This window comes from Silurus meridionalis, chromosome 28 (genome assembly GCF_014805685.1).
Source record: "Silurus meridionalis isolate SWU-2019-XX chromosome 28, ASM1480568v1, whole genome shotgun sequence".
Lineage (NCBI taxonomy): Eukaryota > Metazoa > Chordata > Actinopteri > Siluriformes > Siluridae > Silurus > Silurus meridionalis.
In genome coordinates this window covers 6,003,899-6,058,711 of record NC_060911.1, presented here as the reverse complement: position 1 = coordinate 6,058,711, position 54,813 = coordinate 6,003,899, and the positions used below count along the sequence as shown (strand labels likewise).

At 36.7% G+C, this 54,813-nt stretch overlaps 2 protein-coding genes and 1 non-coding gene across 3 annotated transcripts; 2 read left to right on the top strand and 1 right to left on the bottom strand.

Annotated features, from left to right (window-relative positions):
- Positions 1-6,710: 6,710 nt before the first annotated feature.
- sb:cb1081 (sterile alpha motif domain-containing protein 9) lies at positions 6,711-12,531 on the top strand. Its single transcript, XM_046842710.1, has 4 exons — positions 6,711-6,952; positions 8,604-8,754; positions 9,149-9,229; positions 11,042-12,531. Exon 4 carries the CDS (start codon positions 11,096-11,098, stop codon positions 12,155-12,157), a length of 1,062 nt encoding a protein of 353 aa, XP_046698666.1. The 5' UTR covers positions 6,711-6,952; positions 8,604-8,754; positions 9,149-9,229; positions 11,042-11,095; the 3' UTR covers positions 12,158-12,531.
- Positions 12,532-17,329: 4,798 nt separating this feature from the next.
- Positions 17,330-51,371, bottom strand: LOC124381193 (astrocytic phosphoprotein PEA-15). The gene is made up of 4 exons (XM_046842611.1): positions 51,073-51,371; positions 26,206-26,380; positions 25,933-26,088; positions 17,330-25,163 (listed from the first exon to the last, which is right to left on the bottom strand). The coding sequence occupies exons 2-4, from the start codon at positions 26,375-26,377 to the stop codon at positions 25,099-25,101; spliced, it is 393 nt and encodes a 130-aa protein (XP_046698567.1). The 5' UTR covers positions 26,378-26,380; positions 51,073-51,371; the 3' UTR covers positions 17,330-25,098.
- trnae-cuc lies at positions 47,951-48,022 on the top strand. The gene has a single exon. It is a non-coding gene; the product is annotated as a tRNA-Glu (tRNA).
- Positions 51,372-54,813: the final 3,442 nt, after the last annotated feature.

Genomic DNA, 54,813 nt, shown 5'->3' with positions numbered 1-54,813 from the left:
AAGCTTCTCCTGAGACCAATCAGGCCACAGACAGGAAGTCAGGAGCGTTAGTGCTAAGTGTTGCCATGTTTACTCTGCTACTTTTATATCTGCCATATTTCTTGAATATTTTTATTAATGTGTCTTTTATGTTGGATTCTCTAGTGAGCATGAGATTGTTTTCAGAGCCCCTTCTGTGTGTTCTCATCTGTTGGGCTGAAACAGCACACACACAATAAATCAGAAGTGCATTTTTCAGATTAATGGCACTATAAATGAAATGTTTCTTTTTAATGTAGTTTTTTTTGTCATTATATATTCAATAAAACATCATATACAATCTTACAAATCTTTAATTTACATTAAAATCACACTTCTGTTTATCTTCTATCTGACATCTAAAGACTGGTTTGTCAAGCTTTTATTGAGCTTTACCTAAGAATGTGGAATGTGTATCTGACCTTATTCCATCTGTCTTGTGTTATATAAATAAACACACGCAAATACAAACACACATCAACGTGTTTATTAAATAAAATATAAATAATATAAAGATACAATCGGGTGTTGTAATTTAGTGGTCAAGGCATTGGACATTGGATCTGAAGTCATTAGTTCAAATCCCAGCGACACCAAACTGCAAATCCTGGTCCCCTGAGCAAGGCCCTTACCCCAATAGCTGCAGAGATCTGATCTCAATATCATTAAGTCTGTTTTGGATGACATGATAAGACAGAAGGATTTGAAGCAGCCTACGTCCACTGAAGATCTGTTATTTCTCCAAAATGTTTGGAGTGTTTTTAGACACCGGTATAAGAGCGAAGGGGGAATTTCCCACATTGCCATTTACCTCCTCCTCAGTGACCTGGTGGAGCTGATTCTGAGTCCAGTATATTTAATTTACCTGTTTTTGGAATTTGGCTCTGTGGACATTATCTTCATCAACTGGTGGCATTAGAAAGCATTCTTTCTCAGAAATATCCATTACTTATTCTCATATTCTTTCCACTCTGCTTCATTATCATCTGCACCATTGTTTGGATGGTGGGAATTGGGTGCCAGTTCACCTTAATCCCATTTAAATATGAAATGAATGGATTTTTATGTGTTTTGCCTGTAGTGTTGTGTCGATCACATGTTCAGTGACTTTTAAAGCTTCTTCTGAGACCAACCAGGCAACAGACAGTAAGTCGAGGGTGTTAGTGCTAGGATTTGCCATGTTTACTCTGATTATATTATATCTGCCATTTAAAAAAAAGAAAATTATTGATGTGCCTTTTATGTTGGATTGTCTAGTGAGCATGAGATTGTTTTCAGAGCCCCTTCTGTGTGTTTTCTAATCTGTTTGGCTGAAACAGCACACACACACACACACACACACACACACACACACACACACACTTAATACAAATTTTGTTTTTAGATTCATGTCAATATGAATGGACTGTCTTTTTTAATGTAGTTTTACATGTAACATTGTAACAAAACATTATATGAAATCTTATGAAGCTTTAATGTACATTAAAATTGCATTTCTGTTTTTCTTCTGTTTAAAATCTAAACTAATTTATTTGGTTTGTCAATATTTTATTACAATTGTCCTTTACTTAAGTATGTGGCATGTGTTTTTTTTTTAAATACGGTAATTTTAAATTTGATGGCTGCAACACAGCTCAAAATCTGTTTGGACGGGGCAACAAAAGTCTTATTGACTTAAAGAGTGTTATTGAAGCATTCTCCAACTATTTCGGTTAATGCCAACACGTCAGTAAGATGAAAGGCAGAAGTAGGCAGTCTCGCAGAAGTAAAGATGGGCGGAGCTTCACCAATCTGTGAAAGACTGTGTCTACAAATTGTGGAACAATTTCAGAATAATGCTCTTCAACATAAACTTGCAAAAACAGTGTAAGACAACACAAGACAGTGTAGGACAAATACACAAAAGACAAAATAGTGCTGCCAGTAATCCTACTGTTATTTAAAGCTTGGCTCTGTGGACATCTTCTTCAACAGCTGGTGGCATTAGATTAGCATTTTTACTCAGAAATATCCATAATCCTTGCTCATGTATTCTCCCAACCTACTCCATTATCATCTGCATTGTTGTTTGGTTGGTAGAAATGTGCTATAGATATGAAAGACATGCTCGCAAAAAGCATTTTTAGGGTTCATCTGGGGCAATGACAATCCTTGAAACTGTACTTATGAAATTCACACTTCTCAAGTTTCACATACAGATGGTTGTCGAGATGGTAAATGAGGACCGCACATACATGCTTCTTGTGTTTCAGAAGGATTTAGAGAAAGTCAGAATGTCATCTAGGTATACGAAAACAGTATTACTGAGCATATCCCAGAGCATGTCGTTGATAAGGGCCTGAAAGGTGCATTTGTGAGGCCAAATGGCATCACATGGCACTCATAATGTCTGGTGGGGGTATTGAAAGCTGTCTTCCACTGTCCCCCTGCCTGATGCACACCAGATGGTATTGTGCACATCCAGCTTAGAGTAAACAAATGCCCCCTGAAGGAGCTTAAATGCTGTGGTTAATTTAGGTAGAGTTGCAAACAGTGATTCGACTTAGGAGTCTATAATCAATGCATAGCTCCTTTTTCCCCACAAAGAAAAAGCCAGCTCCAGCCGGGAAGTGAGTGGGCATTTGAGTTTGGAGAGGGAGAAAATCTTTCCACAAAGGGGACAAGTGCCAGGGAGCAGCTCAAAATGACAACTGTAAGGGCAATGGGAAGGCCCCCACCTTGCTAAACCGCTTTAAGAGTGTGAAATTGATTGGGAAGTCAAGACAGGTCAAGGGCTTCCGAAGTCTCAGCAACATGGTCCCTACAGGTCAAATTGTAGGTTAGCTGCATTGGACAATGGAGCCTTTGGACCAGTCAATAACGGATTGTGGTGGGTCAGTCAGGGGTTTCTCAAGATGAGAGGAAACTGAGGAGATGAAATCAAGTGCAGCTGAAGGTTTTCTTGGTGTTGGAAGATGGTGAGATGGAGGAGATGGGTCTGCTGAGTTACCCTTCCAGGGCCCAATGGCCTACCATCCAGTGCAGTGATGGCCTGAGGGATCAAAAGAAATTTAGAGGAAATCTGCAGATGTTTGTCTCGGAATATGTCTATTACCTGCATCACCCGAGTCCACCAGGGCTTTGACAGTATGGTGTTGGCCTGACCACATGAGTTCTACAGAGAGAAACAGCCCCAAGGATGACATAAGAGAGGATTAAAACATCCATATCACAGCCTCCTCCTTACTGTGGTTGGTCTGGTGTTTCCCAAGAGCTCAGAGCAGGAGGAATGGAAATGGTCTAACTTGCCACAATAGAATTAACCCCTGTCCTGTCCCTGAGCTGTAGACCATGCTCCTCGGGGGAAATAAAATGGGTTGCCTAGCTGCATGGGCTCTGGAGCAGACTGAGCCTGTTGTGAGCACCTACCCTCCTCTTGATGTGCCCTGTTGGGTATGTTATTGTTATTGGGTATGGCAAGTTCGCTCTGAGTTCTGGTTGGTGATTTGGACATGCTGAGCCAGCACTGCTTTGTGTTGTTTAAGCCGCTTTTTGCAGGACAGTAGGATGCTTCTGAGCACTGTAACCCTCTGCTAGATGTTCTGTCAGATCAGGACTTGAACCGGGGTTATCACAGTAAGAGACTAACTTTCTAGCAAAGCATCACAGGAGAATTGCTGAAAGAAGAGAGAAAAATCTTTTTTAATAAAATTAGAACAGAATGTACCTTTACAAAATATCCAGAACATTGACAATAAGACATTGAGCAACCCCATATAACCAAAATAGAATGATCTTCATTTCATAACACCTTTGAGAGGATTCACTTATGAGATCGGTAGGCAAATCAGGCTTCTTTTCAGGGTAGTCTCCACGTGAAGGAAACGGGAGTAACTCAATCACAGGTTATTCAGAAAACAAACACAGACACGAGTCCGGGAGAGTTACGAACCGTAACGCGGAGATAAACCACACAGCGAGGGTGTGGCGGCGGGGGCGTGGCCGCGCTGGTTTGAGATAGAGATAGAAAGTGGGATTACTTTATCGCCATTACTACAGCAACTACTACCCAAAAGACAAAGAAAAAATAGAAAAAAAAAATTGATAGTCATTCTTAGCTGTTAATTCAGTGAGAGCTCAAATACTTATTTTGTAAGATTATGCTTTTGAAGAATGGAGCTTGACTAAACTATAGCATATAATTTCCACTGTCTCCTAGTTATCTTACAATGAATAACAACTTTTGAACATTACAAGACAAGGTTTCAGTTTGTACTTGGTTTGTATGCGTGCGATTTTGCTCAGTGTGGTAAGAGATTTTACCTAAAGTTAGACTGTGGCTAGAATGCTGCAAATGATGTTAAACACCTAAACACCCACACAAACACACACAAACAAACACAACTCATGTCTGTATACACACACACACACGCACACTCAAGTTTTTTTTGTACTTAATAAACAAGTCTGTTATTTAATGTCTGGGAGTACTGGCATATATTGTATGTAAATAGATTTAAATACATTTTGGTAAAAAAAAAAGATAAACATTAAATACATTAAATTACATTCATAAAAAAAATATGTACAGAAAATACATTTACACAGTACATACAATAAAAACATACAGAAAAATAGCTTATACATAATAAAATACATACAGAAATATGTAAAAAAAAAAAAAATACATAAAGTGCATTCAGAAAATACATACAGAAATTATGTACAGAAAGTACATACAGAAAATAAGTAGAGTGACCTCCCCAGCTGAGCAAGTGGGTGAAGCAGCAGAGCAGTGCCATGTTGAATTGTGTCCTAATGAGAGACACTTTTTAAATTAGTCTTTGCAAACTTGCACTCTTGCATTCATACACCGAGAATGTAGAGGGTAAATTCAGGGTAAATTCTCCTTCTTTTAAAATTAAACAACAGAAATAACAACAATATAGTTCCCTTTCAGGAACTTGAGCATTCCCAAAGCGTTTCGAACTCAGCATCTCGTTGCCTCAGGGAACTAGGGTTACATACGTAACCTAGAGATGATGTCACACTTGTTACATCTTTATTCCAACATACAGACATCCAGAGAAGACTGAATATTATTGGGAATATTTCAAATAAAAAAGCTACCATATTTACCAAAGCTACTATATTTCATAAGTATAAACACAATTGCCACCTTTTAAAACGTACATTTAAAGCCATTTCTGTTCTTCTGTCTGTCATCTAAGGGCTTTTGATTTTTCTGTCGCTTTATGAACTTTTGCTTAACCTATGATTGTGTCTAAAGGCTAAAGAGTGTACACATTGTCCCAATTTAGATGTTTATTCTCTTTGGGAATTTTGTACAGATAATCTAAAGTGTACACAGATGTTAATAGCATATTCTATATTTTAAATACACACATAATGTGCAAATAATTACTAGATCGAATCAATCATATGTCCTGACAAGACAAGATTTCAATAACCATGATAACTGATTCACTTATAAAAATAATAATTTCTTGTGGAAAAGTTTAATGATTGTGTGTAAAAGATTTGATATACAGGGTTACAGTTTGTTCTGTGGGTTGGTGATCTTTCTGATCTGTCTAACCTTTTCTGCATTCATGTGAATTTCCTTACTGTGGTAAAATCTCATCTACATCGTTTTCCTTATCTGTAGCTGTAACTGTGTATCTGTGGCTTACTGCCACACACAAACACACACACACACACACACACACACACACACACACACACACACACACACACACACACACACACACAATTTTCTGCAATAATCATGTGTTATTTAGTTCTTAAGGCGATCAAGTCTTTTAAAATGCTGATACAAAGCTGTGTTTAAACACTGCAGAATGAGATCAGAATTTCTGCTTAAAATACTTTCTTGATTGATTGTTGAATGTGCAGGATATGAAATGAAAGTAACAAGCATTTTGTTAAAAAAAAACTTTTATTCAGTTTGTTTTTTGGTAGATTTTATTAAATAATTTTCTAATTTTCCAGCTGGCCATAGTAAAGATTGCAGGTGGCAATTATAAATAAAGTAGAACAACATGTTATTTTACAGTTCTGGAAAAAATTAATAATAAATTATACTATTACACATGATGAGAATCAGTTCAAAATCCATTTTACACTTCTTCGTGTAAAGATGATTTCCCAGTAATTAGCTAAAAATTAAATTGTCACTAATTTATTTTATGTATTTTTAATATAGAACTGAATTTAAAATTCTAGTGTAGAATTAAAGCAGTTGTTTACAGTGAGACCATTGTGTCCAGTAGCGATGGATTCATATATTCACATCAGTGCATTGGTATAAAAGTTAATGATGTAATGCATCGATTTAAAAGTGTGCATCAAATACAAGTTGGCAGTTGTATGGCAATATAAGTGAACTAATATAATTATTAAAAAATGCGCTATACGCTTATTATTTAGAAAGTGAACTATAATTTGTGACCAATATTTTATATGTAGATTGTACGAGGTATCACAACACTATGAATACAAAGGCGTGTCCTGGTGGTATCATTTTAAAGTGACACCACCACCACAATATAACTTATCATGGCTGTCTGTGAGCTCATTTTTCAAGACAAATTTCTCTAATTGTTTTATGCTGCCTCCTGTCAGCAGCTGAAAGCAGGAGTTTAAAGCAGGTAGAGTCATGTATCTTAGAGGAAACACAATAACCTTCACTCCTCCTGGTAACTGCTTTGTTGTAGTGAAGAGCCACGAGTTAGGACACAAGGTAGTACTACTTGATTTTTATTCCTTGTGTAATTTAGAATGTTAGTTAGATTTATTAAGAAAAGCAATTTGATAAGAATTCAAGCAGCATGATTATCAGAATTCATTGATTACTACGAGTTTATGTCTGTGGGTTTCTTTGTGCTTTCAGTCGCTTGAGAAAGAAAGACGCATAGCTGGCAGAGCTTAAAAGGTACACACGCATGTGGAGGGTAAACTTTGGTCATGAACAGGGCAAAAGCTAGTTTTCTGTTTGTGTAGCCCTTTTTGTGACAAAAAAAAACATACCCAGAAATTTTTGATACTTGGTTGTCAGGTGGTAGTCAAGGAAGCAATCGAGTGCAATAATGTTAGTAAGAATCGCTTAGGGGAACTGTAGCTCAGTAGTTAAGTTTCTGGTTTACTGATTGGACGGTGGGGATTTCAAGCCCCAGTATTAAAAAGCTGCTACTCTTGGGCCCTTGAGCAAGGCCCTTACCCTGTTCTGCTCCAGGAATGTTGTTTTTATAGCCTACCAGAGTTTTCCAACATCACTGGGATATGTCAAGAAAGAATTTCGCTGTGCTGTAATGTATATGCTATAAGTAAAAAGCCACTTTTGAATTACGTGTAGGGTGGCAGTAATTGTGTCACATGGGATACATGAAATAATCTTTTAAAAATGAAACCGTTTAATGTGCCAAATGTGCACATAAGAAAGTTGGGAGGGGCAAATACCTTTTATGGTGCTGTACAATCTCTGTACTCTGAAACTGTCATGCCATGTTTTGACAAAAGATATGACATCAATATTTTTTGTAATATTCTGGTTTAATCTTCAGAAACGTGGTCACCTATGTTCAAGCAGACTTCATTTGGTTCCTAGATATTTCTTCAGAGCTATATACGATACACTACTACTCTATACTCAATGTATAATAAAAACTGACAACGTAAGCTCAGATGTTTAATAACATGGTTTGTAAATTGTATTTAAAATTATAAAAAAAATATAAAAGTATTTCTTTTACCTGTTACTATATTTCCAACTGATGCATAGCATCAGCTGACAATGCTGAACGGATTAAAAAAAAAAAAACATATTTCAACATCATCTCAAGTTAAACTAGTTTATTCAGTTTTCGGTGCTTGATTAATAACATAAGAGCTTTCTACTGGGTATCGTCTGACTACTTAGAAACTAAGAGAGTAACAAGAAATGGTGTGTCCTTGTAAAGAAATGTACACTATGTAATGTGTTTAGAACTTAAACCTGTTTTGCATTGCTCATTTTTCAATTCAAGGAAAGCATGTGGAAATTTAAGAAGTTTCCATTTTATGCTTCCATTAACTCATAAATATTGTTGTATACTAAATACAGATCTGACATTGTACTACAATATATTCATGTGAACAGAAAAAAACTAATTTTAATAAATGTCCTGTTAATTTACAGTGACTTTGTATACTTTATTTAAATGTTACTTTATTGTTTAATTTATATTTTTTCTTAATCTTGCTTATTTTTCGTCTCTTTTTTAGATGTTTTTCCATCAGCAGTCTTCAGTTTAACAATATGTCAGTGACTTTTTAAATGACCAATCCGTATATAACCAGGATGAAATTAACACCTTGTTACTGTAGAAGTATTTGACTTTGCAATGCTATATATCAAAATTAACCTACGAGGAAACACACTGAAATCCTTGTTTAGTTAAAGTTTAAATGTGTATTAAAGCCTGCAAAATCATTGACACTGATTTACTTAAAGGGTCTCTGTTTGCAAAATCTCTACAGCAGTTTTCACTTTCATTTCAGAGAAACAGTAAACATAGTCTTTGTAATTCTTTTCACTTTTGTTTCAGTGCACAGGTCAAGAATGTTGGGTGGAGTTAAACAAACCTACTGCAAATCACTGAATAAAAAAAGTGGGGCTGCATCCTGCTGTGCTATTTAAAGTGACACACAATCAAATCACAGAGGACGCACTCCGAGTACACACCTTTGAGTACACAGGTAAGCTCTTCTCTTCTCTTCTCTTCTCTTCTCTTCTCTTCTCTTCTCTTCTCTTCTCTTCTCTTCTGTATGAAAACAGCACTGGCTTTTTTTTTTATATATAAAGCAGCACTGGCTGTTTAAATAGTACATTAAATAATTGCGATTTGGCTTCCTAAATGTTTTTTTTTTCAGGGATAACCATAAAAACATTAAACCTTTTTTTTGTCAAATGTCAAAATTGAATTTAATTATGCTTATATGTTTTTTTTAATTCATTACATTTCTAGACCGTAACCAGACATGTAACATAAGGAAGTCATAAATCAGTGTAACTTTTGAAACTTTTCAAAATTACTGTGTAATGTTTGACATGCCGCAGGCATTAAACTCATTTATCCTTGTGGGTTCTCAGTTCTACTAGTGAACGCAAGATTGCCAGTGGTCAGACTTCAGCCACCAGCAGGGACTTTCTGATATTCAGAACTTGTGCATGGTAAGATTAAGTGATTATTTTTATAATAATAATGTGGACAATAATTTTTTATAATAATATAGCATAAAAAATAATTATTATGTATTTATTTTAATTAGACATTTCAATTGTCTATTTTATAGAAAATCCTTAATCATGAGCTATCCATGATTATCAAAGTAGCAGGTGTTAAAACAGAAGCAAACAGAAGTAAATAGGCATAATCCCTAATCATACACAGGAGCAAAAGCATGTTATACACATGGTCAAAACCACCAAGTCAAACTAGAAAATCTCAAACAAACAGTGAATCAAGGTTTAGAATTGCAGAATGGGGTGTCCAATTCTTCCATTAATAAGCAAGTGTTTGTCTTAAAAGGCAGTCTAAAGTTTTTAAAGTCTAAAACGTTGCCCTTCTTCTTAAAATGAATGATTTGTGTAATCTGACAGTCTAAATGATAGATTAAGACTGTAAACACTAACTTGAAGTTTTACTTAACCTAAATAACTGACTTAATTAAATAACTCGTAATTATTTCCAATGAGTCTTACAAGCTGAGGAAGTGTTGAATATGCCAATACAAACATCATGCTATAAACAACATCATCTTGTTTTAAATGAAACAGAGTTATGAAAAACAGATTGAGTGAAAGTCCTGAAATATGTAACTGGGTAAGATTTGGTAGTAAATTCTTACAAGAGAAATTACTGACAGATTCTCCTAAATATACTGTGGTCGAAAATGTATCTGGAGACTTGATTACCAAAGGTAACTGCACCTGTGGACTAGAACTAGCAGGGCTTCTTTATTAACATGTATGTCTGACTGTTTATTTAAAATTTGTGTACACAACGTTTCAATGGGACAAAAGATAAACACTAAATGCCTCACCTGCACACTGCATAAAAACAACCTTCTAAATATAAGAAATAAATGCGTGATTTTAGAAGTTACAGGCTAGAAACAAGTTAAAATGTATGCCAGTGTAATAAGATAATTGCACTTGGTACATTTTTTTAAAATATGAAAACATATCTAAGCTTTAGAAAAGCACAAAATGTGATAAAATAAGCAGTAAAACACGTATTTTAAACAGTCAATTTAATCGAATTAACTTAAAACTAGCTTTTTTTTTTAATTTGTGTGAAAAGATATTGAAATCAACAAGAAAATTCCTCTTAATTTCAGAATTGTCCATTATATATTCTGATTTAAAATGAGACAAAGCATTTAAGATTACTGTTTAAATCAAGATTGCACATACATTGTTAACAATTATTTATTCGAATGAAGACAAAGCTAAATCATTACCTGCTGCTTCTCAAAACACTTAAACTTATTGCAACATAAAACATTATTGAATGTATTTTGACATTACTAAACACTGAAAGATATTCAACATGAGAAACTGAAATGAAACTACAGAACAACTTAGTAAATAGCCATAAGTACTATGTGTAAAGAACAAAGTTCCAAACCACCGTACCCAACCCTCCCCCCCCCAAAAAAAAAACAAAAAAAGCTGCAGGAATGGTGTGATTTACCAGCTAAAATTGCAGAAACAGCTAATGTTGACTGTCATGTAATGAAGGATATTCAGGAAGTGGATGCAAAACCTGAACAACAATGTGAACCGACAGCAACTGAGAAAGGCAAAAATAAAACCCAAAAAACAAATTCTGCACTACTCACACAATGCATTGTGAATAATATATACCCAAGAATGTGCAAATTATCATGAATGAGCAATAGGTGGGCAAAGAATCATATGACAAACTATTTTTGAGTTTACAAACCAAACCCAACTGATGATTTCTCTTATTTTTTCCAGCAAGGCACTTCAGAATCAAAGTCAACCCAGGGTTAACCTCAGAACTCAGGTCTCATGGCAAATTATACTGTTCCTGCACACCATGGTGGGCAAATACCTATACATACTCAAGACAGAGACCAGCTGTCCACTCTTGATGTAGTGTGGGCTAATAAATATGAGAATGAAATCATCATTCCAACAAATGCCGAAAAGATGGAATTTGAGTTTTACAAAGGTGCCCCACCTCAATGGCTGAACTTCTATTGGGCCGAACACAAGAATTCCCCTTTTGTCAGGCGGGATTTGTATGATGAGCTTCAAGAAAAGATCCAAAAAACTAGAAAGCAAAGAAGAAGCATTGCTAAAATCAATTTGCTGCATGACCCTGGTAGTGGGGGGTCCACCCTAGCCATGCAGTTACTATGGGACCAGAGAAAAAAGCTCAGGTGTGCCAAATTACTAGATTCCACAATGGACACAAGAGTAATTGCAAAGCAAGTGCTGTTGTTATTTAGAGCAGGTGGTTTAGAAAAGCAAAACACTGTTCTCCTTCTTCTGGATGGAAACTACACAAATGAGGAAGATTTGTTTCAAGTAAAACTTGAAGAAAAGCTCTGTGATGAAATTAAAGCAAATAATATCACTGCTGCAATTCCTGTGGTCATCATTTTAAACTGTCTTCACCACACAGACTTGACAGAAGGAGCACAATATGTGAAACTATCCTCAAAGCTTTCCGAGGCAGAGAAAGAGAGATATACAACAAAACAGTCTTCCATCATTCAAAATTATGGAGACAGGCATACTGAACTTTATGCCTTTAACATTATGCAGAGAAATTACGATTCGTCTTACGTTACAGAAGTCTGCAGAAATCTTCAGCCATTCCAAAAAAAAAACAGGCCCCGCACACAACAACTTTTGGCATTTTTAGCACTGGTTAATTCATATGTCCCTGGCTCTGATCTCCCACAAGATCTTTGTCAGATGTTCTTAAGGAGGGAACGTAATAATCTGATAATTTCTCTTTTGAGGAACAGATGCAGCTCTACACAGACTTTTTGGTCTTGTTCTCAACAAAAGAAGGAAATGACAACATTGAGACCATGCATGTACGAATGGTACATCCTATGATTGCTCAGGAATGCCTAAGATTGTTAACTGATGCTGGGGTAACCAGAAGTGACATTACATTGAAACTGATGGTAGAATTGGGCAGAAATTACATGCCTCCAATTTTGGTAAAAACTATCAAAGGATTACTCACAAAGAGAGTTAGGCATGGAAGACCTACCAAATTCTCCAGACTGATCCTAGACATAAAAACTGAAGAACAAGAATCCATGTGTTTTGCAGTGTTGAAAATGGCGTCGAAGACATTTACAACGGATCCATTCTTTCCACAAGCTCTTGCCCGTTTCTGTTACATTGAGATAAATAATTATGCTAAAGCTAAACACTGGGCTGAAATGGCAGTTATGAGGGATGAAAAAAACTCCTTTATCAGAGACACCCTTGGACAAGTGCATAAAAACCATTTGAGAAATGTTGTCTGTAGAGCAGAAAGAGATGAAGCATATGCTAGAAAAATCTTGCATAATGGAAAAAAAGCAACTGAGGTTTTTCAAGTTGAGGAAAATGTTGCAAAGAAGGAGGGGTCATCTGAAATGCAAGAACATGGTATAACAACCATATCTACTATCTTCAACAACCGGGGCATCTTCGGTTACATGCAAGTGGCAAACATCCTTTTTGACCATATCACACCCCTTCACAGTGAATGGTCCATGGTACTTTCAGAGGAAAGTGCTCCAAACAATTTTCTCAACTCCTATGGAAAAGGCAAGTGTCAAAAGTATAAGGATTTCATTACAGGTTTAAGAAAAAACGTTGAGCACAAGTTTGAATTTTTTGAGTGGTATCTCCTTTACTCAAAGCCGAGCATCTACAAAGACGAACCAGAATACTTTGAGCGAGAAGTTGATGAATGCTACAGAAAATTTGTAACACAGTCCCAACAGAACAAATCAGCACTTCAAATCCTCAAAGAACGAAAGGCCAGCACATTTGCAGGATTACTCAACAAACAAGCCGAGAACATTGAACTGGAACTGATAACTGAACAATGGGAAGAAATGTATTTGCATTTACAGAGTGATCCCCAAAATGTCCTAAACTACATTGTTGCAAATGTCATGTTAAGTCAAAGGAATGACGCATCCACAGCACTCAGACCACTGGAAGAACTTCAGGCAATGCTACAAAAGCTCTGGACAGAACAAAAAGATAAAAGGAGTCCAGAGTTCTGCCTCTTAGTCCTTCTGCTCTTTTGGCCTGATTCACAACACAACAGATCTAACAGTCTGGACATATCAGAATGTATTAGATATATGCATGCTTCATTTGAAATGACATACAAACATTACCTACGCTCTCGTTACCTGCTGCCTCTCTTCTTTCTTTCTGCAAGCCAGGGACCACAAAGATTTATCCATAAGTCATGTCTAGACCCAACTTCGATTGACAATCTAATAAAAGGAATAAGAGAAGTTGAAATCTCACAACTACGCCGTGTGAGGGGAGAGGTGAGAAATAACAAAATATTTGCTGTGGAAGGATCTAAGGAGATTGAGATTTCTGCCGATCATCCAGCCAGTGTGCATGGTTCAGGAAAGGTTTCCTTCTTTCTTAGCCTTAAGATCAGTGGACCTGTGGCTTACAACATCAAATATGAGCAATAAAGCTGAAGATAAATACATTAGATAGGAGAACATTGAGGTTCACTGAATATACAGAGATTGAATGAAAGAAACTTTATGTAAGATTAACCTCTATTAACCTCCATCAATGAATCTATCTAGGATCCTTAACTTTTTATAAAGTGCATTACTGGTGGAGGGTCAGTTTAATCAGTAGAACTTAGAAATAGGCCAACTTTTGCTGGACAACCATCAACCGTTCAATATGATCCTAGGCACTGATTTTATCTGAATAAATCTCTGATATAACAGTAATGATATGATACTTAACTTTTTATCTTATTGTACTGTATTTACTACATATTTACTACAATATTACAAGTCTAGGGTGTATTAAGATAATCAACATAAGTCCAAAAGTGATGACCAAAATATTTACAGAGGAATTTTTTTTTTTTTTGCATTCATACCTTTCATTTATGTGGGTTATATGTGTCAAAATAGCAAATTGACTTTATAGGGCACCATTCAGCTTATACAAAATACTTCATTTACAAAACTTCAGCTGTCTCATTTAATGTCCTATATGTGAAAAAAATCACTTTTGTGTGGACTTTTTAAGGAATTTATACTGATGTATTTTTTTAATGATCTCAAATGACATTACATGATTTCATCATTAAATGTATTTACAGCCTAAAACACACTTTTCACTGTAATGTATTACGGTAACTTTGTACTGACTGGATCATTTAAGGTCAGATTCATTAGCACTTAAATAAGATACTTGCAATTTTTGTCACATTATACTTTGTTATGTAACTGAAGTCTGTAGTGCTTATAACTCAACTTTCAGTACTTCCCTCAGTATGTACCACACACTTTAATTCCTGGCACACTTACTTAATTTCTTAATTTTTTATTAACCTAATAATACTAAATGCAACAACAATTACCTGAAATATCATGACCTTATATACTTGTGACATTGCTGTTCTATCTTAAACAGCTTGGTAGTCCAACAATAATGCCTAATAAGTCACTTGCTTTTGTAGTTGTTCCTTTTTGCAATTTCTAAAATATATGGAACCTATTTGTATTTCAACAGATATACTATTAGCTTTTTAAAAATGTTGGTTTAAGGGGCCTTATCTGGATATTGGTTTTTTTTGTTTTTTTTTCATTGAGCATGTAGGTAAATAAAATTTTTAAAACACTATGCTATTAAATGTGATGTATGTTTTTGATGATGCATAGATATAAATAAAACAATCCCAAGCATTAAATGACCTCTTTTAATCATTTTGGCAATGAATTCCTAGCTAAAACTTGTAATCTGAGTTAATCTGACACAATTAACACTTTAAGGCTTAATTCAACACTGTGTCTTAATTAAATGTTGACTTATTGCTTTTTTTGACTGCATTGCACTTTTAGTCTTATTGTTAACCGTAACTGCATTTTAAATGTTAGAAACATTTGCACAAAAAAAGACACACACTGTATACTCTAAAGTAATTCTTTCCATAGATAAATACAAGCATAAATACAGAAAAGCATACTACTGAACAGTATAGCCTCAAGCAAAATTAAGATAAGTCTTATGCCATAGGCTACTATTTAGCAAACCTTTAGACTAAACACACAGTAGCCAATGGAGGGTTTGGAGACCAGAGTTGAATACACTTCAACAAACCAAAGACAGCATGTAAAAAAGTTATCAATATGAGAACAGAAACATTGTCTCTCTGCCCTATTTGATGCCCTTCTTTGTGATAGAGTTCTCATCACTTGGAAACCACTCTACTGCTGAGAATGTACAACTTAATGACAAATATGATTATGATGTGTTCCACTTAGAAACCATAAGAAAGCTATGGACTTTAATTAATCAAATTTTGGACTGTATATGCACATCATAGAAGATATTTATTTATAATCACACTATATGGTGTCACCCAAATGAGGACTGGGTTTTATTCAACATCGGTTCTGGCTTGTTCATTAGGAATATACCTATAGGGAAATAAATATATTTTTTGACATTTATATTCTCAGTCTTTTTGTGTAAAGATGCATTGTTCCAATGTGCAGTGTTGAAATAATATTTGCTAAAATGTGTGCTTCAAAAATACTTTATCAGCTTAGCTAGTTATCTAGACAAGGGTGTAACTTACATTTAGATTGTGAGTTCTGTATGTTCTGTTTGTCCAATAATCACGGTCATGGTATACAGTGTGGCATCGACCTACATGGCTTTTAATTTTAGAAATGTCACTCTGGTTGCAGCTGAATCCTTCTTATGACCGTTGCTTAATTACCTAAAAAACCTGAAAAATATTTTTTCAGCCTTAAGTCACCATTCAACCTCAATGCTCCATTTACACCACCAGCTGAGTAAGTAACAAGTGGCATCAAACTCTTTCAGACACAGACACAGACACAATTTCTAGAGTATTTCATAATAACAATTCAAGAATATTAAATGAATGTTGTTTGCTGTTGATATATATATATATATATATATATATATATATATATATATATATATATATATATATATATATATATATATATGTGTATTTTTTTTTTTTTTTGCATGGTAAGCAATTCTAAATATTTAATTGTGTATTGGCTTTGATAGCCCGCGGGCCTTTTCTAAAAATAGCTCACCATTGCTTTTTAAAATCACACTTTCCTTGTGTGCTCAATTTCCACATTAATTTACTACCGATTTTGGCGGCAAACATACAATTCGAAAGATAAAATATTAGCTTATATAAATATGACCACTGCATATGACTTTTGACTTCAACATTATCTTTTATCTGCGTTTGAACAATTTATAGCTTTTAGAAAATTATAGCTTCTATTTTTACCTCACAGCAAGTTATCCAGCACCTATAATGCTTTGGCTTGAATATCAATATAATTAAATTAGAACGTGACAAAATATAATATAAATGTCCTATGAGATAAGCCTCTGAGATCACAAATCTCATCCATTCTAATGTCTGACATATACGTGCACACATTAGATTAGTATACACACATTAATAACCTTAAACACTAGACCTCTACCTGCATGATTTTAAGCGTTGCGCTGTTGCCACATGATTAGCTGATGGGTTTTGTGCACATGGACACAGTCAAGCTGGAACAGGTTTGAGTCCCGTATTTCCATTGTAGGGAAATTGTAAAGCTACAGCATCTAAAGATGTTCTGTAAAGTTGTGCATATCCATACTATAGAGAAGAGCAACATATGGATATGATGATTAGGTTTCCACATATTTTTCATAATTTAATGCAGGTTTCTTATAGCTGGAACAAAGGAATTGTATGATTTCTATGGACTCATCATTTGTAGCTAGCAGATGAACAGATTTGATTTAGAAATGTATCTGAACAGGATGGAGGTCACAGCAAGGTCAGATGTTTTCTTCAATAGCTTCCTTCCTGAAAAGTTGACTGTGTTGAACTCTACTTTTTTGTTTTCCCATGCCCATAATAGGCTCTTTATCAATGTCTTGAGGAATGAAATAAATGCATTTTCCTCAAAACTCCATCCACAAAAAGAAAAAAGGTAAATAAAAATCACACAGCTGTAGGTTAGCAAATGCATTTTAATATATGTAATTAAATATTTATACAGATTTCAGCACAATGACATAATGGCATCATATCAGTTTAATTCACTTCATCATAAATGTATTATTTATTTATCATACTATGTCTATATTTTGTTTATTATATTTGCAAAAGAGCTATCCAATTTTCTCAAGAAAACCAAATGAAACAGCATACAGCCTGTAAAACGTGAAGCAGTTTGATGGCAGAAAAATTATAAACTATTAAGAGGTGCATATCAAAATAATTAGCATAAGGAAAAAAAAGTGATCGTCATCTGAAACAGGACCCTTGTTCAGGGAAATTCGTATTCAGTCGTCTATTGGGACTTTCAACAAAATGGCCGAATAAAAAAATTATCTCCAAATTTATAAAAGTCGTCTAGCCAATGTCGAGATCTGTGTGGTTGTTGAAAGAAATTAGTTATTTCGAGAAAGCAGATTGGATGGCAAGCAGTCTGGGCCTGAGGATGCTAAGTAGCAGACCTTTGAAGCCATGCACTTTTTGCTTGCTTTGGTAAGCGACCTTACATGCAATTTAAGCCTCCATTGATTATTTTCTTCTAATTTCTAAAAGACCCTACACAGAAAACACAAAAGTGCGACAAACCCAATAGAAATTAGCACGTCTTGCCAGGAACCGAATTCGGTGTTAATAATACGTGCCAGAACTCATTTGAAAGCCAATACCTGAGTCTATTACGCATCAATTATAATATCTATTATAATAACTTAATGCAGCATGATAGATAACAATCTCACACTCATTTCCATCCACATGGGGCCTAGAACTGCACTGAGCACCTCAAATCTCACAAAACACACCCACATACACACACAGTGCAGTACCTTCAGCCTACGTTTAATATAGTTTCATATGCTGCATTTACAGCATGATTCGTGATCTTGTTTTTGTAGAGTCTTTAAGCAGACTAACTTGAAATATTTTACATATGGCTTCTAAAAATAATATTATATAATATTTGTCTTGCAACTGAGGAAAAATCGAGTGAACTTGCAGAGCCTTGGGTAAGTATCCCTCCACCTCATTTATTTTTTCCATGTTTGCTCTTTACCTCAATCAACACAAAATATCCCATAATACTACAAGGACTGTAAAAAAATCAATACATTAAGTGAATCCATAAATATTCACCCCGTTGCTGTGAAACTGCAAAATAAATTCTGATGTAATCTGTTCTCTAGTAATAGTGCAATTGAAGACACCATTCCAGTATAATGTTCTAAAAAAGTATCAGGTATACTTAACAACTTAACAACTAAAAAAATCAGTTTTAGTCTGAACGAGATTTTAAAAAAAGAAACCTGCATACTGCAACACTGGAATGCCTTCAAAATCAACAATCAGAACACAGTTAACTGGCTAAGGTAAAGCCCAATACGAAGCTGGGGCAATCTGGTCACTATTCAGACTGACAGAATTTGAACAATTTTGCAAATATATCAGAATTCAAAAGTACAAAACTAACAGATGCATATAACTATAACTTATGCAATGAGAATGAATATTTATGCAACTAAAATATGTAAAAAAAATATATTTACAGAAAAATATAGTTTGCACCTTCATATATTAGACGTTTTTGTAAATGGAAAGGTTAAAAATAAATCTTGTAACAGGGTGTGAAAACTTATGCAACTTACTGAACTAGATCTCCTACAAAGGGTTGTATGAAATCCGTTAGTCACTCCTATCTCTACATTAAAGGACTCAAGCTTTCAAAATGCATATACCGGAAATAGTCCCTAACTCACAAACAGGAGTTTTACACACTCAGACCTCTTTTTGATGTGCAAAAGTTAAAGGCTCATTTTCTGATCAGTATTTTTGAGTTTTTACAATTTGATATAACACCACTGTCGTGTTAGTACAGGCTTCAACATCAGATCAGCTCTCCGTGTTTTTCATGTGTACCCTGTTATTAACCTACGTAACCACCATACAGCTTCCTAGACTATTATCAATTTTTTTTTAGCATTTATTTACACGTCAAAGGCTTGTGAAGCAACACCTTGTGCTAATCCTGTCACGTTAGCAAAGCAAAAATAGAAATGATCAACTACGTCACTGTGATTTAATGTCACTGTAAAAAAAAAAAATAAAAGGTAAAAAAAATATCAAGATAAATTACAGAAAAGACAGAAAAGAAACCTAAATACATTTATGGATTCAGAACTAAAATGGCGAGAAAAATATAGTGGCCATATGTTATCCAGGATTTATGGCTACAAGTGGCCACTTATAGTCTTATAAAGTTTTTTTTAAAGAAATTCAAACTTTATAACAATCAGTGGACAAAAATAATAAATTAGATCAGGAGTATCAAAAGAGAAAGCATTACTGCCAGATAGCAAAAGAATCCTGAGGCAAAACTCCCAAATAAAAATGTTATATACTGTAAATATATATATATATATATATATATATATATATATATATATATATATATATATATATATATATATATATATATAAATTGAAATCATAAGCAGGCTCATTACACATGTCAGATTCACTGTGATGGTTAATAAACACACTCATTCTCATATTTTCCAGTTAGTAAGCAAATTTTCAATACAGAAAACCCAAAATACATTTGCATTAAATAAATAAAATCAATCATAAAACACACTGCTATCATTTCACAATATATATTTACAACTCATCTGAAGGTAAAACTACAAGCCACATTTAAAAAAAAATTTTTGATTAATAAAAATACTTTTTTTTTTTTTTTTTAAGTGTAAATCAATTGAAAAATATTTTTTAAAGGTTATTATAGTGTTAGATTTTCTATGCTGTAATCCTTTATTTATTTATTTCATTTATTTATTTATTTCATTTAATAAAGCTAAAATGAAACACAATGTGGGTCAGGCATTAGGGTCAGGCTCATTTTTACTATTACATAGTTTTTGCAGCATTTTCATTTCGATATGTTTGTTAACGTCATGAAATCCAATCTGACAATGACACTTTAATGACAGGAGCTTTTGACACATGATTATGTTTCTCCATTGTACACTGGATGTGTCAAAATCTTTTTTTTTCAAAACTTTTGGTCAATTATATGCCTAAACACATACCAAGATCTCCAGATTGCTTGCATGTTGAAGAGGAATGACCAAGAAATGCATGTAACAAATATGCACAGTGCCGATCCTACATAATAACTGCATAGAGCTTGGCAAATATTCAGTGAAGTACTGACCGATTTTAGCTTTGCATTCATATAAAATGATTTGTATATATGTATCATCTTAAGACTAACACATGATCACCGTTACAGTCATGAAATAATTCTTGGTCTTCCAATACTGTTTTTAACACACCCTTGTTGGCATCCTGATGTGAATGAAGAGCACTTTTCTCACCCCCTTTTTACATTTTGTTCATATTACCGCATATATGGTGCTCAATCTAGCTGGTTTGCTGACTGTGTAAATTAGCTAGCTTCCTAACTAGCCAGTAGAAGATGGTCATTCTGTGTTACTACACTGTGTATCTTAAGTAGTTTGTCTACATTAACACAACATAAACGTCTTATTGCTCTAACACACTTCTTGGCACTGAGCGAATACACTACTGGAACGACTCAAAGAAAAAGTTCACTCCGAACGACTAGTGTCTTACTATTCATAGCTTTTTTTTTAAACTTCATGACATGCTGCTCTCATTTTTACTTGGCTTAACAGTTTCCCACATTACCCATAGGGCCACTGGACTACCCGCTGATAGTGGTTCCAGTGAGATTAGCTCTCACTTGGTCTTTAACTAAGGGGGGCAATGCAACATAAATTTCAGTCTGTCCAGCTCTATTATCTTCCCATTTGTACACTGTGTGCAAACAGATCAGCTGCCAAAGCGTCAAAGCTTTTCACGCTCGTTTGTTGTATACAACTTTCAAAAACTTTTTCTGAAACTGCTGAACTCAGCACGACTGCATTGTGTAGCTCCATCACAATTCTTATTAATGTGACATTAAGTGTTGGTTAATGTTATTGTTTTTTTACCTTTCGGAACTAACATTGAACGATGACTGACATCCCTTATGTTTGACATTGCTAACATTATTTGTCTTCGATTAAATAAAGACAGTTCCTTCATCAGCGGGGCAACCAACAACTGCTCTTAGGAATAGCAAACAATTTTAAAAGAAGAATTTCAATATATATTTCAGAATATGTTTTAATATAAACACTGGATGTGTTACATGGTGAACTGTTCCTTTAAGATGGCAGCAGAGATTCTGGTTTGGAGAAGGTGATGGTGTGTTAAAAATAGTATTGAAATGCTGCCCATGACTTTTCCAAAAACAAAATGAAAACAAAAAAAAGAAAGTGTTTTTATCTAGCTAATTTATCAAGTCTTGGCAAGTCAGAGCTACAGTAACAGGTACAAGCTGGGATTTGTATGTGCAATCTGAGCCTAAGAAGTGTGACCAATGATTCAAGCTGTTACTGTAAACTGCCTACAGACCGACAAGTCAGTTAATTTTGGTCTGATGCCGTGTTTAATATTATGATTCAGTGTACATTTGCAAAAGTTATAGTTGGGGCAAGTCTAATGTATGCAATATGCAATTTTTCATCAAATTGACCTCGCTTCTTAGAGTACTTTAATATGTTTTGCAAAAAACAGGGTTGATTTGCTTGTGGCAGTCAATGATGATGATCAAACTGCAACAAAAACCATGAGACAAAAGTCTAGATTTACTTTCACACTGGGTAAAAAATAAGCAGAACTTTCACATTAAACATATTGGTAGTGCACCACGTTATGCACGTTGGTTTAAATGTGCAACGATTCAGACTTCTGAAACTTTCCAACTGAAGAAACAAACAGCAAAAACTCGAAAATCACGGTCACAAACACTGAAACTTACAAACATAGCTGAAAACAGCAAAACGATCGAAAAACTCACACTGAAATTAATAGCTATTTTCTTGGTCAATTTAAATGTAGACGAGTTGTCACACTTTTTTGCTAATTGTTGATTCACTCTGATTTAAAAAATATTTTTTTAACTTGCTTAATTTTTTGCTTTGGGTGTATGTATCTCATCTGTGCCACTAGTGGTTAAGTTCAGTGGTTAAGACTGAAAGTTCATGAGTTTAAATCTCAGCACAACCAAGCTGGCACTTCTGGGCTTTTGTGAAATGCCCTTAACCCTTAACTCAAACAGTTGTGTAAGTGCGAAAACTGTAAATGGATAATGGTGTCTGCCAAATGCAATGTTTGAAACAAATCAATTAATTACTTTATGAAACGGGTCCTTCACAAATTTTAGATGAACACCCGATATCAAATAGTCAAAGATCTACCAGGCATTTGTTAGAAAAAGGATCAAGTCATGATTTAAACATTTCTCTTGCTCCTCTGTGACAAATAGTATGACCCAAAGTAATTCATAAAAACACTACTTTTGACAATGCTTAATATCGCATAACCGATTAACATCCAACTCTGAAGATATTTTGGATCAAGTTGATGAAATTCTCATTGGTAAATTCTAAAGGCAAACTTCCACATCTTATGATACCTACAATTTGTCAGACAATATCACATGAACATAGCTAGCAATCTAAATCAAAACACAACGGTTTACTACAAATAACCCGATCCGAAATACACTTGGTTTGTTGGCACGAGAAAAGGACACGATCGGTATAAACTTGAACTTGGTTGTTGCACAAAACCTAGTTTAGGTCCAGAGGGGGATTTTGGGGAACCACACATACCCTGCAAGTGCTAACATTTAATGCAAGCTGTAAAAAAGTACACCACCAACGCATACACACAAAAACACATTATTTTCTCGTCAATAATTCTAGCACTTGATGTCATATGAATGCATACTGGTATTTAGCATAGCAAAAGCAACAGTCTGTTGAGGCTGGGCAAAAGAGACACAGTGATCTAGCTAATATTGTATTTAAAATCAACAGTCTTTCTGCAACTGGGCAATATAATATGATGGCTTGGAGGATGAAGGTTTGGATCAGAGAACAGTAATGCAATAATGTCAACTCATTTTCGCTTCCTGTATTTAATCTGATGATTTATTAGGGGTCCAAGCACCAACAGAGTTGAAACTCTATTGTTTTTGTTAGGAATTTCATTTAGTTGATGTTAATGATTTATCTTATTGTTAACCAGGGCTGGACAAATCACAAGCCCAGGGCAAGCAGATTTTCTGAGCTATTTGCTTATTATTTTCCTTAGTTGCCCAGAAGACAAGCAAATAAAACCTTAAGTAATTTCTGAATTTATAAAACAGTCTTCATTTGATTTTTATGTTTAGCTAATCTTATTAAAGGATAAGGAGCTACAGTTATATTTTATATCCTCAACAATATGCTTTTACATTATGTTACCACTTTTTAACCTATTCACAGGATTTTAGCCAATTTACAGTCAACCAAAACCAACATTTCCTGGCCACATTAGCGCTTCCACTATTCTGGGGGACCAGCTAATAATTTTGTGATTTGTTCACCCCTGTTACCCCAACTGTAGTCAGTGCTTGTGATACAAATTATATAATAATGAATAATCCCATTGTTAACTGTAATGCTAATGTCATCATAATGTAATAATTTTTTTTTAGATTTCTAATTATACATCATATGACTTTTTAAATATAAATATATAGAACAAATAACTCATTCACAGTCTATGATTTGAAAGAATATACACACTCAACATTATACGATTCCCTAACAAGCCCTGTGCTTGTGCAAAAGTTGTCATTTTATGAGCACAAAAGCCAATAAAGATCACATGGAATGATGTGTTTTCGATCATTGTTTAATCCCCGGTCACAAACACTGTTTATGTCAGAGGTATTTAAACCAAAAATCCCAATACACATGTGCTAATGAAGTACTTGTTTAAGATGGGCATTCTTATTAATGTCGAGGAAACACACTCTGGGAAACATGACCGTCATGATATGTTCGATATTCAATGTATAATCTATTTATGATATGTCATAAATGGATTCATTACAATGCTTAGGATAAATAAACAGAAGAAATCCTAAAAATAATTTACACTTGAACAGATCTAATCATGTGCACATTATATTGTGTCTCTATTTAAGGCAAATGTTGCCTTTGCGACTATCAAATGATTTCTATCAAATTTCACTCCATTATGATGAGACATTTTTTGCAGGTGAGTTTTAAACATGTGAGTTTTAAAGGGACTCTACAGCCAAGTGAACTGCACTTATACTACTACTCAGTGTAGCATTGAGTAAAAGAAACAGGCTGGAAGATTGATCACCATATAAGATATCTGAAGAGGACTCAGTTACACGGGTTGCTTGGACTACACTGTTGCATTCAACAATTCCATTGCACTCACACTCACATTCGCTTCTATATCACATGAGCTTACATACTCACTGACAACAATTTCCCATAGCAGGGAAACACAATCTCGAAGACACTCATGGCAAACACTAACTACTGGTCCATTCCATCTTTCGTTCTCTTACTTCTTCTTTCACCTTCTTCCGAATTTCTATACTTCTTGAGCCTCCAGGGTTCTGAATGTTGCTTTGACATGTTCGTCAATTCCAATTGGCTGTTTAGCGGTTTGGGTGGCGGCTTGTGGTGAGTGAGTGGGACAAGGCGTGGTTTAAAGGTGGGCGCTGAAGACGTTTTGACAAAGTGGAGTGCCATGGACAAAAAAAAAGGAAAGGTCACAAACTTCAACCTCAGACTTTCTTGGGGGGAGGGGCCAGCTTGATTATCTCGTCTTCTGAAGGCTGGCGAATGATATCTGTAAAAAAACAAACAAACAAAAAAACAGAGCAGAAGCATAAGGGCATACAATTTTTACACAAAAAAGTTCAAGTGAAATTTGGTTAAAATTTCCATATTTTTGTGTATAACTTGAAATCACATTTTTGTCCACCAGTGTAGCTGATTTCTGTCCACACACTATCCTTATAGTCGGTTGTATTCAATGTTAATGCTCATCTTGCACTCAACCATGACCAATCCTAACTGATGAATGAGATTAAAGGCTTAAATTGGAGTATTTCTATTATAACATTTACACGTTCTGAACATATTAACTGTCCATAACATTTGCTATTTATTTATTTACTATATACATTTACCAATTTACTATTTCTATTCTGCATTTAGTCACTGACAACAATTGTACCTATACATCTATAAATGTACCTGACAGTTGTACCTATATATCTATGGAGGCTACCACCACCATGCTTCAGTATTGGTGATGGGGTGGGAGGGCTCTTTTGATGTGATGCTCTCATGGTGAAGGGCAGTGGTGGATTTTTGGTAAGCCTATTGCTTTGATCCAATGGCAAACATTTTTGACAGATCTCTCAAAAGTTGCCAAAACATTCTCATTTTTCTCATTTTTGAAACAACACCACACCCCTACATAGCATTCTGTGGCTGCATTAATGACTGGAAAAAACAGCTACCATTGAAAAAAATAAATTATATATATATATATATATATATATATATATATATATATATATATATATATATATATATATATATGTATGTACCTTTGTACTTCTTTGCCGATGGGATTCGTGTGAGTTTGGTGTCAATTTCATCGTCCTCTGAGATCTTGAGCACTGTCGTGCGGTACTCGATGACCCGGGTCAAAAGATCGGGCCGCCGTGAGATCTCAAAGATGTGCTCAATATAGGAGAGATTATCTTCAGACAGAACAAAGAAAAGAGCTTTTATGTGAACTGCACAAAACAAAGAAACATAAATTCCATAGAATAAATAAAAAATGACTGTTCTCTCTTTCCACAAGTCTGTTCTCTCACCCTGAGCTAGTTTATCATTTTTTTCCAGGTAACTGAACCACTCTTTAGAGGATGTAATGGAGTTGCTCTGGTCTTCAGGGATATCCTCCTTGCAGGCCGACTTCAGCTGCTCCAGATCCTCGTTAGTGATGTTCTCGCACAGGTCGCTCAGAAAAGAGCTGTATTCTGACATGATCTGAAAGAAAGGGAAATGAGATTGGTAGCCAGCATTGATTTAATCTATATTAGAGAGAGTGAAACAAATTTATTATATTAAAATTAAACAAAAACTGCATTTGTGCATCATATTGTTAATTATCGATTTGTGCCAAATTTGCGTTATTAGCAAAAGATTTCAGATATGTAATGAACTGTTGTCACAACACTGTTTGCACAATTACAGCATTTAATAAGGTACTAAAATTCAAGGCAAAAAAATCAGTTCTGCTAAACATACATAAACATTATCTGGTTTTACTAAAAGAAAAAGAAAACAGTTTAGTGTCATTAATTAGAATGATCTTGCACGGTAAAAGTAATGGAGATAAATGTTGAATGCTCTATATCATATGGGTCTAACTCATATGATATAGAGCATTATTTTATGTGGCCCACAAAAGCTGAAAAGGTCTAATTATCTTATAATAAAAAAGTCAAAAGGGTGCATTGACCATAAACTACATTTCCCATAATGCATGCCGATCATGTTACCCGTGAAGTGACCGCATCCCACCACTAGATTGCAGTGTTTCCACATCAGTGTCATTTTCCGAATTAAGAAATATAAACAATGATCCTAAAATGTCCAGGAAGAGAAAAATTAATGCAGATGGAAGGCTGTTTCACGAAAGATGGGAAGGCGAATATATGTTTGTGCTTCAAGGATAAAAAAACGGCATGTCTTTTGTGTTATGAGGCAGTGGAGGTTGTCAACGTGTACAATCTACGTCGGCATTTTGACACCAAACACAGAGTATGCCAAAGTGAGCCTAAAAAAAACAACAAATGGTGCAAAAAAAAGGCAAATTGCATTTGTTTATGCAGACAAACGTTCATTGTAATCAAACGATTTCTCATTAGTTGGATGTGTCCCCGCAAGGCTGTGTGCAGCCATTTGTTTATGTAAAATAAACAAATGTTCTGTCACACATGTTCTTAGCAGCTCACAATTGTTGCTTGGACCGTTATTCTTCCCCTCAACTAAGACAAAAAAGTTTTGAACAAAGTTAATGTCATAACTTGTTATTTATCCTTATTCATTTGGATAGTTTGATCGTTGATTGATAGAGTAATGTGGGTTTCATAAGCTGACAAATTAAAAGGGGAGAAGCGGAAAGAAGAAGAAGAAGAAGAAGAAGAAGAAGATGTTATAACAGAGCAACAAGCAAACATTTGTTTTTACATATATGCAAATATATATGTAATATTTGTAAGTTGAATAATAAAATTACATTTAGTTACACTGGGCTACATTTACAGTACAGACCAAAAGTTTGGACACACTTTCTCATTCAAAGAGTTTTCTTTATTTTCATGACTATGAAAATTGTAGAGTCACACTGAAGGCATCAAGGGCTATTCGACCAAGAAGGAGAGTGATGGGGTGCTGCGCCAGATGACCTGGCCTCCACAGTCACCGGACCTGAACCCAATCGAGATGGTTTAGGGGTGAGCTGGACCGCAGAGTGAAGGCAAAAGGGCCAACAAGTGCCAAGCATCTCTCGGGGAACTCCTTCAAGACTGTTGGAAGACCATTTCAGGTGACTACCTCTTTAAGCTCATCAAGAGAATGCCAAGAGTGTGCAAAGCAGTAATCAAAGCAAAAGGTGGCTACTTTGAAGAACCTAGAATATGACATTTTTCAGTTGTTTCACACTTTTGTGTTATGTATATAATTCCATATATAATTCCACATGTGTTAATTCATAGTTTTGATGCCTTCAGTGTGAATCTACAATTTTCATAGTCATGAAAATAAAGAAAACTCTTTGAATGAGAAGGTGTGTCCAAACTTTTGGTCTGTACTGTATATTGCTTTAAAGTTACATCTGGCCCTTTGAAGGAAACCATTATGCTGATGTGGCCCTCAGTGAAAATGAGTTTGACACCCCTGCTCTATATGCTGCATTTGGGCTTTGTTATGGTAGAGACTTGGTTCAGCTAGTTAGCCTCAAAAGATCGACAATATGACAAGTACAGAGGCATTTATGGCAGTATTTGCATTAAGGTTGAAGAATGTAAGAAAGCTGAACAGATAAAAGACCTAGTGCTACCACATCATCGTCTTTAGATAGAGTTTAAGCAAAGGATAAATGTCACTTGTGCCACTATTAGAAGGTAGTCTAATGACATTATTGGTATTGTAGGAAACTGGTAAATAATGGATAGAATAAACAATGAAATAAGAACTTTTTTCCCGTTTTTAAATACAAGCAATGTGTCATATTTTTTTCATATCCAAACCACAAAGCTGTGCTACTCGGAAACTCAATAAAAAACAATACAAAAAGATTTACTTTTTATGTTACAGTAAAGTATACATTACACAGTCCAGGCTGATTTGTCTTGTTTCGGGCAGCTTCTATTTTGCCCAGGATGAAATCCAGCTCTTTAAGCCCCTCTAGTGGAGCTCTTGTTTCAAATGGTTTCATGGAAAGCCCTAGAAGACTTTTACTTTAGAGATATTTAGGAAATTGCTTTTATGTATTTATTATAAAAATTAATTGGTGTAGTTTTCAAATGTAGATCAATATCCCCCCTTATTCTGTACAACAGGAGCAATGGATCTAAAGCGCTTAAGACAACTTGTATAGTCAAAAGTGCAGGAAAATAAACTGCCGGGCCCAGAAAAAAAAACCTCTGCATGTGCAAACGTAGAATACAATTGTGCAGCTCACAGCTCATCAGTGTCTTATTAACACTCTGGTACTCTGTATATGTGTATACGTGCATTTAACCACAAAGCAGTATGAATGAAACACAAACACAGGAACACAAAGGCACCCTGCGCAAACATACACTCAGGAAGAACATGAGCCTTTGCCTGCTGCACTTCCTCTATTGTTACATCCAAATACACATTAGGCCATAGCCTAAATCCAAGCATTGTAGTTGCAATATCTGGCCACTAGAGGGTGGTAGTGGCAGACGTTGAGCAATGAATGAGAATAGGAGGGACTTGGCAGTCTCCATGTTTCAGATGAAAATGAACAGATAAACCCGAGGCCAGGAAATGGGCTCAACCAGGGTTATACAAATAAAGACTGAACATAATTTCTCTTTTAAAAGTTAGCATTGGCATATTCGAATAAGACATAACAGAAATGTATTTCTATTTATTTATTTAATATTAACAAACACTTAAAAAGACAGTTGCGATTTTCTTTCACAGTAAATGTCACATGATAAAAAAGCTTAATAAATTTCATTTGGGATTAACATTGTGATAGTGATGCATGTATTTTTCATTTTCTAAAACTCATATAATAAATAATTTTTTTTTCCGCCATGTCCAGGGTTTTCCCTAGCTACCAAACAAACCAAGCATTTCTGTGTGAAGTTAAACTGTTCTGTTCGAAATATGAGCCTAATTACATTCGTTTTAATCATATGTATTATCAGCTTCTCTGTTATGCAGAGAAGCCACAGGCCATCAGTTTTAATATTTGGACTGACACTCATTAAAATCCCCAAAGAACAACAGTTTTGCAAATATTTCAGCTTACAACACCAATAACAAAGTCACTAAGATCATTTTCTTTCCCCATTTTGTTGTGTGATGTGAAGATTAACTGATTACCTGCATGATTTTATATGCTGCACCACCAACTTCATAACTGCATTAAAAGGTAAAGCTGAAAAGTAGAAGGTGCTTTATATTTGTCACATGTACTTTACAGCACAGTAAAATCTTTTCTTCTCATATACCAGTGAAGCTGTGATCAGAGAGTGCAGGGTCAGCCATGTTACAGAGGGTTAAGGGCCTGGCTCAAGGGCCCCAAGAGTGTGAGCTTGGTGGTACCGGTGCTTGAACCACCGACCTTCTAATCAGCAAATCAGATTAGCAGGGTTTTTATGATTTTTTTTATTAAAGTGGCCTGTGAACGTACTCTGTGAGACAACAGTGATGATGGCTGAAGAACAACTGCTGTACTTTTATATTTTATTAACATCTGCCATTTCAGTAAACTAAAAACAGCCAGATACTTCTTCAGAATTTCTTTGCAACCACTTAGCATGAAATCAAATAAAAAACAAACAGATGTATATAAACGTTATCATGCTGTGAAATTTTTAAACCTTTATATCTGTAGCTAGAACGCATTTAACCTGCTAATGTTATTCCTGAACCGCAGCAGCTCTACATGTTTAGTGCGGCTTCATTAAAGTGCTAGTGGGGAAAAAACGACGTTGAATCTCAGAGGGAGGTTAAGCAGCCGCTCTTTGATAGGTCAAGCTTAAGTGGTAGGCTAAATAAAAGGTGTCTGATTGGCTTCATGGAACAAAAGTGCTTCTGTAATGGAGGTTTATGATCTCCACACACTGATAGCAGGATTGTAAATACTCCCACGCGCTCATTACCATAAACGTCCCAATTCATCTGTTCAACTGTACCGTCGCTGAACGATCGGCACGGCTGCCCCGCATTACGCACAGGTGAAAATATGCGAGGATTCTTTTGGAATTTACATTATTTTGCACTTTTTTTTCCACTGATTACTACGATATAATAACCTGGAAGCTTCATTGTGAGACAAACAGTGACAGATTTTTATCTGAACCTGCACATTTTTTGCACTTCTCGTCCGTCTTCTCAGGGAAGAGTATGACATTGTTCAACACATTGCCTGCCCCCTGTCAGGCACATGAGAGAGAATTGGAGAAAGGATCTGTCCTTCACATTCTCACATACAAGCCTGCTTTTGTCTGCCTGCTCAGTCTATTGCTTTCTGCCTTGTGTGTGTGTGTGAGAAAGAGAGGGAGAGAGAGATATCAGGGCTGTTCTTGGTCTGGGCATACATTTTGCCTCTTTTGTGCATAAGCATGTGTGTGTTTCAGCATAAAAACAATTGGGACGGTTCCTCTTCCCCGTGACTAAATTCTTAACTCCCCCCCTTTTTTTTGGCTTGGAGCCTCTCAATCTACAGGCTGCTCTTTTCGGTTCCACACACTGCTCTTTTAATGTTGCAGAATGCTCTGATGTCTAGTACCAGTGCACAGGACTAGCAATACGGTGTTCTTAGTAATGACATGTAATTGTCATGTGATACAGGGAACGGTCAAACATTCTCTAATCTAGTCAAAAAAGTGCTGATCAGTAGAATTGAAAGCTCGAATTTGATTGGTCAGAAGGTGTTGATTCAATACTAAAACAGCGGCTTCCCATCCCATCCTACTTCTCTTTTTTTTAATAGTGTCACCCGTTTCGCAAGTATCGATGACACACCATGGTAGTTTTACAAAAAAAAAAAAAAAAGAAAGACGCCTTCAGATGTACTTTTTTACATTTTACATTATACTTTTTTACATTCATTCTTCACACTTATTTTAAGAAGACGGAGGATCTTAGGGTGACGTATAAGAGTGGAGGAAGGTGCACACAGATAGACAACATTCTATGCAGGAGATGCAACCTAAAAGAGATTGGGGACTGTAAGGTGTTGGCAGGGGACAGTGTAGCTAGACAGCATTGGATGGTGGTCTGTAGGATGGTTTTGAAAGTGAAGAAGAAGAAGAGGAGAGTGAAGACTGAAAGAAGAATAAGATGGTGGAAATTGAAGGAGGAACACTGTAGTGTGAGGTTCAGGGAAGAGGTCAGACAGGAGCTCGGTGGTGGTGAAGAGGTGCTGGATGATTGGGCAACTACTGCAGAAGTAATAAGGAAAACAGCTAGAAAAGTACTTTTTGTGACATCTGGAAAGAGAAAGGAAGACAAAGAGACATGGTGGTGGAATGAGGAAATGCAGGAGATCATAAGGAGAAAGAGGTTGGTAAAACAGGATTGGGATCGACAGAGTGATGAGAAAAGTAGGCAGGAGTACAAGGAGATGCAGCAGGTAAAGAGGGATGTGGTGAAAGCAAATAAAAAAGGTATATGAGGAGCTGTATGAGAAGTTGGACACTGAGGAAGAAGGAAAGGATTTATACAGATTGGCCAGGCAGAGGGACCGAGCTGGAAAGGATGTGCTACAAGTTAGAGCAATAAAGGATGGAGATGGAAATGTGTTGACTAGTACACACTGGAGAGAAGGGGAATGAAAGTCAGTAGGAGTAAGACAGAGTACATGTGTGTGAATGAGAGGGAGGGCAGTGGAGTGGTGCGGTTGCAGGGAGAAGAGGTGGAGAAGGTGGAGGAGTTCAGGTAACTGGGGTCAACAGTGCAAAATAATGTAAAGTGTGTTAGAGATGTGAAGAAAAGTGTGCAGGCAGGGTAAATATAAAAGTGATAGCAGGAGTGATTTGTGATAGAAGGGTATCTGCAAGAGTGAAAGGGAAAGTTTATAGGACTGTGGTGAGACCTCAGATGTTGTATGGTTTAGAGACAGTTGTGTTGACTAAAAGACAGGAGGTGGAGCTGGAGGTAGCAGAGCTGAAGATGTTGAGATTTGTATTGTACGACGATGGACAAGATTAAAAACTAGTTTATTAGAGGGGCAGCGCATGTAGGGCAATTTGGGAACAAGATGAGGGAGGTGCAGTTGAGATGGTTTGGACATGTGCAGAGGAAGAACATGGGGTATATCGGTAGGAGAATGCTGAGGATGAAGCCACATAGACTTAGGAGGTCAATGACTTATCAATCAGACCCTGGGGTGGGCAACATGCAACATTTGTGTTTATTGCATTAAGCAGATATCCACAGCAACATACAAAAGTGCTTGAAGTCTAAATAAACCAACACTGGTTTGCAAGATTAGAAACGTATGATAGCATCAGGCTAAAACTCTGTTAAGATGAATTATAGCACTTTTTTTCTGAAGCATGTCAGAATTGGAATTTAGCTTAAACAAAAACAGATTTCGAAAAGTAGATTTCAGATTTGCAATTGCTGCCATGCTGAAGATTTCTGTAAGGAAATGTTTGTTAAAATTTTAGATGGAGTCTCTAGTGTCAGAGATTCATAAGAGTTAATGGTGAAGCTGCTGTTCCTGTGCAACTTCCACTGCAGGAAAGTGTTTTGGACGGAGGATTTTGAGTTTTTTCCAGTTTCTCTGTTACATGACTAACTGCATTTAGTCATAAAAAAAAAAGCAAAAAATAAAAGGAGGCTGATGACTGAACAAATGTTTGTTGCTTCATAAGTGGAAAGCAAGGAATAATTAATGACAGGATGTGATGTAGTCCAATATAAAAGGGATGGCTTTTATCATCTGGAAGTCGAATGCTTTCCAAGTGATGATGATATGTCCTACTTCTTATTTATTTACAGTTATATAGTTATAGCGATTATACAGATAATAAGGAATGTGAATCAAATCAGACATGGTAATTATAGAAGTACAAGTTGTTACACATGTTCTCTCTTTTGACCTTAGACTTTATCTGGTAAAGAACATAAGGGACCTTACTAAATGTGACTCTTACAAATTGCTGACACTGGACACCTCTTCCATAACAACACATGTATTAATTATTAAGCTTAGATTATATGTCATGTCGGCCATACAATTTTCTGTGAATGAGTCGCTGCTGTAGAAACAGTAACATTCTTGCAAACCTATTATATGTAAAAATCGCTCGACATAAACCTAAAACAGAACCCTGTGGGACACCGCATTGTATATTTTTAGGCTCTGAAAAATCTTCTACAATAATCTTTTGCTATATACAGGTAATTGATCACATCAGCCAGCACTGATTCTGTTTTCACCGACCCAAAAAGCTGACTAAAATATATCCTGCTTGTTAATTCAGATGCGAATGATCGCTCTGAAGAACTATGACCCAGGTATGTTCAGTCATATTTCTTTTAAAAGCTAGCAATCTGAAATGGAAATTTAATTCTAGAATTTGGAAATAGAACATAGGTAAATGTCCAAAGATTGACACCGCACTCCATGCATATGTGTGAAAAGAGCTCTAAGAAAAAATAAAAAAAATAAAAAAAATAAAAAAATAAATAAATGACCCTGAAATACGCAATATCAACAAGCAAGCATGAAAGCAAGCATTTTTCAATGGAGACAAATTAGGATTTATACAGCTTTAATCTCCATGTAAATGTATTGTCAATGCACTTTTAATTATTTAACTGTTCTAACAAAGATATTTGCTTCAACCATCTTCACCAACCTCTTTTTGATCCCACCTATTTTTACTGTCTCTATAAAAAAATTCAATGCACTGACGCATTGTGTATATGTGAGCGTGTTTACGTTTTATGTGCGAGTGCAAAACCCAGGCATGGCACTACCACCGCAACGCCTTTCACCCTTCACACGACTGAGATCGTCATGACAACCAGATCGAGCTTGCCTTTTAAAGACGGGAGACTGTAACCTAGCAACAGGGCAAGTGTGTAACCCCCAACCAAGTTTCACGCGTTGCCCCTTAGACCCGGCCCTCAAGGGAGAAAAAGAGTCACTGAACAACTGACAAAGAGAGATGGAACAACTTAGAAAAGACTGAAAGGAGCACAGTTTCATTCACGAGACAATAAATATATGACTGGAAACACACTCACATGCACATTTATATAAAAACAATATAAGACTTCATGTTGCCATTTATGCAGAACATCCATATTTGGAGTTAAAATTAAAAATATTAAATTAGTTTTAAACAGAATGAATAAATAAAGAAAATGACTTGTTTGTGTATTTCTAAGCCGAAATGAAAAATATAAGGACATGCCGTTATCTTGTTACTCACTGTGTCTGCAATAATGTTCCACCACTGAACCACACACGCCGTCTCTCAGGAGAGCTAGTGAAGACGATTTAAAGGAATATTTTCGTATTTTTCTAATAGAGCTACTCCCGATGACATCAGTAGGCTCGCTTTTAAGCGACTCTACAGTGTGCACTAACGCAGGCATCAAGGCTGGAGCCATGAACACACATCTCTCTGCCTAATGATGGTGATTTGTTCTCATTATATAGTGTCAATGGGCAAAATGGCTGTCAAAAATAGAACTCTCTGTCATGGTATTTCATATTTCAGGGATCTGCTACTGAAAAATGTATGAGTACAAACAATACTTTGTTTGTTTTATGAGCCATATTAAAATATAAATAGTGCATTTATATCCAATACCATATTTTTATAGTAGTTTTCTAGTATAAATTTTTAACAAACTACAACTTGATTGCACCCATTTTAATATCCATACTCAATTAATAAATTTCTGTACATCACAAACAATCCAGAGCAAAAATGATATTGTTTTATTTAAATTTTTTATATTTATTATTTTTTTAAATCAGTTTTAAAAATTAGTTTAAATCAACTTTAAATCAGTTTTGAATAAGGAAATTAACAGTACCAGAACATTGTTTCCAACTAGTCTGGCTTAATACATCTTCTCGAACATTGCAACAGGTTTCTGTTAGTTGTTGGCTTGATGCGACAAGAAACTGTAGTGCAAAAAGTAACCATGGTAACTGTGTGTGAATAACAAGGATTTGGCAAGACTGGCTTTATCACACACATACACAACTGTGAATTAATACACTCCAACAATCTGTCAGGTTGGTACTACTATTAGTATTATTTGAAAAGGGCGTTGCAAGCACGTTTTTTCACACACTGGGCCATTAGATACAAACAAAGTCCTTTGTAAAATTGTTTACAAGAGCATATGCTTATATGACATGCAAAATAAAAAAAATATGGCAATTTGAACAAACAATAATGGCATAAAATGTGAGCTTATGAAGCATTTGTTACTCATCATACAGTGGCTATACATTTTCCACACATGCTTGGTGATGGGATGTTAAGTTTCTCGCCATCATCTAACATCCAACAGGGACCTGCAGGTTTTGTGTCAAAAAGATTTAGAGGTAGCCATGATTTTTTTCTACCTTGACTAAAGTTAGAAAAAGGCAGCCTCATATCATATTGCTGCCACCACCATGCTTCATCACAGTATGTTGTTGGGGTCATTAGATGATTTTGGGTTTGCACCTAACATATCTTTTGGGTTTATGACCATTACAACAAATCACATACATGAGGGGTCCATCTAACCAACATATCCTGTAATCTTTGACTGCTAAAGAATATAAAGGATTATAGTCCTATGCAGACAGATATTAAGGAAAGTTATTTAATGCTAAAGTCTTTCAGCAGCCTCCCTATTTACTTTTTTGGCCTATTTTTTGGAGGGACCTTCTGTTCTTTGTGCTAGGTGCTCCATTTTCTCTATTTGTTGATGACTACCTTTAATAAATTATTTAATATCCCTCTCCTGATTGGCACCTTTTTAAAGTAAGGTCTTGTACATGCTTTGTAAGCTCTTTGTATGCCATGGCTTTAGCACACAATTTAAAATTGTACTCTTGTACAGTTGGAGACTGTACATTTTCACTCTAATAAAGCAAATATTCCTGAATATTTTCCCTTATGGTTTGGCCTGCTGCATTTTTGCAAAAGAGCTTCCTAACATAACAAAACTTTGGCTAACTGCAAACGTTTTCTTGCATAGTGAGGATCTATTAGTTAGTTTGTTAGTTGGTTTTATTCATGTAGGTCTTTTGCATTCATGTAGGTCTTTTAAATTATATTATGGTTTGATGTGTTACAGCCACATACATTTTGCATGTGTGTGCATTACATGCAGAGATGTAACAGTACACTGTCCTTGGGTATAGTGAAAGGCAACAATATACATAGAATATAATCATCATTATTATTATTATAGTCTCTTTTCTGTAGTCAGTTTTCTATTCCTGTCTGTATGTACCGGATTTTAACACTCCTTTTGTCAACTTCCCTTTATCATTTCCCCCTTCGGGGAAATCCAGTCTCTATTTTACAGGCTGTTATACTATTTCATTAGCTTCACTGAAGTGTGTAATTAATATACTTTTGAATAAAACAATCGACTTGCTTCAATTAAACTCATTGAAATCGTGTAATACAAAAAATGGCTCATTTACATAACATTTAAATGTAATGTTATTATTGATTGATTAATTGATTGATTATTACACAATTGAATAAAACACATATTTTCTTTGTCAAATATCTACTCTTCACTTTTTTCAAAAAGTCAAATAGTATATAATAACTAATATATAATAGTTAATTAGACAAACAGCTTGTGATAATACTGGAGAAAAAAATGCAGAAAACTTACAAATGAGTACTTAGGGTTTGCTCTGGAGACTCCTTCAAACTTTTGGCAGAGTTTTTTTTTAGATAGAAAGTGCTTTAAAGTCTCCATCCCATCAGTAGAATAAGATTGTAGGATTATAGGATTGTAGGACTGTTCATTTAAATACGGTTGAAAGAGATAGGCGGAAGTTCCTTCCACTGACAAAGGGTCCCAGAACAGAATAAATGTATTGAAGCATGCCTTATTTGTACCCTGAGAGAGGAACAATGATTATTGAATCATTAATGAAGTTTTTCTTTGTTATGAAGCATCCAAAAGACATATCTCTGTGAATGCTACAAAAATGACAAAGTACTAGACTAACATAACATAAACATACAAATGTCAGAGCTGCTGGTCCAAAAAAAACGAATTCACACCTTCAGATCAAAGAATTAAACTGCAATAAATAAGTAAATGACTGCTCACAATAGTACTGGTATACATGTAAAGCTTTAGACACTCGTAATCACCACGTTACTAATATGGATATGAAAGCAGGTTTGTTGATGTTCAATTGTAGTTTGTTTAGATGCAGAATGTCATTGTTCAACACCAAGCCAACACGGATAAGTGCATTTGGTGCTTTTGCTATTGCTGCAGAAAGCCTCGACTCTGAACATTCTTGATTGCCCATGCGGGTGGGCCACATGGAAGTCACTCAAATGGAAACTTCTCATAAACAGTGTGAACACAACACATGTCAAAGCAGAAATCAATTCCCATGCGGAACAGCCGACTAGTCGCAGCTGTGCGTTCGAGCGCTAACACATTAAACGTGATGCAACACTGCATTGATGATTCGTTTTTAAGAGGCTCAATCTCAGCCTTTAACACCTGAATGGATATAAACGATGCAACATGTGCGGTCCAGGCACGCACAATAAAAAAAAGCAAGTGCTGTGCCAAAGCATGAGCGAGAAAATGCAGGCCAGCCTACATTTTTCTATTTTCAGAAATCTGTTTCATCTGAGCCTAATGTACAGAGTCACGATACATCAGCTCAAATCGGTGCAGCTGGTTCTGGCGCACACTTTCACTCTGGTGCATGCATACAAAGGTCAAATGTCAAAGAGGACAAACTAAGAGGAAATGTTTGTGTGAGTGTATGCACACGTTTAGGGGTTAGCTTCCTTATAGTTTGAGACTTACTCATCTCACATCTGGATTACTGCACATTCTTCAGTACCGTGGAGACAGATGGTCCTTATAACATGCGTGCACACACACACACACACACACACACACACACACACACACACACACACACACACAGCGAAATCTGTTCAATCCTGACTGTACACTGGGGCACAGTTCACCTCCTGTATTGAACATTACAACAGATAATGTACTGCTAAAATGCAGAGATAAATCGAGCTATAGTGTGTGTGTGTGTGTGTGTGTGTGTGTGTGTGCATGTGCACATATGTGTAGGCACTGAGGTCAACATATACTATGGTATAGGAGATTTTTTTTTTTTACACCACTCTACATACAGTATGCAATGTACACACACACACACACACACACACACACACACACACACACACACACACACACACACAATGTAGATATAATTACACACATTTTCTGCAGTGCTCATTGTGAATTCTGACTGCAAAAAGTAAAGGCATTACAACAAGCACATCCAACATCTATTTAATGCTTTTCTGCATTATTGACCTATTTTTCTCCTCTACCTGTTTACTACTTTTCCCATCTATTTGTTCCCTCAAGCTGGAGTTTAGCCCAATAGTCATGGAGACTCAGATGTGATTTGCGGGCCAGTTGCAGTTCCTGCCATTGCCATGGGAACACTTCCTGGCTGGACTTAGAAGGAAAAGGAAATAACAGCAGCTGGACAGACTATCGGAGGTACAGTAAGACACCCGTTAATCATTTCCACAATCGCTCTCAAACACACAGACACACACAGCCTCGGTCTTGTTTGTTGTTGAACTAGTAAAATTCAAAATCTTTCTATGCAGCAATTCAAAAAATAACTTCATTTTTCCTATGAAGTTATTACCAACCATTACTATTAAAAAGCAGTGACGACAGCTTAACTCAGAACATACTTCTACCCAAGGTGTCACTAGGGGTTGAGCAGAAAATAAAATAAAAAAAACATTAGCATGGCATCAGAACCCATGCTCAGAACAGCAGGTCCTTTGATATGTTTAATGGTTGTGTAGATTGCAAAGTTTGTTTTTGTTGAATAGACTATGTGATTGACAGCAGTAGATAGTAATGCTGTTAAATCCTCGAATCTGATTGGTTGATAAATTTTCTATAGCAGTAGCTCTGACATGACTTTGTTAAATATTAATATTCAATTAGCCAGCATAAAACTTAAGATAAAATCTCTTTTTCAGAACAGACCTGGCCAAGAAATAGAAATAGAAAAAAAGTACATAGTAATATAGAATTAAATATCACAGAAGCAACATCAAATTTGGCTATAGTGCTAAATTTGCACACCTGGATTGGGGGATTTTCTGCCATCCTTCATGGCAAATCCTCGGAAGCTGGGACCATCGGTGGACATCCACTTTCAGGTCTCTCCAGAGTGTTCGATACACAGTACAATGTTCAATAGGGCTCAAGTCAGGCCTCTTGCTGAGCCACTCCAAGACAAGGTTTTGTCTGTAAACTACTTCTGTGTTGTCATGTAGAAAGATGAACCTCTGGACCAGACTGAGGTTCTGAGTGCTGTGAACAGGTATCTATTGAGGATATCTCTGTTCTTTGCTCCATTCAGCGTTGCCTCAACCTGGAGCAGTTAACAAGTTCCTGCTGCAGAAAAACACCCCACCATAATGCTTTACTTTTGGGGTTGGTTTTGGGCGGGTGATGAGCAGTGCCTGGCTCCCTCCAGACATAATGTTTAGAATTAAAGCCAAACAGTTCAATCTTGGTTTCATCAGACTAGAGACTCTTGTTCCACACAGTTTGAGAGCCTTATAGCGGGTGTCCATTGGCTTTACACTGACAGACTTCTGTCCTGCTACACTGCCTAGTGGGAAGCCTGGATCGATGGAGGGCTGCAGTGATTGTTGTATTCTGGAACTCTGTCTCATCATCAGAGCTCAAACAAACATTTTTTTTCGCTTCATTACATTGTGGTAACACTAATTCTGGATGGAATCATCCACACATTCATTTTCTTTCTATCACAGCCTACCTTGAAATTTGTTTTCGAAAGTGATTTATTTATTACAAATCGCCCATGCATGGTGCATAGATCAACAGAGTGTGCAAGAGTATGTGTTAAGATGTGTATGGCTTTGCTGTTTAATCTAACTAGCAAAATGCCTTACTGTGGCATCTGCACCACAGCAGATAAGCAGATTTATAAGCATGAGAGAGAGAGAGAGAGAGTGAGAGAGAGAGTGAGAGAGAGATGCAGGTCAGTGGACAGGAACAAAATGAAAAACACCACTTCTCTTCATTTTTGTCATCACCAATATATTACCCCTTTCTTCTCTCTCTTTCTTGCTCTCTCTCTCACACACACACACTGAAGATAAGTGAGTATGACCCTAATTGCTGATCAAAATGATTCAAGATTACCTCACAGAGGCTTATTCCCATTCATCCATGCTTGAGTGATGACTCATCTTGATTTTTTATGGGCTTTTTTACTTTTCCTTCACAGGATGTGTGTTGTAAGCCACTAAGAATTTCCAAGAAGGAAATGAAAATGGGATGTTTTGAAGTATGGACTCCTGGCACCCGGAAGCTGATTATTTTTCAATAACAACACATCCCACAAGTCCTAAGGAGCAGCAGTTATTTCTTTGATGAGTAGCAGGTCATTGTTTATATCAGTTTAGTTCAATATTTTGGACATTATTTCCAGTATAAATCTCAATTCTACAGAGCACAGATTGGATATCACATTAAAAAGCCACAATAAGAGAACACTGAAAAAAAACATAGCATCCATACAGACATGCAAAAGTCACTGCTAATAATTCAGCTAGCTGTCGAGAAAGAATTATCGGAATTTCCCTTTTTTGATGGCAAATTCTAGGGCAACTCCAACTAGCTTGGTAATTGCAGCATTTCTGCTCTAATGGACACACAGCACTGAGGGGAGCATTTCATTGACCTACTTTATGAATCTCACAGCTCACACACAAGACAAACACAGGAAATGGCTGCTTATGAAAAATCTACATAGAGATAAGTTTGTGGACACATCACCAGAATATTCGTATCGGCTTATTGAACATCCACATTCCACATACAGTCCCCATTTGCTGTTATAACACCCTCCACTCTTCTGGGATGATGTTTCACTAGTTTTTGAAGTGTGCTTTTGGAGGTTTTTGATCATTCAGCCACAAGGGTGTTAGTAAAGTCAGGTCTTGATGTAGAGTGAGGACGCTTGGGTTTCATTCAGTGTTCCAATTAATACCAAAGGTATTTTATAGGGTTGAGGTCAGAGCTCTCTGGCAGACCATTCAAGATCCTCCAATCCAACTCAACTATATCTTCATGGAGCTGGCTTTGTGCATAGGGGCACTCCTAGTCTGAGGAAAGGGAGGATCTAATGCTCCCAAATCCAAAGACATACAATGCAATTGTGTGCCTCAGACAGTTAGAGGAGAAACCACGCATAGTATACATGAATATGTTAACAAAGGTTATTATTAGTCAGATGCAACTCATGCTGCTGGTCAGTGACATGCCTTGGCCTTTCAAATAAATTGGTATTTGCTGCTATCCATTTTCTTTCTTTTTAAATCCGCGCCAGCTAAAGAAAAGCAGCCTCACAACGTGATGCTGCCACCACACCGCCACGAGTAATATATCCATTAAAAAAATTGGCAAACACATCCAAAAGAAGTCCATACTTTTCTGAAACAACATCTTATGGGTAGATAAGGCAAATATCATCTTGTAACAGAATAATGGGAAAAGAAGAGTATGAATAAGAAAAGGAACTGCTCATGATCCAAAGCATGCAACCTCATAATTAGGGATGCACCGAAATGAAAATTCTTGGCCGAAACCGAAAACCGAAAAAGAGGAAAGCAAGGCCGAAAACCGAAACACCGAAAGAAATTATGCCAATTATTATTACCATGCCTTTTATGGCTATGACTGTGTACTAACCTTACTAAAATCAAGGCATTTCAATTGCATAAATTAATATTAAAGTTTCAAAGAATAAATCAATTACAAATTATGAAACTATTTATTTATAGCACATTGCAACAATGCACAGGATAAAATAAATTAAAATTTAGTCTTAAATGTTTAACTTTAATGCACTCATGTGTAGATTAAATAATAATGTACAGTCCCTCTGGCCTGCTGAAAGGTTGTACAATTAAATATGTTCTTTCATAAAAACAAAGTGCATTTAGAACAAGTGCAACTGCTTAAAGATACAATACAACACTATCACTGGGAAACTTCCTGCCTTTTCAAAAACGTCTGCCACAGACGGAGTGCGCATGCTCGGAGGGGTTTTGCTTTTCTGTGCCGCGTTCCTCTGATATTCAGCATAGCGATCGGATGTTTGGATTTCAAATTAAACCCGACGTGGAGAAAGTTTTTGCAGACGCACCCAATCTTGAAATTTCGGCATTACATGTTTTGCAAATCGCTATCCGTGGATCTTTCTCAGATATACTGAAATACGTCCACACCGCAGACATGTTGCTTTAGACATGCACGTGCAGGCCGCGGTTTCTGTTTGAGTCATCACAACAAATTGTTTCGGCCGTGTTTTTTCGATGATCAAAATTTTCGGTGGCAGAATATTCGGTGCATCCCTACTCATAATGCATGTATGGCTGCTAATGGAACTGGTTTTCTTGAACCTCATCCAAATCATGATGTGATGTGGCTATTTTAAATGTTCAGATTCAGTTAAATGCTTAAATTATATTAGACATTGGGGAATATTCTGCTATGAATAAATCAGCTAACTTGAATCTTTTTGAAAATAAATATTTTCTTTGTAAAAAAAAATCATCTTGTCCAAATAAAGAACATAAGGGTGTAGGCATAGCTCTAACAATATCAACAATCCAGAGAAGACTTTGTCATAGTGAAGAAGGGCTTAGAAAGACCCAAAGAATAATTTAAATGCAACTGCAGACTTTTTAAGGCAAAAATAGGAATGCTGGGCAATGGTCAAATCCATCCCCTGACATAAATCCATTTGACCATGTATGTCATTTGCTAAAGGAAAAACGATGTACCATGAGCAAGCAGAAACCAGACAACTTCCATGACGTCATGGCAGAGATTTAACAGGGAAGAAACTGGGTGTCTGGTAATGTCTAAGATTTACAGACTTGACAGAGTCATTAACTCAACAGATCAGAACAGGCCAATGTACTATAATAAACACTATCAATACCAACAACATGGTCAGTGTTTAAATATTTATGGACCTGTACATGTGTGCTGACCTGGGCAACTGTGTGGTTGTAATGTGTGTTTTATTTTTTTATATATTTTTGAAAACAATACAAAATAAAATTTCCAAAGAATCTACATACTGTATGAGGGTACAATACAGATGTGCCAAATGAATATTACTTTAATTACTTTGTCGAGTACTGTGTTAATGAAACACCGCCGTATACCACAAAGCAGCAATCAGTCTTACAGAGCGTAATAGTGAAAATGTGACATCTTGCATTTCAGGTGCTAACAAGATTCTGAGAGAGACCGAGAGACACGGGGAGAGAAAGGAAGTCTCCCATTGCACGGCTTGTCGAAGCTTTCGTTTCCTATTCTCTCATTCTTTTCTCCTCCTCCACGCTTGTTCACTTTGCCGGAACTTCAGGCCAGCAGTATCTATCTGAATGTTCAGTGCTTTGCATTCTGACACCAAGCTAAACCAACACACACACACACACACACACACACACACACACACACACACACAAAACAGTGGTCTACTGTGAAAACGATTTGGGCATTATCAGTGCATTGCAGATAAAGACAAAAGCTGTGTGTGTGTGTGTGTGTGTGTGTGTGTGTGTGTGTGTGTGTGTGTGTGAGAGAGAGAGAGCGAGAGAGAGAGAGAGAGAGAGCACGAGACAGAAAGAAAGCAAAAGAGAGACGGAGAGAAAGAGGGGAAGGAGGAACTGGGAACAGGATGACTTAACCTCAGTGTTTAGCTAGGGTCACAGCTGCAGACTGGAAGCACACACTCTCTCTCTCTCTCACACACACACACACACACACACACACACACACACATATATATACTCATAGAGAGAGAGAGAAAGAGAAAGAGAGAGAGAGAGAGAGAGAGAGAGAGAGAGAGAGAGAGAGAGAGAGAGAGAGTTGTACAGACACCAAAACAGGCACATGTTGTGCATTCTGATTAGTGTCTTTCTTACACTTAAACGTTACCCCATCTGCCAGTTTCTTTCTTGAAATTTTCTATACTGAATGTCGTTACTTTATATTAAAAAGTTATCAGCCGATAAATCATGAGCATCAGTACAAGAAATGCATTGTGCCCACTCTGCCTCTACACTGGACACTGAACAACTGACAGGATAATAGAGCTGAGTCATGCCTCAATATAGCGTTTCGATTTTTTTTTTTCCAAACTATTTTGATTTAATCAAAGTTGTGACGTTTTAACACATGATTCATCACCCAGCCTACTCATACAGTACTCTGTACTATGGTGTTACTTTGCCAATATGACAAGATCTGACATCATCTCTTCAGTTAAATGATGAAAAAGAAACCAGACATCATATAGGGATAAAGTATTGGATCCCTGTCTTTTCCAGTCTCCTTAAACACAAATGTATTGGATGTCTTTGGATGTGGGACCATGACATTTTCCCTTTACTTTTACTAGAAGACCCAAACCTTTTCTAGCATAACAAGACCCTGTTCACATTGAAGATATAGAGTACATTTGCTGCAGTGAAAGATTTTGAGTGGTCCTTCTATAAACCTACAGTAACCTCTACTGAAACACCTTTGGGAAGAACTGTAATGCTGAATGCACCACATTTCTCCTCACCTCACATCAGTACCTGATTTTACTAACACCCTTGTGGCTGAATAAGCAGAAATCTCCACCAGCACACTCTAATATCTAGTGGTACATTTTCTTAGAAGAGTGGAGGTTATGATAAAAGCAAATAGGGACTAAATGTAGAAAGGGATATTTAAAGTGTCCAGAACATTTGTCTATACAGTGTATTTACAGTACACATACCAGTTCATCACATGCATTACTTGTTTGTCTCTATGTGATCAAGAAATGCTGCCTGAATTAAAAAATAATGTCAGCAGCTCTATCATATATGTACATTTCCAAATAATCTTCAGCAAAGATGGCAGATGATCTAAAAGCTTGCATTCTAATTAGATATTCACCACTCATTCGTTTGAGAAATCAGACAGGACATAATCAGGAGTCTGACAGTAACTCTGGCATACTGTAATTTATATATATATATAAAACAAAACACTATGGTTCATGCGCTTATCAGAAAATAACCAATGACTACCCTGAAGTGTTGTATTCCAGTTTGCATATGATTATATTTTTGCACCAAAGAACAACATGGCATGTAGAATAACCACCTCTCACTCGCCCACCTCTATTTTTTTTTCTCTCTTGTAAAGACCAGTAACCGAAAACGCAGCTTGTCATGTTACCAAGAAACTCGAAAGCCTTCGTCCTGAAGATTATCCCAAGTAAGAAAAAATGTTACAGCCTGTTTTTCGCACTGACACTGGAGTCTCCTTCAAAAAAAAAGCTGAATAAACTAAATCTCCTTACAGAATAACACCATATGATTTTTTTGTATTATTATTTCTGTATGAATAAACCTAAGCAGAATCAAGCATTCATTAGCATTGAAATATAAACATTAGATACGGTATTTGGAGGTCGACACAGGAATGTATGCTATCAATGCTCTTGACTGCTGCTAATTGCTCTACATGAATTCCAATGCTGTAAATTGTGCATAACAGGCTCTGGACACTGGCCAGAACCCCTGAGAGGACACACCTGCTTGGCCGAATGGCATTGACACCAGTCGGGGGGCGTCAGTGATGTAGTTTGTGTAGGAACGTCTAGATCAGTCAGATGGGCTGTGGGCTGATGACTTCACACTGGTTAGCTTATGACTGGGACTATGAGCAAAGAGCAAGACGTTATGTTCTCAATGTCCTCATTCATCTGTGCTTGTATTATTGCACAAGTTTACATGCTTACACATACAGACACCATGTAAAAGTGCTGTATATCAGCGATCAAATGTTATATCTGAAATTCTCAAGTATCATTAAGAAAAAAACGAATATGAATCCTATAGTCCAAAACTGGCTGTGCTGTTTTGATGAGCAAAGTGGCGACCAAATAAGTGAGAACAAAAATAAATTTCCTATGCTGTTTGCTGGTTTGACCTGAATCTAATAAATAAATATAAATATAAATACATACATAAAAAAATAAATCACATGCCCACTCAGCACCGATTTCTAGTCTATTTCTAAAATATTTAGACTAGTCATTAGGACTTGTTAATCACTAAAGATTCGCATTTCTGAAAATTTGATTCAAATGCTAATAGATTTGAGTTTACAGTAATTTACGTGATGTTGATGCGATGAGTTGTGGACACTCATGTTGAAAATGTCAGTCACTGACAGACACTAAGTCCCTAAACAAAATATTAAACCAATTTGTCTATTATGCTGTGACAGAGTGCTGCCTCCAGAGCAATACAAATAAAACTCACTGCCTTTAGAAAACAAGAAAGCAACATTTGTTATGTCACGAGGATCACGAGGAAATTAAGTTGTGATCACGAGCATGGAGGACTTCTTAGGGCATTTGTAGTTACATACCCAAAGTTGTTGCATACTCAGATGTTTAAAAAAAAGTGCAATAGAAAAGTGTTCACCCCGTCAGGTATATATTGTATGTTTGAATCCTGATGATGCCACAGCCTTGTGGCCAGGAACCCATGTCAAGTAAAACAAGATGTGCTTTCAAGTAGGTAGGGATGTTGTGCTTTCTCTTTCCTATCAATCACTGCAACACATTGGCATCTGTGAGCATATACATGCGGAAATAAGCAGATAGGACATTAGAAGTGTGTTACAAGTGTGTTATACTGTAACACCACCTCACTGAGCAGCATTTTTACTGGAAGCTGTCATGTGTTAAGGTTGAGATTTAGCTTTAATGTAGAAAGAAGAAAATGCGAGTTTTCCACAAGTAAATTTAAAGCTAATGAGGCTGCGTGAGCAGGAAAAACAGTGAGTCGGTTTGGGGGGCTAAATAGTAGATCCACGCAAAATAGATAGCAAAATTCAATTAAGTTTTAGTTGTATAGCACTATTAACAATGGACATGGTCCCAAAGCAGCATTACAGAGAAAAAGAGGTTATACAATTTTTTCATTTATATGTTAGTGCCTAACAGGTTCCCTGGTGGTCTAGTGGTTAGGATGCAGCGCTCTCACCGCTGCGGCCTGGGTTCGATCCCCGGTCAGGGAACCAACCCCAGCCACTCGTAGTGCCGTTCCCAAACCCGGATAAATGGGGAGGGTTGTGTTAGGAAGGGCATTCAGCGTAAAAACGTGCCAAATCGAACGTGTGGATCATGAATACGGATGATCCGCTGTGGCGACCCCTAATGGGAGAAGCCGAAAGAAATATGTTAGTGCTTAAAAGTTTATCCCTAATGAGAAAGCAATTGGTGACAGTGGCGGGTAAAAAACTCCCTGAGATGGTATGAGGAAGAAACCTTGAGATGAACCAGAATAAAAAAGGGAATCCTCATGTGGGTGGCACCAAATGTCAATTCATTATAGTTTAATTATTGTTAGGTTTAATCATTGTTTTTCAGTGATGGGTGCTTCAATGAACTGTTCATGCAAATTGGAGTCCTAAGCCACAGACTGTTTATATTAATTACAGTCCAAATCCATTCTCATAGTTCCTGAATTGCTCAAAATCGGATTGCTACTTTGGTGGATTAGATATTACATACTCCAAAAAACTAGTTTCACCCAACATAAATCAGGCAAAATGAAAAAAAAATTTTTTTTTAAAAGTTCAACTGAAAACGACAGCATCTTTGTCTTGCAGTTCATTACAGAAGATTCAATAATAATTGGTGAAATAAGTCTACAGGGTCCCACTGATTTAATTTGTACATATATATATATATATATATATATATATATATATATATATATATATATATATAAATATAAACTGCGATCATTTAAACACATTCACGAATCGCACAATAACCTCGAGATATGTTGTTTTGTTGTTTCAATTTCCCCTGTCCAAACACATCCCACACAAAATCTGATGATCTTTGGCAAATTATAAGAAATATTGGAGAGCTAACCTATATCTAAATAAAAGAATGGCAAAGAAGATCAAGAAAAGACCTCATAAGTGAACAGTGATGGTTGTAAAAATTTAATGTGTCCACTTTCCTTTTCTTGTTTTGTATGCATTTTAAATCTATTTTTAATTCTAAACTTTTGTCGGTATTTTGTAATAAGACGCACACCAGCCAACATGAATATTGTCCCTGATTAACTAAAAGTAAAAGTGCATGCTGCATGATTTTTCCGCTATCTGTGTTTCCACTTCAGTGAACATCCTGATCTTTCATTTGGAAAAAATAAAAAACTCCTTCAAAGGTTCTCATATAAAAACTGAATACCTTTGATGCCGATTTCAATGTAGAGTGGGAAAGTCATTGAAAATCAATGCTGATGGCATTGAATGGCAGCGTGATCACTGAGAGAGACGAGCAAGTGGACAAATAACTTGATGGCTTACATGTGAGCAACTCATACGCATCTTGAGCATTCATAGTGATCATTAAAACACCAACACTTGCAGGAAGCTGAGTCTTACAGCTAGTAGAAAAAGAACTGCAACTCTGTTTTCCACAACAGAGGACCTGGTGATAGATGAGCTCATTTTGGACTGGGACTTGCCCAAAATGTGGTACTCGTGAGGCCTGCAATTTGGCACCGATATTTTTAAAGAACAAGTCTAGAAAAGGAAGTCCGGGAACACACACACACACACACACACACACACACACACACACACACACACACACAGGAGCCAAATCCAGGACAAAACCACTGCCCTGAAAGAATTCTTACATAACAGCTCTAAATCATGGCATGTTTTTATATTATGTTTCCCTACATATCACGTCAAGCGCTATCATTTCGCTTTGACACAACACACACACACACACACACACACACACACACACACACACACACACACACGACATCTGTTGCCTTTGCACTGAGAGATTCTGCTGATATTTGATACATAACGAAGGATGCACAATGTGAATGACAGACCAGCGGAAATTACATTGTGCAGAAGAGGGAAGCAGGGCTGGGACAGCAAGTCACACAGGGTTTACGGACCTGATGAATGGACCATGCAATAAATAAACATCTCAGAGAAGAAGAAAGGAGAGCAGAATCTGAGAGGAGGTATTTGGAAAAGTTTTTGATGAGTCATTATCAAAAGGGAAAAAAATATCGAAAGAGATTTTTTTGGTTTTCTGCTTGAATCCTCGCCTAAAACCACAAGCACACACACACACACACACACACACACACACACACACACAGAGCCAGGAAGTGAATGAAGACAAGCAGTTTCTGCTCTGCTGCCTTTTTTCCTCTAGACACTAAACAGAATCACTGCAATAGACAAAAGATGTTGAAACACACACTTATATACCTACTACCCAAACCAAAAATTTCATTCAGCCTGTTTTTATTCATGACCATCATAAGAAGCTCAAGTCGGGACTTTTTTTTTTTGTAGAACCTAGTTTCTTGCTTCTCTCTTCGTCAGACGATATAGAACAATCTAGACAAGGCATCTGAAAGCATGACTGTGTACTGCTTTTTATCTCATTTCCATCAAATTCCTTCCTGATTCTGCTTCTGTTAGGTGTTCTCTGGGCATTGATCTTAATCAGACGTCAAGGTAAAGTGCCGAGTTCCAACTACTTCATAATACGCAGGCACACGAGCGATCTGATCTGAGTGCACCTTTTCGCCAGAGTAACGCATTCGAGCGTGGCTGGGTCGTGACACTTAAATGTTCTTTCTTTCTCAAAAGATTTATCACATCAGGGTTGGACCTGGAGAGTTTTGAATCATGGTGTTGTGCATCGAATGATCTCTTTGACCTATCTTTTGGTGCTTACCTATGCTCCTGAGAACACATTGCATGTTTTTTTGGAGTACCTTCATCTGTAACCAAAAAAAAATATTCTTCAAAAGCATACAGCTACAACTACCCAGCATGTGCAGGAACCCTGTAGGGATTTGTTAAACTCTGTAGATATTAATTCAACTCCAGTTCAGGACACCCTAAGATCCAGGTGATGTTCCTCCTGCTGGCTAAGCACGCCCAGATCGTGACACTGAGATGCCAGATCACTGTAGGATCATTCCCCTGGGGACACTGGAATAAAAGGAAATCAGGTTGCACTACTAAAGAATGAACTGAAATGAAGATCGGTATGATGTACTCACTCCGGCTGGAGCACTGAGAGGAGCTGGATCGGGATGGAAGCTCTGCTCTCAGGTCTTTGCTGAAACTGTAGGGTGAAGCTGTGAATGATCGGCAAGTGCCAAAGTCCAGATAATTAATAGAAGCCGTAACAAGCGAAAATATATCGGTGCGGGTTTTTTTTCCGGCCCGGCGAAGTTACTGCGTCCGCGCGCGTGCATTCACGGTCCCGCCGGTTTCCGAATGAAAACCGCCTCTCTCTGGAGGGTGTGTGTGTGTGTGTGTGTGTGTGTGTGTATGTCTCTCTCTCTCTCTCTCTCTCTCTGGTGGGTGTGTGTGTGTGTGTGTGTGTGTGTGTGTGTATGTCTCTCTCTCTCTCTCTCTCTCTCTCTCTCTGAGTGTGTGTGTGTGTTTGTGAGATTCTTTATTCTCTCTATCTCTCTGAGTGTGTGTGTGTGTGTGTGTGTGTGTGTGTGTGTGTGTGTGTGTGAGAGAGAGAGATTCTCTATTCTCTTTATCTCTCTCTGAGTGTGTGTGTGTGTTTGTGAGATTCTTTATTCTCTCTATCTCTCTCTGAGTGTGTGTGTGTGTGTGTGTGTGTGTGTGTGTGTGTGTGTGTGTGTGTGTGTGTGTGAGAGAGATTCTCTATTCTCTTTATCTCTCTGTGTGTGTGTGTGTGTGTGTGTGTGTGTGTGTGTAGATTCTCTTTCTAGTATGATTCTTTCGCTCTGTGTGTTTCTGTCTCAACATTCAAGATTTTCTCTCTCTTTTTTTGGGAGTGTGTGTACAGTATGATTATTTCGCCTGTGTGTGTGTGTGTGTGTGTGTGTGTGTGTGTGTGTGTGTGTGTGTGTGTCAACATTCAAGATTTTCACTCACTCTCTTTGTGTGTGAGAGGTTTTCTAGCTCTCACTCTGTGTGTGTGTGTGTGTGTGTGTGTGTGTGTGTGTGAGAGAGAGACTCGCACTCTTTCCTTTTCTCACCCGCCCGTTCTCCCTCTTTCACTGTCACACGCTGCCGGACACGACCGTCTCTCTCTCTCTCTCTCTCTCTCTCTCTCTCTCTCATCACACACACACACACACACACACACATTTTTTCGGGTCTGATGTCACCGCGCTATCCGGTCTCGTAATTCCTCCTCCTTTCTATTCTGTTCTCGCCATTTCCGGCGTGCTGCATCCGGACCGGAGAGCAAAAAGGCAACATTGACGTTTTTAATCAATAATAAAGAGCGCATTTTTTCATGAATATACCAGTGAACACTGTATTAAGAGGAAACGGATTAGGACGGAGTGAAGCGGATGTTGGGAGGAGAATGGAATGTTCTCAGTGGGAACTCTGGACTGCAGCAATACCAATTGTGGACACAGGGGGCAGTATAGATGGGGGTTATAGCCATCTGTTTTCATGCTAACGTTTTTTTTTTTTTTTTGGGATAAATGGTCTAAATGCACCAAGGGTATAAATACAAATGTTCTATTGGGGGAATATAAATACAAATGCTGTGCTTAAATATTGCTCCAGTAAACGCATTCCTTTTACTGCTTTCTGGAGTACAAAGTACGTTTATTCGAATAGACTTATGATGTGACCAAATAATATTAAAAGTACTAAATTCAGTAACGAGGTTCAAAATGCCAAGCAAAACGAAAAGTTCATGATTCAGGGTTGTGGTGTCAAAAAAAGACTTTTTTTCAGCAGAAAGGAAGCCAGGAAGGTCTATGAATGCACCCAAAAAACACAAGTCATAGCACAAATCTTATATATACTGATCAGGCATAACATTATGACATTATAAGATTAGGACCAGTGAGTAAATAACACTGATTATCTCTTCATTATGGCACATGTTAATGGGTGGGATATATTAGCCAGCAAGTGAAAAAATGTTCCTTAAAGTAGATGTGTTAAAAGTAGGAAAAATGGGCAAGCATATAGATTTAAAGAGTTTGACAACAGCAATGTTGTGACGGCTAGACGGCTGGGTCAGAGCATCTCCAAAACTGCAGCACTTGTCGGGTGTTCCTGGCCTTCAGTGGAATCTATCAAAAGTGGTCCAAGGAAGGAACAGTGATGTCCGTGGGGAGTGAATGCTGGCCCATGTGGACCGATCCAACAGATGAGCTACTGTAGCTCAAATTGCTGAAGAAGTTAATGCGGGACTATTAAGACTATTTTGGCTGCAAAAGGGGGGACCAACACAATATTGGGAAGGCACCACCAATATCACCAAATACCTAGGTGCTCCAGAGTTAACTAAAATAAAGTTTGCTAAAAACTCCAAAATAGTGAAAAAATAAATATATGTGATTTATTCATGTTCCAAGCTGTGGCCTGTACATGACCCTATAGCATGGGAACCACCTTAAGCTCTGACGTTAGATTCTTCAGGCACATTTATTACTCTTGACAAATTACCTCCTTAGAAGAGTAGGTGCGAGCTTAAGAGCTCACCGATGCTTCAAATATGCTGATTGTAATCGCACATTGATCTCTTGCTATGAATAGAAAGATTTTTAATACAGATTAGAAACGCATAATAATGCAAAAGGGTAAAAGGTAAAGTGCACCATACTTAAGGAAAAAAGAACCGATCAATGAGAACTTATTTACAGTGTTTTAATAATTGATGCTTAATTCAATGCACCATTCTCCTGTGCATCATACATTTTTAAGGAGAGACTTTTGCTTACCGGCACACATCAGGAGTTCCCCTACTTTTACGGAAACTCTTGCAAGAACAATGGGGTAACGGTTGTGGCCTTGTGTCAGGTCATCATTTGATGCAACGTAAGAATGCCGTCAAATAATGGCATGGAGAAAAAAAAGATCTGACGTTTAAATTATTAAAGTAATAGTAAAAGCTGTCCAAAATGTAGTTACTCTTATAAAGTACAAAACAAATTCTGGAAAATATTTACTTCAGTTAAGTAACAAAGTAAAAATACTTTTTTAAATATATATAAAAATAGCAAAAAGTATGTAGTATGCGGTTTTTTTAGTAGTAAAATTCCACTCATCTGTCTATCTATCCAAAAACAATATAACCAAAATCTTTGCAGACAACGGACTATTATACACATGTGCTTTTAGATATCATATTACAAAATGAATCCTCCCTTCGCTTTTATTGTGGTATTATGTGGTATTTCTTTTCACTTTCCTCAAGTGTAGCTCTAAGGATTTGCACATTCAGTTTTAAGCATTAGTGACATCCACTGACAAACACTTACGTCAGGAGAGAAAGCCTGGTGTGTAGTCCCCATTCCAGTTTATGCCATAGGTGTTTATTGCACAATTTGCAGTCACTGATGGCGGTTGAGATATTAGAAGGTAAGGATAATATATATATATCTCAAAAGCATGAGGATGATAAACAGGGTTTCATCGATGGCATAAGAATGTTGTGGAGCATACTGTTACACACAAACACACAAAAACACACACAGACACACTGAAGCAGCTTAATTTGTTATATCAAATGTTACAAGTCTGTTTTTCTGGATTCTTGCAATGTTTTCTCCGAATATCAAACATAGCAAACAACTTGTGTGTCTGTTATCAGACCTTATGTGTACTTTTTTCTTTGGCAATAATTTAATTATTTTTTTGTCTCCTCATTTTGAAGAAAAAAAAACAGAAGGATAAGAGAAAATAAAGTAAACAATCCAATTTGTTTGTATTAGTATTATACCTTTAAAATGTATACCATCCGACTACCTGCAGTGGCTGTCTTCAGTGATTAAGGGTGTAATGGCCTA

Excerpts from the sequence above, each read along its gene's own strand:
- sb:cb1081 (XM_046842710.1), top strand. The coding sequence starts at position 11,096 with ATGGCAAATTATACTGTTCCTGCACACCATGGTGGGCAAATACCTATA.
- LOC124381193 (XM_046842611.1), bottom strand. The coding sequence starts at position 26,377 with ATGTCAGAATACAGCTCTTTTCTGAGCGACCTGTGCGAGAACATCACT. Across the intron at positions 26,089-26,205 it reads AAATGATAAACTAGCTCAGG|ATAATCTCTCCTATATTGAG; the intron begins GTGAGAGAACAG and ends TTCTGTCTGAAG. Across the intron at positions 25,164-25,932 it reads ATCGGCAAAGAAGTACAAAG|ATATCATTCGCCAGCCTTCA; the intron begins GTACATACATAT and ends GTTTTTTTACAG.